The 72089-nt window shown below is 34.2% G+C and overlaps 1 long non-coding RNA gene across 1 annotated transcript; it reads left to right on the top strand.

Moving 5' to 3' along the window:
• The first annotated feature begins 31671 nt into the window (after positions 1–31671).
• On the top strand, positions 31672–53659 carry LOC123391990. The gene is made up of 4 exons (XR_006606674.1): positions 31672–31759; positions 47719–47766; positions 50145–50192; positions 52738–53659. It is a non-coding gene; the product is annotated as an uncharacterized LOC123391990 (long non-coding RNA).
• Positions 53660–72089: the final 18430 nt, after the last annotated feature.

Here is a 72089-nt window from a genome sequence, read left to right as displayed (position 1 = left end):
TTTTATTCCCGGCTGAATGATATTCCCCTATTCATATATACTACAACTTCTTTACCCATTCATCCATTGATGGATGCTTATGTTATTTTCCATGACTTGGCTCTTGTAAATAATGCTGCAATAAACATGGGAGTATGCATATCTCTTCAACATAGGCTTTTCATTTCCTTTGGATATATTTCCAGAAGTAGAATTGCTGAATCCTAGGTGGTTCTACAAAGGCAAAAACTCTCTGCCTTCTATATCATTGCGTAATCAGTGATTATCATAGTGAATGTAGGTGATCAGCATAGATTTATTAAAGGACAAATCTCCATAAATTACATTATTTGTATTCCATGCCTGGCTCAGTTAATGTATGGATTTTCAGTTGCTATGTAACAAAAGAGCCCAAAACTTAGTTGCTATACACAATAAAAATTGATTATTTCTTATTATTACTGTGTTGGTTGAGTGGTTTCCTTGCTGATTTCACCAGAGTTAACATATACATGTGTATTAAGCTGGAGGATTTGCTGGACTAGAAAATCCAATATGGCCTTGTTTGCATGTCTATGTATGCTTCTATGTATTCTCTGTAAGATAATGGTTACTTACTTTAAATAGTACTCCAGGCATGGTTTATTTGTCTCTGACTTTTCAATTATATATCTTTATTCTTAAGTAAATGCACTTTGTACTCCAAAGATCAAAATTATGGTTTTTATTTTATGTATCATCTGAGTGACCTTGCTTTATGAAGATGTTTTCACCCTATTACAGCACCATTATAATCTACTATAATGCTACTCATCCTGTGAGTAGCAACATTACAGTCTCTTACCTGAAAATATATTGCTCAACCAGCCTGGGCACAGTCACTTTGATTTATTTATATTAAAATTTAACCACAGTCTCATGCTTATCCTCACCTGACCCATATCATCATTCTTATGTCTTCCAGTTCTGACCAAAATCCATTTCTTTCTTTTTTATACACTCCAACATAGGCATGTGTGTATGCATACATATATTCTCTCTGTCTCACTCTCTCTCTCTACCATCCCTCCCCCCACAATAAATGGAGGAAAGAAACCCATAAAATTTAGGGCCATATTCTAGAATATTATTTCTATCTGATTTTAGCTAAGTTTCATGACTCATTAAGACCTCATTCCTTGTTTTCAATAGCAAAGTCAAATTATACTTATCTTAGCAGGTCCCATGAGATAAGCATTAGAAAAAATAAAGTTTTATAAATTGTAAAGGACTGTACAATGGTCAATTTAAATTCTATGGACATATTTATGTGACATATATAATGTGTACTCATATTCATATTTTTAAATTTATTGTCTTTTCATTTAAGAATAAGTCATTATATAATTGTCTTTTCATTTAAGAATAAGTGATTATATAACATACCCAGTTCTTTTACTTAAAAAGTTAAGCTGAGATACATTGCAATTTATTATTGTTTTTCCAGTTAAATTTAACTTTGCTATAGTTGACTAGAAAATTAGTAATTATAGAAGACAATTGACATAATGTAAATCATTATGACAGGTATTTTTTTTAATATGAGTTTTTTTCCTTCATTCTTTTATTAAAACAAGACAATTCTCAAAATTTGTCTATAACATGTTTAGTAATACATATTTAGACAGAAATTCATTTTTCTCATGTGGCTTAGTGAAATTTTATTAGTATAAAAATAGCAATTTTTAGTTTTACTGTTAACTTTATTAGAGAATGAGTGAATTATCTGAATTGTGAGAAATGTAAATCAGTCTTCATTTTACCAGAGCACATATTACAGTGAAGTGGAGGTGGAGGTGATATATTAAAATAGCATTCTTTGCCTCTTTCTTCATATATATATATATATCTATATATATATATATCTATAAAAGCAAGAAGAATGATATATATGTGTATATATGCATATATATGAAAGCAAGAAGAATGATATATAATATATATATATACATATCATAGGTATATATATATCATATGTATATATATATATGTGTGTATATATATATTCAAAAGCCCTCTAGTATGAGGTGGGAACCATCAATAAGTGCTGTTACTATGCAGATGAAACTTTTTCTCAGTGTCTCTCTTCTACCTAATGATCACCCCATCATTCAACATTCTCATTTCCACAATTTTATCTAATTAAACACATGTAAGTACCAATTTTTTTGATTCCCAATTAGTCCCAAACTTAGAGTGCTTGTGCACATGCATGCTCATGCATACATGCATATATGGTGGTCAGTTAGAGGAAGTGGCATGGTTGATAAATTCAAAATGCAAATTTTGTACTATTCTAGCTGTTAATTCCTTTTAAATGTCCAACCACAAAGAGAGACAAAAGTTCTCCCCTCAGATTAATGGTCTTATAGATTTAGAAAGTTCATGTTTTGGGACATAGTTGATTAAGTGTCTGCCTTTGGCTTAGAATCCTAGGGCTCTGGGGTCAGACTAGAGCTTCCTGTTCAACAGGAGCTTATTTCTCCCTCTTCCTCTGCCTCTCCCAACTCTTGTGCCCAATTTGTGTGCTCGCTATCTCTCCTTCTCTCTCTTACTTTCTCTCTCTCTCTCTCTCAAATAAAAAAATACAATCTTAAAAAAAAAAGATCATTGATGTTTTGTAATGCATTCAGGAATTTTCTGGAGAAAAATTTGTCTTTCTTTTCTTTCTTAGCGATTATTGCTTTTATAAGACACTAGTATAATAGTTTACATGCCCTAATTTTCTATCTCTTAAAATGGAAAACTTATGCTCTGCTTTTTTAGTGAATTTCACTTCTGTTAATGTTTATTTTATCACATCAGGTCACACTTAACTACTTCACAGAATACTTTTTTTATACTGAGTTCATTTGGAAGAGATGTTATAAAGTGAGAAATCTCAATTGCTTTAGAATTTATAGAGCAAGTTCTTTACATTTCATTATTATAATGTAACTTAAATTAATGCTCTTTCAAACTGAAAACAATAATAATCACCCAACCTCACTTACACTCACAGTACATTAGCAAAAGCTGCACAGATGTTCATTCATTTAATCTTATCTTACAAATAGTCATGGAGAATATCTGTGGAATTAATAAACAATTTAAGATGCTCTTAAATAAAAACAAGAAGAGCATGTCTGTTTAAATTTAATCTTCAATTTATAAAAATATAAAACCTATGATGGAATATTATGCAACAGAAAGCTTCACATAGACATTTGAAATGGTATACATTGCAAAAATAATCAGGTCTTAGCAATTCATTATGGATAAACTTTGTGACTGATCAAAATAATTACCATCAAGATGCTTCAAAATATGTAAGTATGAAATGCATGTGTGAATTCAATTATCCAATTATAGTTTTTGAAATATGCAAAAATAATGGTTGTATCCCTGTTGATGCTATAAAAACTGGGAAATATTTATAATAGCATAAACAAGAAATATAGCCTTGAATTTTAATTTTTATTGTACTGCCACATTATCTTAAGGATACAATAAGCAATACAGTATGCCACTTTTTGATTTATGACAAAGATTTACTAATTTTAGTACAATTATCTAACCTTCAGGGGAAAATTTTTCAGTAAGACATGTAGTTTTAAAGAGAAATATTTTACTGAGAGCACACAATTCCTAAGTGTACAGGTAGAAACATTTTCAAAATGTGAATACACCAATGCAACTATATAGTCCATAATGAAAATACAATATTATTTTGTTACATTTACTTCAAGGTATGAAATATTTCCTATGCTGTTATAAAATGGTATTCAAAATTTTTATTTTTTTCTGTCTGGCTAAAATTGACTTTTGAAAATTAACCTTATGCCTAAAAAATCGCTGGCAAGATTACTTCCTACTTCCAGGAGTTTATCTACAGATTCTATTGGATTTCCTATGTACACATTCAGACTGCATATTTTTAAAAAATTTATTTTTGGAATTACTTTCTGAGACATTTTCTCAAAATTTGAGAATATATTAATTCACTCAATTAGATTTAAGGAAATCAGAAGATCAATACTGGAGTTATAAGAAAGAACTCCAAGGGTGTAATTCTAAGATAATATCTCCTAGAAAAAAAGACTGATAATGGACAGGGAGATGAAAAAACTCAAAATTATTTTAAGAAAAAATATTTATACTTTATGAAAGATCTTCAGTTCAAATGAACAAGTATTTAGATACCATGAGCATGTATTTGTGGAGAACCTTTCAAATAAGATATGGCACACTTAACATTAGTACACTTGTTTTTGTAAAAAAATGGTTTGAAATTTTTTTAAGGACTATTGTGATGAAGTTCTACCACATGTTTACTTCTTTTGTGTACCTCCTTTTACCTCTTTCTTATTCTTTAGCCATTGCAACTTTTTCTTTTTCTTTTCTTTCTTTCTTCTCATCGTCTGTCATAGTCTCTGATCCTTTGAAGAAACTATTATAAGTCTTTTTGATAGAATTCTTTAAAAAAGGTCTGAGGTGTACAGTTGCAGATGGCATTAATCAGCTTCAGTACACATTCTTTATTAGTTTCTCCATCTTTTTGGTTTATTTCCCCACTCTCTCATTCTGTTCCCAGGTCCTTGCTTCAGACTCAGCATTTTAGGTATGCAAATGAAGATACATACAAACAGGATGTATGAAAACTCATCAAATTGCTTTTCTTCATTCGTTAAAATGATTGTAATTTTTCTTTATTCTGTTTATGTAATGAATATCAGTGATGGGTTTTTTGTTGCTATATCAGGTATTCCTATATATTATTTTTTTCTCTTTTCATGGAAGATTTGATTAACTATAACTTATCATTTAAGTTTTTTTATGTTCATAGGTAAAACAAGTTTTTATTATTGTGTTTAAAATTAAATTTATTGAGTTATAATAGTTTTGAATCTTTTTTTTTGTTTTTCTATCAAATTAAAGGATTTCCAAATATGTAAAAAATATTTAAAAAATTAAAAATTAAAAAAAATTAGATGTAGAAAACAAATTATTAATAGTTTTAACACATCTCTTTGAACTTTGCTAGATCAAATAGAGAAATGTTAGATAAAGAATATAGGTAATGAACATAATAGAATATCTGATTCAGCTTTGCCAAATGTTATATCAATATAAATTATATGACAAATCTCAGAAAACTTTTTGTTTAAAAAAAGTCATCTCTGGACCCAACAAAATTAAACTCAGTAAACATGTAAATTTTTCTGTATCTCATGGTAAACAAAATTAAAGCACAAGTAAATTGGCAGCTTATTGAAAACAAAACAACTTTTGTAGCATTTATTACTGAAAACTATGACATCTATAAATTAAGAGTTTTCACATTGTAAAGAAGAAAGAATACTCATAAAAATGTATCAATAAATTCTTTAAAAATTATAGTCTTCCAATAAATTTAAAAATGTTAAAATTCAAAAATTGCATTGTTTAAAAATTAAATGATAAAATTATATTTTCCTATTGATGAAAAAAGATTATTTACCTTTCTATGTAACCTATGATCATATACCATGAAATCAGCAATTGTAGGATACCTGTGATTATAAGCTTGCATAAATTAATAAGCTTACTCTGCCAACATAAAATAAGTGATAACGTTCATAAGCTTGTCAATAACTTAATTTTGGGAATTCATTCTACAAGCATAATAAGTGATTCATAAAATATTTTGTACTATTTGTATAAAAGTGAAAATTTGGTAAGAGACATATGTTTAACAGATAACATTAAACTGATAAAATTAAACAATTAGAGGTCAATTAGACTATGTTTTTTATGAGTTTCTGATGATGTGAAGAAGTGGTTTTTAGAAATAGAAATTGAAAGAGATAAAAGAAAGGAAAGATAATTTTTTTTCCAGTTTAATGAGACTATTTAGGCTAAAGAGACTGCAGTCCTACACATTTAAATGTAATCAATGTATAATTATTAGGACTAGCATAGTAAGCTTAATTTTATTATGCTCTTTTATAATTTTCTTAAATGAATATATATAACATTCTACCCCCAAAAAAGTTATTCTTAAAAATGAAATACAACAAAAGAGGTTTCCCTTATTATATTTTATTTCTTTGATTTCTGGACTATTTTATAATTTATGGCTTTTATTTTATCTCTCTATATCCACTATAATGCAGTAAATATTTTATAAAAAAAAATAAAAAACCTTCATTTATCAAGTAAATATCTCTTGGAATAATCAAGCTGAGGTGTCCTCTTTCTAGAAAATGTATATAGAGAAAGAAAATTTAAATATCCATAAATATACATTGATGGAAACTTTGCTTTGACTGAAAGCAGAGCATGAATTTCAGAAGCCTCTTACATAAATAAAGCCTTACTATTCAAGTTATTTCATTTCTTTTTTTCATTTTCCTTCAATCATATAAACAAAATATTTTGTCAAATGTCATTTCTGCCAGCTTACACTAATCAAATGAATAATTGATCCTTATGTTACACCACAGGGAGTTTCTTTCTTGGCTTGTGGTTTTTTTTACAATATAATTGAGGATTTTGTGAGGCAATTGAATCCACTATTTGCTGCCTTGTCTATCATGTTAGCTATTTTACATAAATTTATTTACTGGGGAGTTGTAAATGGCAACCTGCTGTCTTCATGAAGGAAAAAAAAATAGCTTTTTTACATTCACAGCAGAGAGCAGAAATCAAAACATGGATGAATAAAGAAAGGAGGATGCTTTAAAAGTAATATATTAGAAAAGATACTTGTTTTAAAATTTCAGCTTCTGACTTCTTTCTAGTGGAGAACTATTGTCTTCTTTATTTACCATAATCACCTGCATTAACATCTCAGAGTTTTTGCCTAGATTCATATTTTAAAAAGATAGATGTGTGGTAGTAACAGTAGTAACTTTGATGCAGGCAGGCTGGGTCTGAGGACCAAGAGGTGGTTCCCACAAGACCAGCCAAGAGGATCCTTGGCATTATTCAGAATAGAAATCAAATGTGAGCCAGCAAAGGTGTATGCAAAGTTCGTTAAATAGCTTAAGTGACAGGTAAAGAATAGTAGATAGAATGTCTTGGAGATTCTGAAAGGAAAGAATGAGTCTCTGTTGCTTGGGGTTAGAGGTTTTTATTAAAAAGGGGTTCAGAAATGTTTCCTTCAGGAATTTGGGGTAGGCTCTGAGTAAAGGCAAATGTCAAGTGAACAGTAGGTATTATTCCATGAATATTGATTAGTGTTGAGGTAGTGTCAACTAAAGTTTGTATGAAGCTAATATCCTGGAGCATGTTTAGGATCCAGCTTTTCTTAGATATTACCAGGTATTTGGGGCCTAGGATTCAACTCAGAGTAGTTGGTTTCCTGTTTCCCCTTGAAGTGGGAACATAGCTTCTTTGGCTCATTCAGAGGCACTATATAAAACATGGGTAAATATATAGAACATGAACAGAAAGACAGCAGAGATGGTGATTGTAAAGTTTCCCAGGTGAGGTAAACACAACACCAGGCAAGGTGGGCACAAGGCAAGATTTATTAAAGCCATCTCTCGTGAAGTTTCAGGGCTCTGGAGAAGGGGAGCCAGGAAAGTTGTACCAGAAGGAGGTGGGCACCCTCGGGTGAGGTTCCTTGACTCTGGAAAGGCGAGTGGGGGAAGTCGCAGTGGGAGGGAGTTGACGGGGGTCTTTTATTGGGCCAAGGCAGGGCATGGGCTCACATCCATATTTGGTGATTGGAAGGTATGGGTTGAGGACTACTGATACTTCTTTTTCCTGCATAGGTATGGGGTTACCTATGGAGATCTGACCTGGGTGTACACTCTTTTGGTGGGAGAGTCTAGGGTTAAGGAAGGGGGTGGGGAGGGGTTTGGAAGATGGTGGCCCCGGCAGTCATTTCTATTGTTCCTCCTGCATTCCCGGAACTGCCAACCCAACAGTGATGTTGTAAAATGGAGTCCTTTGAGCTTTCCTACCTCAAATTGAGCTCAGAGTGCCTTAGATACTCCCAGAAGCATTTGAGAATTGCAAAAAATACTGGTTGGATAGTGGGAAAATTGTTCAAGGGAAGGAACCTTCTGAGTATATTCTCTCAGTAATTTTAGCATAAATCTATGGATATAATTATAAACATCATTGCTATTTTTGTATTTGTCTTTCCATATATAGAAGACTGTTTTCTCTTGTCCATAAATCAGATTATATTTATTTCTCTTGTTATTACTCCTTGCTAGCTTTCCTTAAAATTATCTAACCAAAGGAAACATTTAAGATGACATTATATACCCAAAAGAAGAGCTTGTGAAATGAAGCATCATTAGGTTATCTTTCTTAGTGAAAACAAGTCTTATACAAATTACTTTGTGAAAAAATATATATATTTCAAAGTATAATTCCATTTTTAAAATATTCAAGAACAAATTTAAAAAATATATCAGGAGGAATATTGGGTGGCTCAGTCGGTTAAGCATATGTCTCTTGGTTTGGGCTCAGGTCATGATCTAATGGTTTGTGAGATCCAGCCCTGTGCTGGGCTCCGTGCTCAGCAGAAGTCTGCTTGGATGTTCTCTCCCTCTGTCCCTTCCCCTATACACACTCTCTCTCTCTCTCAAATAAATAAGTAAATCAGGAAACTGCCACACTCTCTTTCAAATTACCTGTAACCTTGGACATTCTCACCAACCATGTATGAGAGTTTCAGTTTCTCTACTACCTTTTTAACATTCGTATCATCAGTTTTACTATTTTTTAATTTTTAAATTATTCTAATCAGTAGACAGTGTATCTCACTTTTATTTCAATTTGCATTTCCCCAATAATTGATGATGTTGAGTGTATTTTCATATGTTTACTTGACACCCATAAGGTGTATGCTTTATCTCAAAATGTCTCTTCATTTTTTTTGTAATTTATCAGTTTATATCATCTTATTTTTCATTTTAACAGTTATTTATATACTCTGGACTTATATCTTTTGTCATAAATGTGATTTATATATATTTTCTCTCATTTTTCACCTTATCTATTCATTCTCTTAACAGTGTAGCAATGCATAAATTTTTTCTTAATTTTGATAAGGTTTAAATTATCTTTTTTTGCTTTTGTGTATCATGGTTTTGGTGACATAATCTTTGCTGAATCTAAAGGTATTCATATTTTCTTTTATGTTCCATTCTAGAAGTTGTATTAACTTCTGGATCAATGTCCAAGTTTTGCCATTAGAGATTCAATTGTTTCTATACCTTTTTTTGAAAAGAATACACTTTCCTTATTGAATCTAGCCAACTTTGTAACTTCATTACAAATCAGGTGACTATATTTGTAGGGGCTTACTTTCGGCCTCTAATCAGATTCATTTATCTAAATCTCAGTAGTTTCACTCAGAGGTGGATTGTTTCACTTTTTAAAAAATGTTGATAGTTACATTAGCTATGTTAAGAGATAAACTGAGGCATATTAACAATTTTAAGAGCTTATTTGAACAAAAATGAATTGGAATCAGGTAGTACCAAACCAGAAGTAGTTAGGAGTGGTCCACTGCAAGGGGGTAGAGAAAGACTTTTGTGGAGAAGAGGCAAAAACAAAGCAAGGAAATCATCTAATTGGCTGTGGCTTAAAGCCTAGTTAGCTGTGATTGATTGTCCTTAGCTTTCAATTCATATCCCAGAGGCACTTACATGCTTGGATTTTGATTTGCTTGCATAGGCTGCTATAGCACGAGAGCCACCTCAGTCTAATGGCTTCCATGTTTAATTAATTTAGCACCTACCTCAAGATCAAAGGAATTAATACATGCAAAAATTTCTGATCAGGGTAGCATGTAATGAATGCACTTTATGTGTTAGTTTGTCTATCATAATATCTGACCTCAAATCAGCAGCCTGTTTCTCCATCTCTCCTTTATGCTCTGGAATTCCCATAGGACTATTTATTAGACAATTAAGGGACAAGTATATAAGTAATCACATATGAAAAACAAATTATTAGGAAAATAAATTACTAACATTTGTTTTTAATTGGAAATTTGTAAGCAGAGGCTCCCTGTACTATTTCTCAGAAAACAAGAGTTTCTCAGCGTACAGTTTAGTAAATGCTCTTCTAGCTGTTATGGTACATAAAATAATCAGCTTAAAAAGTTTGCTATATATAGGGACGGCTGGATGGCTCAGTTGGTTGGGCAGCTGCCTTCGGCTCAGGTCATGATCCCAGTGGCCTGGGATTGAGGCCCACATTGGGCTCTTTGCTCAGCAGGGAGCCTGCTTCTCCTTCTGCCTCTGCCTGCCTGTGCTCGCTTTCTTGCTCTCCCTCTCTCTGACAAATAAATAAATAAAGTCTTAAAAAAAATTAAAAGTTTGCTATATAGCAAAAAAAAAACAAAAAAACAAAAACGAGAGAGAGAGAGAGTGAAATAAAGATATAGGCCTCATTTCTTTTTTTTTTTTTTTCGTCTTTAGAAAGTGTTTCTTTGGGGACACACAGGTTTGTCATTCAGTTGCATCTGGAGAAATCCCAGTTCTAAACATAACTTGAATTTGCCTTTGAATATAAAAGGGCTGTGTAATTTACATTTTTCCATATTTCTGTGTTTCTCAGCACACAGGTTTCCATTCATCAAAGTAGGATAATTTTTCATATTGACCATAGCAAAAAACAAGTGTCGCTTCTTCCGTTGCTTCTATTATTACCTGTCTCTAATCTCTCTTCAGCACAACCCTCAAGCATTATCAGCCTTAGAAGAGAATAAATTGAAAAATCAAAGGGTGATTTTTAAATCTGTGCACAGCTGCTCTAAAATCCAAATTCCAACAAGGGGCCTCCCTGTACTTTTTTTTCTCTGTCAGGAGGTTTGGCGATAAAAGCTTGCCTGTGAGGGACAAAGGGACTAATCTCTCAGTGAGAAGAGCTCTCTATTCAGATCAAACACAGACCTCTGGGTGATTGACAGGGGTTTCAACCTCCCCTCTGTTTTCAGGCACCCAGCACACCCAGATGTAGTCCCCCTGTCCCTTGTAGATTTTCTGGGCAAGGCTTCCTTGACAAGGATTTTTAGGACGCATCTTTGAGTCCACAGTTTGGTATGTAATGCTTAAAGTCTTGGTGAAAAAACGATACTGCTAATAACTATTTCCCTTCATTATTCTAGAAAATTCACCTAGGAATAGTTAAAAACAAACATGCATCATCTTCCATTATTCTTGTTAAGAATTTTCTTATTTTCTTATTAAAAATTTTCACTTATGTGTATGTGAGAAAACATTTAAACCACTTAAAAACAGCATATCTGTGAATACTGTATTCTAATATTCATGGTTCTGTTACGACAAATATCAGTGAGAGAACGCTCTAGAATATGGAATTAGTAACTCAGGTTTGAAAAGTTTGAAAGTATTTATATAGTCTCTTAAAAGGTGTATTGACCTTTATTTATTGTGATATAGAAAAGCACCTTAAGTTGTACCCAGTATAAATGAACCAGATGCCACTTAGAAACAGAGAACTTGTGAAAGGAAGTGCACTCTGGAAGATGGGGGGCGTTAAGAGCATTATTGAAGATTAAACATGTAATACAAGGTTTGTGTGGGTTTATTTGTTTTTGGAAACTTTAGATTATTTTTGAAGGAAAACACCACAAGCAAGTGTTGTGCCCAAATTTCGAGACCCCCCAAAGATGACCACCAGAGTCCAGAGTCAAAGCCAAACAGCAAGGGTCGTTTATTACGAGTTTGAACCCAGACCTCTGCGCACTCGTTGCCAGTGACACTAAGAGGTCCCGAGCTCAGGATCACAACACTTTTTATACACTATTTTTGGGGAGGCAGGGACTTAGCATACATCATAGGATCTTGTAACAAATCGCCACATACCGCGGGAAAATCAAGTAGGAACTCTATAATATGACTGGCGTGCTACAGAGCGGGAAAAGCCTGGGAACGGATTGTTGGTTAGGGCAAAGGGCTCTTCAAACAAAGGGTCATTCTTCAAACTGCTGAGCTGGCGCCACTAGGGTATGTGTCACCTCAGGATTGACTGGAGTCTTCCTGTCAAGCCGCAGGCACCAGATGGTTGTTATCTCTTGGCCCAGAGCTGGATGGGGGGCTGGGGAGCAGTCAGTCTGTTTCGTCCAGTTCCGGGTGGGGGTTTCTCTGGCGTCAGATGGCTGTTATCTCTTGGCCCAGAGCCGGGGGAGGGGTCTGGGGGCAGTCATTCTGTCAGGTTCAATTCTGGGAGGGGGATGTGTGGTTACAGAGTGTCTATAAAAAGTCTGCTGGTATTTTGCCATCTCCTCATGGGTTAGCAAGCGAAGGTACAGAAGCAGAAATAGCGGTAATGGTTATAATTTAGGCATCTCAGCAAGAATGAATAAATAGCTCAAAGCAATTTTTAAAGACCTCTTTATTGAGGTATAATTAACATACAAAAAGCTGTACATATTTAATAAATACAACTTGGTGAGGTCAGAGCAAGTTACACATCTGCAGGACCATCACCACAATCTATGCCATAAACGTATCCATCAACTCCTAAAGTTTTCTCCCACCCTCCAAGCAATTTTTAGACACACACTGTGTATTTTATATATTCTCTTTTCTTGCATATGGACATGTATGCACACAGTGCACAACCATTATGTGGATCTATAATGTAATTTATCTTCCTGATGTACCTAAGATATTGATAACTACAACTAATAATAAAACCAAGGGACAAAAGTCAAGATGAATGCTTTCAAAAGGTGCCTTAATGGGTTAATATATCAATATTCACTTTTATTAATTATATGTGTTTCATAAACTCTGACTGTGATGATGACACAAACAGAAGGTTAACATTGTTTTTTTGTGAAAACAAAAGCAAAAGCATCTATTTATATTATGTTGTGTGTTAAATTGTGTCCTTTAAAATGATATATTGAAGTACTAATCCCTGAACTTATGAAAATGACTTTACTTGGAAACAGGGCATTTGCAGAAGTAATCAAACAAAGAGGAGGCCATGCTGGATTAGTGTGGGTCATAAGTCCAATCACACATATGAAAACAAACAGAGATTGGAGTGATATGTCTCCCCAGTAATGTCAACTGTTGCCAGCAACTACTAGAAGCTAGGAGAAACCCATGCAACAGATTCTCAGAGCAAACACCTTGATTTCAATTTTCTGGTCCCCGGAACTGTGAAAGAATAGATTTCCATTATGTTAAACTACCTAGTTTTAGAATTTTGTTACAGATACCCTTGGAAACTAATATGCTGCTTTTTAACTGATATACTATAGAAGCAGAATCTATATGACATAATTAAAAAATTTTAAAAAACTGAAATTACAAAGTCCAGAAGGAACTGTAACTTTTACCTGTCCAGAATGTCTTTCATTAAAACTTTCTTTAGCTTTATATACTTTATATGTTTACCACATTTTAGTACTTAAGTTTATTAAAAATTCCTTTGTACTTTATTGATTTTTATATCACAATAAAATGGCTTTCCCATTATTAAATATAATTAACTTAAATACTTTTACTTTTTCATTTTTATATTTAAATATTATAGCTCTTCTGTTCCTCCCCTCCCTTCCTCCTTTTCTTCTTTCCTCCCTTCCTTCCTGTAGTGTAATAAGCTGAGCTTTATGCTTCAAACAACCAAGTCTCAACTGAACAAAAAGTCTCTATTACCTATAGTATTTCATCTTTTCTCAAATAACTTGAACTGTGACCTTTATTACATATTACATTGTATATGACAACGACTTCCTTTTGTGCTTTCTACTCTGTTTCATTGATGTTCCTCTTAATTACTGAAAGACTGTCAGCTGTTGACAGTCTTTTTGGTTCAGATTCTCTCTAAGAAGTGTAATATTTCAAATAAAACTTAGAATTACTTTTTAAAAAGTCATTGTCATTTAACTTTAATAATATATTTAGCTTATATAATCAGGAAACTAAAAATAACGATAGATAGCAGTTATTAGAAGATATTTCAGTATATGTGTTCTAAAATATGTGTGATCTATATATCTTGTTCTAAGCAAGAAAAATTTAATATAGCATATTATTCCTACCTATATAATTTTATTCCAATCTTGATCTTTAGTTAACTGAATCCATATGATATATGCTATTTTTCTTTATGGGTACATCATCCATTTGTACCTACTTCAATCATATCAACAGAGTCTTGCAACTGTATATACAAATGAGCTATGATAATTAACAAATATGTTTTTCCCTCAAAACTATCTATCTACATAATTGCCATCATAAATTTTATAAAAATTAAAATAGTTTACTGATTTTAATTGCTTTTCTAATTTAGTTAAGTTATACTCTTTCTGTCTTTCCAATTTTATCTCTTTATTGTTCTTTATTTTGTTTCTTTTTCTTAGAACAGTGCAACAATAAATATGAATTTATTTAAGTACTTTGTAATTGATAAGCTTACAAAGTAGGATAGTTGAATGATCTCTCTTTTTGAAATATATTTCAATTTTTAAGATATTGCAATGTAACTATACTTCACTTTCGATTATTCTTTAAATCAAGCATCTATCAAATTTTCAAATTTTTTATTTTTTTAAAATTTGACAGAGATCACAGGTAGGCAGAGAGACAAGCAGAGAGAGAGGAGGAAGCAAGGTCTCTGCGGAGCAGAGAGCTCAATGCGGGGCTCGATCCCAGGACCCTGGGATCATGACCTGAGCCAAAGGCAGAGGCCTAACCCATTGAGCCACCCCGGTGCCCCAATTTTTATCAATTTTTTAATATTTTCCTTTTTGTAATATCAATTCATGTCTGTTATTTATTATATTAATTAATAATTTCTCTTATTAATTTCTAATAAGAACTTTGGATAGAAATTTTATTTGTTGCAATAATATTTTTATTCTGTTATTGTTTATTGATAGTATTTATATCTATTCTCATCAAATATCTATTTTTTAATAGTTTCTTGATTTTTATTCTTAAAAATGAATTTCTATACTCAAATAATTCATATAGTGTCTTAGATTTTCTTGTGAGATTTTCATGTTTTTAAAAAATATACTTAAATTTTTTCTTCATCTGGATTTTAGTTTTAACAATGATGAAGTCTGGAAATTCATTTTTCTCTCTCTCTGTTGAATACAATGTGTCTGCTACCATTTATGAATCTAAGATTTTTCCATTTTCAACTCCCAAACTTTTGAAAAACCTATAGCCTATTTGGCCCAGGTTTTATACAGTCCTGAATTAGTGCCCTGGATTCATCCTCAAAGAACAAGGGAATAAAAATGGGGAAAGGCTGGAAACACTCCAGCCTTCCTGCAATCAGATGTGGAGTTGTCTATTCCTTTCCATTCAGTCAAGTGAATGGACCCCCCATACCCACAAACAGAAATCATACACATGTATCTTCTTATGAATACTTCATTCCACCTTTCTTCATTATCCTTCTTACTTCACTTTTGCTTGCTAAAATCATCTCCCAAATAATGTACTAACACTCTTTCTCTCAGGTTTATATACAAGTGAATAAAACTAGAACAATTTTTAAGATCATTTTATTTAATTCCATGAAAAACTCAAGATTCTGTTGGGATTCTACCAAATACTTATATTAATTGAGAACTTGTATTTTTAGGATGATATCCAAGGATTTTCTGTAAATAACTTTGCATTTATTTTTAGATTTTTTTACATCTGTTAGTGGTTTTATAATAGTTTCACCTCAATGTCTTTTCTGAGTATTTCTTCTTGAGTTTATCTGAAGTATTTTATTGCATTTTATTGTTGCCAGTGTAATATTTTTGATCATTTCACTGCTGATATTTAAGGTTAAAATTAAGATGAATTTTCCTCATTCTAGGAACGCTAGCTTGGGAATTTTCTAGGTTTTCATCTTTTCATTTAGCAAATCAAGGAGATTTTATATTTTCTGAAGCTGATGTAAGTCACTTTGTTTTCACCTTATATTTGCCAAATTCTCCAAGGAAATGTTAAATCATAAATGTGATATTAGGCATCCTTGTCTAGATAATTGTTTAAATCAAAGCAATTCATTGTATTACCATTTTTTTCCAGATATATTTCAACTTTTTACATAGGCTTTCTTTTGGGTTATTGATAACAGTCTTTATTTTACCTGCTTTCTGGTCCAGTGATAGTTAAGGGTTTATATTAGGCTGCACTGTTGAATTTTATCAAATGCTCTTGCAGCATCTACTGATAAGATGCAATTATTTTTTCCTCTCTTTTATTATTGATGTAATTAATTTACTAAGAGGCAACTGACTTATTAAGAATATTGGTATGCTTTTTTTCAAAAATTGCATAAAATACCAGATAGGGCCATATACCATAAAGTTTGGGTACCTTTTAAAGGTTACAATTTATGTTATTTTTTTTTAAAGATTTTATGTATTTATTTGACACAGAGAGAGAGATAGCAAGAGAGGGAATACAAGCAGGGGGAGAGTTGGAGAGAAAGAAACAGGCTTCCTGCTGAGCAGGGAGCCCTACCCAGGGCTTAATCCCAGGACTCTGGGATAGGACCTGAGCTGAAGGCAGATACTTAATGACTGAGCCACCCTGGCACCTCTGTAGTTTATATTCTAAACTAGAAGACTATATAGGGAGTTATTTATCCCATGGCTAGTGTGTATGGACCTGAGAGCCAACCAATGGAAGTAGAAATGGCTCCTTTCGCCATTATATCTAATGACCGATTTCTACATTTTTTTCTTCTCCTAAATTTATAGACTTTGTTCATCCAGATGCCTTTACACTCAGGAATTGTTTCCACTAGAAGACACAACAATGACTCCAAGAGAACTAGATATTGAGGTCATCTCCCCCAAAATATAAATTCCTCATGTCATTTAACAAATAGAGAACAATGGAGGTTACTGCATTTTCTGAGATAATTATTATCAAGGCAGGAGAGATTGGGCACTAAAAATGTATCTGGAATCTGAAAACCATTTGGGTAACTTTAAGTACTGTCACACGCAGTGGTAAAATTTAATAAATTAATTATAGTATTTCATCTAAGCTACACCTTAAACACTCAGATATTTCCTATATAATAGTTTGAGTTACTCCATCAAATAAAAATCACTGATTGAAAGAGCTATTTTGGAATTTAGGGAAAATGAAATAAGCAATAAAATACAATTATAAATAAGATTATAACAAAGTACAAAAATAGAGAATATAATAGTTATCCATATTTTTGACCTTACTGGGTCTCTGTGTATGTTTTGTATATAAATCAATTATTTTTTTTCCTGTTATTCCTTTTTCCAGTTATTTTATATAAAGACTGTTATTAGTGACTAATTATATAATTTACCCTTTAAGTTATAGAATACATAGGGGGAGATTGTAGTTAACCAGAGGTAGAATAACTCTTATATGCAGAAAGAACTATGAAGAATGATATAACTTTGTTTATTTATCTTGTGGAGAGATTGAGCAATTTTTTTTTTTTTTTTTTTTTTTTTTTTTTAGCAAAAGATGCATTGTTACAGGTTTTATTGTGTTAAAATTTAAGGATAATTAGATGGGTGTATTTAAATGTTGAGTAGACAACAGTTATACTGTATTGTATATAATCAGTTGACATTTGGTATCCATTTCTACTTCATTCCAGTGAGCTTTCATGAAGAGTAAAGGTTGAATATGTAAATCAAAATGTCTCATCCTCCTTTACAACATATTTAGATGTAAATAAGTTTCCATTAAATGCATTCACTTGCCAAATTTATGCAACAAGCTTTGCTTTGTGCTTCTTTGTCTATCTCTGTTCTTGTAAAATGTTGAGGAAACTTGACTATTGGGATAACTTTTAAGTGGCAACTACCACCAGACCCAAAGATCATATCACCTAAATCAGGTGCCCAAGGCAAGAGCATCATGCATAGCCTCTTGAATTCCATGTTTATCCAACCCTTTACCTTCAATCTAAGTAGATTGCCAGAATAAAATCCCATATTCTTAAGCATGCAAAAAGTTATTTTTGTTTTTGTTTCTGTTTGATTGCTTGCTTTTGCAATGATACAGATTTACTGGAGATAGGAAAATGAAAAAAAAAATCAATTGGGGAAAAGGAAGATTAAAAAATACAAATGTTAACTAAATGTTTTAACCCATAAAGGGAAACATAGAAAAGGACTTGAATAGCCATGAAAAGAGAATCATGTACCTTATGAGGGGAAATGGTTGGAATATTGCTTATAGATATATCTAATTAAGAGTGCTGGTGAAAGGATAGAATAGACTTTAAAAACTTGCAAACCTTGGGGCGCCTGGGTGGCTCAGTGGGTTAAGCTACTGCCTTTGGCTCAGGTCATGATCTCGGGGTCCTGGGATGGAGTCCCGTGTCGGGCTCTCTGCTCAGCGGGGAGCCTGCTTCCTTCTCTCTCTCTCTCTCTCTGCCTGCCTCTCTGTCTACTTGTGATCTCTCTCTGTCAAATAAATATATAAAATCTTAAAAAAACAAAAACAAAAACTGGCAAACCTCTTCACGGAGACAGTGGAATACTTATCCCTCATTTTTAGTCATTTATATTTTTGTCTCAAGGTTTAGTTGTTTCTGGCACTTCATCTCCCAGGTCACTTATTTGAATCTCAGTAGAGATTATTTAGATCTGTATCTTTGCTACTAAAATATTATATTTAGGAACACATTTTTTTTTAACTCTTTGAGTTTTTTAATATTGGATTTATTTAAGTAAATGCATTGGATTCCTTTGGTCTGCTCTTTTTCTCTCTAAGGTAAGTGAAAGCTAAACAAAAAGTAACAAAGTGAGATTTGAATATTAAGATTCACTTGTAGCAAGATGTTAGTCCATCTCATACTAAAAGGCAGTTTATGCATTAATATATAAACCCTTCCCCTTTTTAAAAGCATTTACTTTTTTTTTTAAAGATTTTATTTATTTATTTGATGGGGAGAGAGAGCAAGTGAGCACAAGCTAGGAGAGTAGCAGAGGGAGAGGGAGAAACAGGTTTCCCACTAAGTAGGGAGCCTGATTCAGGACTTCATCCCAGGACTCTGGGATCATGATCTGAGCCAAAGGCAAGTGCTTAACCAACTGAGCCACCCAGGTAACCCTAGAGTATTTACTTAAAAAAAAAAAAAAAGTAATTGTAATTATTTTCTCTGCCTCTTTAAAATATAGATCATTTAAAATTCTCCTTCAAGTTTTATAACCCAGGTTTGCCTTTCTCAAGTCCTGAGAGCCATATTTTTGAAATATAATAATCAAAGAAGATAATGCCCCTACTTCAAGGTCTGTATGGGAGGGTAGGATCCTAACTTCATTGATACTTTGCTACAAATAACCTCCAGTTGTGAAGATATTCCTTTGTGTTTGGGGAAGGGCAATTGACAAACACAAGTGGCTTATGATCCTCCTGCTGCAGTTATTAAAAATATTACAGCACTTTGTTTCATTAGAGTTGAACTCATCTTGTGTTCTGGATTCTCTGCCCTATTATATACTCTTAAAGTCTTCTTTGCTTCCCTTTTTACTTTGACAGAGTTCATTTTTGAACAGATATTAATGATAATTATTAACAGATACTAATGCTGATATTAATGCTAATTGATTTATTAACAGATATTAATGCTATATTAATTAACATATTAACAGAGGGGTCATAGGCCTTCTATTCCTAAACAATATGGAAATGAGTAAAAAAAAATCATTTTAATTCTTCCTTCTATGCTTTGTTTATTCCTGGAAAAATACTGAAAGGTTTTATTTGTTTGCTTTCCCAATATTTACTTTATTTATTTATTTATTTTTAGTGCACTGAATGAACTGGTCTTGATAAAATACAAGTTAAAGCAAATTTATTCTGTAAGGGCCTACTTAGCCAGAGAGACTCCATCTCGTTAAATAGCCATTTTGTTGTTTATGCAGTAAACTTAGATTTACCCTGCCCCCTCCCTCCCCAGAGGAACTTACTTAGAAACAAGTCTGGGAAACCAGTAAAATGCGGCTGACCAGCCCCTGATAACAGAGCCCATATACCAGGATGTGTCAGGTCAGGGGGAGATAACAGAGCCCAGATGCAAGGACAAGTCAGCCCAGGTGGAGACATCCAGTAAGTAAAACACACATGTTCTCTCCCTGACTACCAAAGAATGTGGGCCCTGCCTTTTGGGTGCCTTTTGGGCGCCAATTCTGACCAAGGTTATAGGCTACTTTGAGTAGCTACTATAGGGTGAATTGTAATTCAATTGGCCACCTGTGTGTGACTGCGCAGCATGGCTGTGCAGCTTTCTCTGTGTGTTACAATCTCATTGGCCACCTGTGTGTGGCCAGGCTCAACCACATGGTCTTTGCTCTATAAAATTTAGTCTATAAGGCAGGGAGGGGTCACCCTCTCTGTAAGAGGCAGCCCCAACCGGTTGGTTTGATTCTCGATGCTTGGCACAAAATAAAACTTTGCTTTACCTTTGCTTTGTATCAGTCTTGTCCTTTTGTCCATGGACCCTTCAATTCAGTGTTACAGCTGACCCTTTTAACTTGCTTCTTTGAGTCCCCCCCCCCTTTTTTTCTTTTAAACATCTGGATGAAATCTTGGGCTTATACAATAAGTCTCAGGTAATAAACAAACCCAGCTTACTCTCAAAATCCTTTACTCTCCTCTCACCCAAGTTGATGCTACTTTAGGCTAGAAGGTAGTGAATGCAGAAGAAGGGATGACCTGCCTCTTTTGCCCTCTTTCCTTCCTTTCTTCCTGCAAACTGTTGTTTGTGGCTCTCTGGGGTTAGGTGTAATGAGAAAGGGTTTTTACAACCAGATGAGATATAATCCAGAAGATCATGGGCACCAAAGATAGTGCTTTCTCTTATAGGGTACTTTCTTTGGTTTCTCATAAATGTCTTCTCTGGGCACTTTGGACTATAGTTCCCTTATGTGAGCAATGCCTCCTCATTTTTTAGCTTATGACCTCCTCCTCCTTGTCTCTGTATTCTAGTGGTCTACTCCTCTAAATACATTTCTTCTAATACATTCTTCTAAATACATTTCTACTCCTCTAAATACATTTCTAAGGGTGGATCCTTGTGAAAAAACTCATATCCAGATCCCTTCTTCAGTGACTGAATCAAGTTCACAGAAGTGTGCAAGTGTCTTCTCTTGACCAAACTTGAAACATGTAGGCAGCTCTCAAGGTAGTTCCCTTTCCCTTTCTGCCAGCCAACATCTTGATTTTAATAATTTGTTTGTAAATTAAGAACAATCCCTAAATGCCAAAAAGACTTATGCTAAATAGCCTATGTGCTTCTCTTAGTGTCAAAGTCATTGAAATTAAAGGAGGCAAGAAGCAGCCTCAGTCTTTTGCAAGGATCCAACCTCCCTGGTATCTGCTAATATCCTATGAAGACATTTTTATTCTGCAGCCCTCCCAGTTTCTTCAGTAACCCTGTGAGGGCTCTAGTCTTTCCTAATTAAAATTGTCTATGTGAGTTAGTTAAGAGTGTCAAAACCTGTCTCATAGTAGCTTAACATAGTTTAAATGACAACTGGAAATTTTTTTCCTGTGTAATTTAGGCCAGTTATCTGGTTTTCATATTAAATTGTAGAAGAATGCAACTATTTCTCAGGTTTAAGCTTGCCATTGATACCCCAGACCAAAAGTTACAATGAATATCCTGTTACAAATTTTTGCCAGTGAAAATATGGATTTTGGTGAGTAAATTGATAGATGATATTCTGGTATCTTTAAATTTTCTTACCAATTTTATTAACTTAGCAACAAGATGTAAATCTCTTTCTTTACTATTTTATGACAATTTATATTGCCATTTTCCCTAATTTTTATGTTATGTTACATTATTTCACTAAGGAAAACATGTACTTATGCATGTTCCTTCCATCACTGAATACCCACTTGTTTTTTATATATTAGGTGTTTGTAATGTTAATGAACACTGCTTTCTCCACACTCAACTTTAAATGACACCACTAAATTTCTCTATTCTCTGCCTATAGTATATTTTCTTGCTCTACTTTTACCTGTTGTTTCATTTCCCAACATTATTTTTATTGTATTTCACTGTGGTCCTTTAGACCTTAGGAAGTCATAATTGGGGTTTTGTTCTTATGTGTTTGTTAGCTAAGCTAAGCATATCTGAGATGTTTCTGCTGCTTTTGCTCCACATCATTGAAACATAACCAAAACTTGGATTGCAGTTTTTTTTTTTTACCATCTGCATTTAGAATCTGTGATCCATTGGTGATTTTTGCCTTCAGTGTTCGACAGGAGAGGGCTATTGGTCAAGGGAAACTATTGTTTTTTCTTTTAGCCAATCTTTTTTTTTTTTTTTGTAAGATTTTATTTATTTATTTGACAAAGAGAGAGATCACAAGTAGGCAGAGAGGCAGGCGGAGAGAGAGGGGAAAGCAGGTTCCTCACTGAGCAGAGAGCCTGATGGGGGGCCAGATCCGAGGATCCCAAGATCATGACCTGAGCCAAGGCAGAGGCTCAACCCACTGAGCCACCCAGCTGCCCCTCTTTTAGCTAATTTGAACTTTCTTTTTGGATGACTATAGATTTTTTTCTTTGTGCTTAAACTTCAATATCTTAATTAAAAGATATTTTAGCATGAATTAATTTGTGTTACTTTATTTTGGTTGTTTATTTATTATAATTCTATCTTAAATTATTTTGTGTAGTATTTTTGTTATTTATGAACATTATATATCTAAATATTTGCTCTCTGATGTTTGTCTCACATATTGTCATTGACAGGCCCTATGTGTGCTCATGGATTTTTGCTGTTCAATTTCATTAGTATTTGCAAGGTAAATTTCCAAGCTGATAATTAACTCTTTCTTTCTCTCCATTTTGCTTTGCTTCTACCACCTTTATTTAGTTTATGAGATAAGACAGAGCTTTAAAAAACTTTTCTTAAATTAGACATGAAGATTACTCATAATAGAGTATAATATCTTATATAATTCCAATTCTAGATTTTTTAATGAGGGAAAGAAACTCAAATTACATTTTAAATGTTAAGCCATTGCCCTGCATGTATTTTCTATCTATATAAAGTTAATCCAAAAAAATATAATTTCTTACCATATCAGACATTTTATACTTACTATTTAAAATTGATGTGGAAGTGAGAAATTAATTAGCTATGTTATAATGGTGACTTTATTTTTCTGAATCTTTTTGTAGTCCAAAAGCAGGTATGATAGCTATTTCCAGAGATTAGTTCATGGAATACATTTTATTATATTTAATTTAAATTTATCTTTCAGAAAACATTGGATTTTATTAGGTGAAGACTCAAAGATTTTGCAAATATTAAGACTACATAGAAGACAAATGAGAGTAGTCAAGAAGCTACAAAACAAAAATTCCATAGTTAGAATTATAGATGTATTTTAACTGCTCAACAATATATATAACATTTTAAATGTTATGAATGAACTGAATCTTAGGTGAGCTTTAAGTGAGATTTAAATAGCATTGCATGGAGAGTGAAAAGATGCTTGCTATTTCATAATTGCCATAATGTTCATAGTCTATCTTTTTAAACTTCAAAAATAATTGCAATCTTCTATTGTTTAGTATAAAAACTATATGGCTGCTCTAACATATGTGTGAAGAATTTGGAGTGTTTGATGACAGGACATTTTCTCTAAATCTTGTCCAAATGATGGGGATATTTCATTGCCCACAACAAGCCATGTGTGTAATATTGGAGAGTACATAGAAGTGGGTAGATGATTTATAAGGGAATAAGGAAGAAGAAAATGTTTTAATATTATTCAGCTTTTACCAATATTTTATACACCTAAAGCTAACATTTCTACTGTGACTTACAGAAAGAGGTTGAAAGATCTACAAATGACAACTTCTTAGGAACTAAATCTAGAAAACATGAACTCCAATAACTACGAAATATATAATAGTTTGTCATTCCAAAATATTGTCTTCACATTCATACATATAAATAATTAGAACCTCTCTCTTCCAGGGGAAGTGGTTTTCTTAAGATGTGCTTTTCAGACACAAGTGAAGTAAAACCAGGGAGACAAATAGATGTATGAAAATTACAAAATTAATATATATGTTGTGGCTCCAAGTGGAAAATAATTCTTTTGATTCCAAGTGTAATGGCCCCTCCACTAAATTATGCTATCTTGCCAGTATATTTCAGATTTAATAGTTTTTTTAAAATTTTTTATTTTTTATAAACATATATTTTTATCCCCAGGGGTACAGGTCTGTGAATCACCAGGTTTACACACTTCACAGCACTCAACAAAGCACATACCCTCTCCAATGTCCATAATCCCACCCCCTTCTCCCAAACCCCCTCCCCCCAGCAACCCTCAGTTTGTTTAGTGAGATTGAGTCACTTATGGTTTGTCTCCCTCCCAATTCCATCTTGTTTCATTGATTTTTCTTCTACCCACTTAAGCCCCCATGTTGCATCACCACTTCCTCATATCAGGGAGATCTTATGATAGTTGTCTTTCTCTGCTTGACTTATTTCGCTAAGCATGATACCCTCTAGTTCCATCCAAGTTGTCGCAAATGGCAAGATTTCATTTCTTTTGATGGCTGCATAGTATTCCATTGTGTATATATACCACATCTTCTTGATCCATTCATCTGTTGATGGACATCTAGGTTCTTTCCATAGTTTGGCTATTGTGGACATTGCTGCTATAAACATTCGGGTGCACGTGCCCCTTTGGATCACTACATTTGTATCTTTAGGGTAAATACCCAGTAGTGCAATTGCTGGGTCATAGGGCAGTTCTATTTTCAACATTTTGAGGAACCTCCATGCTGTTTTCCAGAGTGGCTGCACCAGGTTGCATTCCCACCAACAGCGTAGGAAGGTTCCCCTTTCTCCGCATCCTCCCAGCATCTGTCATTTCCTGACTTGTTGATTTTAGCCATTCTGACTGGTGTGAGGTGATATCTCATTGTGATTTTGATTTGTATTTCCCTGATGCCGAGTGATATGGAGCACTTTTTCATGTGTCTGTTGGCCATCTGGATGTCTTATATGCAGAAATGTCTGTTCATGTCCTCTGCCCATTTCTTGATTGGATTATTTGTTCTTTGGGTGTTGAGTTTGCTAAGTTCTTTATAGATTCTGGACACTAGTACTTTATCTGATATGTCGTTTGCAAATATCTTCTCCCATTCTGTCAGTTGTCTTTTGATTTTGTTAACTGTTTCCTTTGCTGTGCAAAAGCTTTTGATCTTGATGAAATCCCAATAGTTCATTTTTGCCCTTGCTGCCCTTGCCTTTGGCGATGTTCATAGGAAGATGTTGCTGCGGCTGAGGTCGAAGAGGTTGCTGCCTGTGTTCTCCTCAAGGATTTTGATGGATTCCTTTCACACATTGAGGTCCTTCAACCATTTTGAGTCTATTTTCGTGTGTGGTGTAAGGAAATGGTCCAATTTCATTTTTCTGCAAGTGGCTTTCCAATTTTCCCAACACCATTTATTGAAAAGGCTGTCTTTTTTCCATTGGACATTCTTTCCTGCTTTGTCGAAGATTAGTTGACCATAGAGTTGAGGGTCTATTTCTGGGCTCTCTATTCTGTTCCATTGATCTATGTGTCTGTTTTTGTGCCAGTACCATGCTGTCTTGATGATGACAGTTTGTAATAGAGCTTGAAGTCCGGAATTGTGATGCCACCAACTTTGGTTTTCTTTTTAATATCCCTTTGGCTATTCAAGGTCTTTTCTGGTTCCATATAAATTTTAGAATTATTTGTTCCATTTCTTTGAAAAAGATGGATGGTACTTTGATAGGAATTGCATTAAATGTGTAGATTGCTTTAGGTAGCATAGACATTTTCACAATATTTATTCTTCCAATCCAGGAGCATGGAACATTTTTCCATTTCTTTGGGTCTTCCTCAATTTCTTTAATGAGTACTTTATATTTTTCTGAGTATAGATTCTTTGCCTCTTTGGCTAGGTATATTCCTAGGTATCTTATGGTTTTGGGTGCAATTGTAAATGGGATTGACTCCTTAATTTCTCTTTCTTCTGTCTTGTTGTTGGTGTAGAGAAATGCAACTGATTTCTGTGCATTGATTTTATATCCTGACACTTTACTGAATTCCTGTACAAGTTCTAGCAGTTTTGGAGTGGAGTCTTTTGGGTTTTCCACATATAGTATCATATCATCAGCGAAGAGTGATAATTTAACTTCTTCTTTGCTGATATGGATGCCTTTAATTTCCTTTTGTTGTCTGATTGCTGAGGCTAGGACCTCTAGTACTATGTTGAATAGCAGTGGTGGTAATGGACATCCCTGCCGTGTTTCTGACCTTAGCGGAAAAGCTTTCAGTTTTTCTCCATTGAGAATGATATTTGCGGTGGGTTTTTCATAGATGGCTTTGATGATATTGAGGTTTGTGCCCTCTATCCCTACACTTTGAAGAGTTTTGATCAGGAAGGGATGCTCTACTTTGTCAAATGCTTTTTCAGCATCTATTGAGAGTATCATATGGTTCTTGTTTTTTCTTTTATTGATGTGTTGTATCACATTCACAGATTTGCAGATGTTGAACAAACCTTACAGCCCTGGAATAAAGACCATTTGGTCGTGGTGAATAATCCTTTTAATGTACTGTTGAATCCTATTGGCTAGTATTGTGGTGAGAATTTTCGCATCTGTGTTCATCAATGATATTGGTTTATAGCTCTCTTTTTGATGGGATCCTTGTCTGGTTTTGGGATCAAGGTGATGCTGGCCTCATATAATGAGTTTGGAAGTTTTCCTTCCATTTCTATTTTTTGGAACAGTTTCAGGAGAATAAGATTTAGTTCTTCTTTAAATGTTTGGTAGAATTCCCCTGGGAAGCTGTCTGGCCCTGGGCTTTTGTTTGTTTGGAGATTTTTAATGACTGTTTCAATCTCCTTACTGGTTATGGGTCTGTTCAGGCTTTCTATTTTTTCCTGGTTCAGTTGTGGTAGTTTATATGTTTCTAGGAATGCATCCATTTCTTCCAGATTGTCAAATTTGTTGGCTTAGAGTTGCTCATAGTATGTTCTTATAATAGTTTGTATTTCTTTGGTGTTAGTTGTGATCTCTCCTCTTTCATTCATGATTTTATTTATTTGGGTCCTTTCTCTTTTCTTTTTGATAAGTCTGGCCAGGGGTTTATCAATTTTATTAATTCTTTCAAAGAACCAGCTTCTAGTTTCATTGATTTGCTCTATTGTTTTTTTTGGTTTCTATTTCTTTGATTTCTGCCGTGATATTTATGATTTCTCTTCTCCTGCTGGGTTTAGGGTTTATTTCTTGTTCTTTCTCCAGCTCCTTTATGTGTAGGATTAGGTTGTGTACCTGAGACCTTTCTTGTTTCTTGAGAAAGGCTTGTACCGCTATATATTTTCCTCTCAGGACTGCCTTTGTTGTGTCCCACAGATTTTGAACCATTGTATTTTCATTTTCATTTGTTTCCATGATTTTTTTCAATTTTTCTTTAATTTCCCAGTTGACCCATTCTTTCTTTAGAAGGTTGCTGTTTAGTCTCCATGTATTTGGGTTCTTTCCAAACTTCCTCTTGTGGTTGAATTCTAGCTTAGAACATTGTGGTCTGAAAATATTTAGGGAATGATCCCAATCTTTTGATACCGGTTGAGTCCTGATTTAGGACCGAGGATGTGATCTATTCTGGAGAATGTTCCATGTGCACTAGAGAAGAATGTGTATTCTGTTGCTTTGGGATGAAATGTTCTGAATATATCTGTGATGTCCATCTGGTCCAGTGTGTCGTTTAAGGCCTTTATTTCCTTGCTGATCTTTTGCTTGGATGATCTGTCCATTTCAGTGAGGGGAGTGTTAAAGTCCCCTACTATTATTGTATTATTGTTGGTGTGTTTCTTTGATTTTGTTATTAATTGGTTTATATAGTTGGCTGCTCCCACATTGGGGGCATAGATATTTAAAATTGTTAGATCTTCTTGTTGGACAGATCTTTTGAGTATGATATAGTGTCCTTCCTCATCTCTTATTATAGTCTTTGGCTTAAAATCTAATTGATCTGATATAAGGATTGTCACTCCTTCTTTCTTCTGATGTCCATTAGCATGGTAAATTCTTTTCCACCCCCTCACTTTAAATCTGGAGGTGTCTTCGGGTTAAAAATGAGTTTTTTCTAAGCAACATAAAGATGGGTTTTGTTTTTTTATCCATTCTGATACCCTGTGTCTTTTGACAGGGGCATTTAGCCCATTCACATTCAGGGTAACTATTGAGAGATATGAATTTAGTGCCATTGTATTGCCTGTAAAGTGACTGTTACTGTATATCGTCTCTGTTCCTTTCTGATCTACTACTTTTAGGGTCTCTCTTTGCTTAGAAGACCCCTTTCAATATTTCCCATAGAGCTGGTTTGGTGTTTGCAAATTCTTTCAGTTTCTGTTTGTCCTGGAAGCTTTTAATCTCTCCTTCTATTTTCAATGATAGCCTTGCTGGATATAGTATTCTTGGCTGGATGTTTTTCTCGTTTATTGCTCTGAAAATATCCTGCCAGCTCTTTCTGGCCTGCCAGGTCTCTGTGGATAAGTCAGCTGCCAATCTAATATTTTTACCATTGTATGTTACAGACTTCTTTTCCCGGGCTGCTTTCAGGATTTTCTCTTTGTCACTGAGACTTGTAAATTTTAGTATTAGGTGACAGGGTGTGGACCTATTCTTATTGGTTTTGAGGGGGGTTCTCCTCACCTTCTGGATTTTGATGCTCGTTCCCTTTGCCATGTTGGGGAAATTCTCCCCAATAATTCTCTCCAGTATACCTTCTGTTCCCCTCTCTCTCTTTCCTCTTCTTCTGGAATCCCAATTATTCTAACGTTATTTCATCTTATGGTGCACTTATCTCTCGAATTCTCCCCTTGTGGTCCAGTAGCTGTTTGTATCTCTTTTGCTCAGCTTCTTTATTCTCTGTCATTTCGTCTTCTATATCACTGATTCTTTCTTCTGCCTCATTTATCCTAGCAGTGAGAGCCTCCATTTTTGATTGCACCTCATTAATAGCTTTTTTGATTTCAACTTGGTTAGATTTTAGTTCTTTTATTTCTCCAGAAAGGGCTTTTATATCTCCTGAGAGTGTTTCTTTCATATCTTCCATGCCTTTTTTGAGCCCCGCTAGAACCTTGGTTATCGTCATTCTGAACTCTAGATATGACATATTACCAATGTCTGTATTGATTAGGCCCCTAGCCTTTGGTACTGCCTCTTGTTCTTTTTTTTGTGGTGAATTTTTCAGCCTTGTCATTTTGTCCAGGTAAGAGTATATGAAGGAGCATGTAAAATACTAAAAGGGTGGCAAGAACTCCAGGAAAATATCTTTAACCAAATCAGAAGAGATCCCAAATTGTGAGGGGGGGGAAGGGGATAAAAAGAGGTTCAGAAAGAAAGAAAGAAAGAAGAAAAAAAAAGAAACAATTAAAAAAAGAAAATGAATAAAGAAAAAAATATATATATACATATTAGATAAACTGGTTAATAAATGTTAAAAAAGAGAAGGGTAAAAGTTTAAAAAAATTTAGCAGAAGAAGAGATAAAAATTGAAAAAAATGAAATAATAAATTAAGTGCAAGACTAAAGAATCATGGGGAGAAAGCCATGAGTTCCGTGATTTGCTTTCTCCTCCTCTGGAATTATGATGTTCTCCTTGGTATTGGAACTGCACTCCTTGGTAGGTGAACTTGGTCCTGGCTTGATTTCTTGTTGATCTTCTATGGGAGGGGCCTGGTGTAGTGATTCTCAAGTGTCTTTGCCCTAGGTGGGATTGCACCACCCTTACTAGGGGCTGGGCTGAGTAATCCGCTCAGGTTTGCTTTCGGGAGCTTTTCTTCCCTGAGTGCTTTCCGTAGAGTTCCAGAGGACAGGAATGAAAATGGTGGCCTCCTAATCTCTGGCACGGAGGAGCCGAGAGCCCAGGGCCCCGCTCTTTTGTGCACCCTCAGAGAACTGTGCCCAATTACTCCTGTCTCCTTGGCCTCTGTCCATGCTCCAAGCTCACTGAGCCTGCGACCGGTGCAAGGAAACCCCAAGTTGGGAGCTAACTCCTTGGCTGTCTCTCTGTAGCCAGCTCCCCCGTTCTAATACCTGTAAGCTCTGAGACACTCAGACACGCCTGATCCTTCTGTGATCCTGCAGGACCTGAGGCCATGCTGACCCTGTGTTGGCTTCACCCTGGTTTAGCCTCTGGAGCGATGTTTCTCAGCAGAACAGACTTTTAAATGTCCTGATTTTGTGCTCCTTTGCTCCGCCGCTTGCCGGGAGCCAGCACCTCTCCCCAGGGTCTATCTTCCCGTCGCTTTGGATTCACTTCTCTGCCAGTCCTACCTTTCAGAAAGTGGTTGATTTTCTGTTTCTAGAATTGCTGTTCTTCTTCTCTTGGATCTGCCATTGGATTTGTAGGTGTTTGCAATCTTTAGATAAGCTATCTAGCTGATCTCCTGCTATGTGAATGAATCTCAGCCTGCTACTTCTCTGCCATCTTGACTCTCTCTGTCAAATAAATAAAATCTTTAAAAACATATTCCACGTCTTGCATTTTTATATGATGTCACTTTTGCTCTATATAGAATCATAATTTAAAACAATACAAAGTTCAAAGGTGATGAAATACTTAGAAAACTTTAGCAGCTTGCACTGTATATAAGAGGTATGAGTTACATTCAAGAGAATCTTACTAAAAACCCTGTTCTTTCTAGCATAATACAGTCTTGTCTCAGTTTTAAGTTTAGGAGGGGAAATTTATGAGGGACTTGGCCACTGTGCATAAAGGTTATTGAAGGGGCGCCTGGGTGGCTCAGAGGGTTAAGCCTCTGCCTTCGGCTCAGGTCATGATCTCAGGGTCCTGGGATCGAGTCCCACATCGGGCTCTCTGCTCAGCAGGGAGCCTGCTTCCTCCTCTCTCTCTCTCTTTGCCTGCCTCTCTACCTGCTTGTGATCTGTCAAATAAATAAAATCTTTTAAAAAAAAAGGTTATTGAATTTTTTTTGGTAGTCCCCAGGTAGAAATGAAACTTAATTTTAAGCAAAGAAAACCCATTAACAATAGAAGTTAAAGCAGGTTGACCTGGTGCAAACACATATGGTCAAATGAAGGAAATAATGAAGATATAGTTAGGAGAGAAAATATGAAGTGGTTGAAGATGAAAGATGTTTGAATGCATCATGGGTCTATTTGAACAAAAGATGATTGGTCAAAGGATGAAGAGCAAATATTGTGGTGTCAAAAATCTCTACTTCTTAGGCATTCTTAGAAAAATGATTTAGTCTTGAGTCTCAATTTTCATACCTATAAAATGAAAATAGTTATGAGACCCATCTTCGAATTGCCATCTCATTTAAGTAAATAACTCTTGAGAAACATTTTTCATGGTTTCTGGCATCCAGTAAATACAAAATGACAGTAACTAGTATAGTTCTCTTTCTTGTCTTTGTATTGTCATTCCCTATCAATATTATATACATTCCCTATTTTCACTTCTATACCTAAGTAAATTCACATTACACATACTCTGAGAGCCATCAGCATAAGTTTTTTTTTTTTTAAGACTGGGTGAATAATTAGAGTTGTCTCAATATCCCAAAATGGTCTCTATATTTTATTTTCAGAAGCAAACTGTTGATTGATGAAGGAAAAGAAATAAGTTAGTGATATGTCTGCCATAAAATTAAGGATCTTTGTTTTTATTTTGGTTCCCCTAGATGTTATTTATTTTATTCAGAATCAGAAGCACAAACCCGGGCTCCACTAATCTGGAATCATCTCACTGTGTAGGAAGGTAAGTGTTTTAAGATTACTGTTGGCAGGATACCAGGAGGCAAACCCTTAGAGAAAATTACTTTTAAGAGGTGCTGTTTTCTCTCTACTTTGATGTGCATATTTCTTTTCCAGATGGTAGTAGTCCCATAAGGAATTACTTTAAGCAATAGGCTTCTACTTACAAAATTTCTCCCTTGGAAACCAATGGATCTTTTCTGGTTGAGTAATTCCATTGAGAAGAAAATGATAAAAACAGACTTGAATTTAAGTGCACGTAAACTCTCATTGTGTGTGGGTGTGTGTAACTGTGGCCTGCACTCAAATATATATGCATCTTTAATTTGTGGAAAATTGTTTTTCTTTTTTGAAAATGAAATTCAAATATAACTCTATGAGTTATTTTATTTGTTGGTATTTGCTGATATTGCTGAATATGAAAATGTACTGATTTAAAAAATCATTTCAAAAATACATAAATGGGGGCACCTGGGTGGCTCAGTGGGTTAAAGCCTCTGCCTTTGGCTCAGGTCATGATCCCAGGGCCCTGGGATCAAGCCCCACATTGGGGTGTCTGCTCGGCAGGGAGCCTGCTTCTTCCTCTCTCTCTGCCTACTTGTAATCTCTATCTATCAAATAAATAAATAAAATCTTTAAAAAAATACATAAATGACTAAAATATAATACAGTAGTGAAATCAAAGAATAGGTGATGGACCACAGGAGGAATAGAATTTTATACACACACACACACACACACACTTATATACATTATATAAAAGTAATAAATAAGATAGTGTAAATAATAAATGTAAATGTAAATAATGTATATAATAAAATAATAAAATTAAAATAAATATAATTATATATATATTTTTCTGGAATACAGGAAAAAGAATACATGGCTTGAGGATCAAATAATAAGCATTGGTGCATTGAGTATATAGAGGAGGAAAGATTATTTTTCTTGTATGCTTCTAGGTTCTTGGATGAGACCAGTCCCTGTAAAAAGACAGATTAGCAAGAGAAAAAAACAGAACAAAACATAAGTTTAATAACATGTATACCTCCTATATATAAGGGAGATATTCAGAAAAGCTGACTCCCTGAGATAACCCAAGTAACACCCTAAGGAATGTGTTTAGCTAAAGACAAAAGAGGACATTAGGCAAACTGTGGGGTGTTACTGGGCAAAGCACAGTAAATGAGGGCAAGGTTGTTATGCATATTTAAGTCCATGCCTTCTCCACTGATAAATTCCTAGTTTTACTCCTTCTTTTCCAGTAACTAGAGAGAGACACCCTTACAAATGGAGATTTTCCTTATAAACTTAAATGCCTCTTACAAAAAGATAACTTAATACTTATTTTGCAGAGCTTTCTCTGTGTGTACAGTTTCTTGAAAATAACCAGGTTAGGATAATCTTTATTCCAAAAATAATCCTTATGCCATTTTGGGGTTCTAAACTCTGCCCCCTTAATTGGCAAAGCTGGCAGCAGGATGTTTCTATCAGAATGCGTCCTCTGCTGAAAAGGCTATATAGTGTGCTCCACTAGAAGGAGCTTAAATTCTCTCTCAGTGTCCATCAAATCTGGGTTTACTTTCTTTGTTAAGGCTACATTTCACACTCTCTTTCACAGTTAAGTGGGTCATGTGACTGGGTTCTGACAAATATGTTGTAGATAGAACTAGCCTGTGCTACATATCAAGCTGGCTGAAGAAACTTCATGATTCTTCCCTCCTTCTCTTCCTCAACAGCAAAAACAATGGCAAGATGATGCCTCAATATTAACAGAACCTGAATATCAGTCTCACTTAATACAGAGCTGTCTGTGAGGCAGTCTGAACCAAACTGGACCAAGATATAAGCAGGATATAAATTTAAACAATATCAATTAATTGAAATTTTGGGGGTATTTGTTGTATCTGTTGGTGTTAACTACCCAGTTGAAATAGCTCCTATCACACTTCTATCTTTTCTGTCCATCATTTCTTTTCTTTTCTTTTCTTTTCTTTCTTTCTTTCTTTCTTTCTTTCTTTCTTTCTTTCGAGGAGAGAAGGTGGGGGGAGGGGTAGAGGGAGAAACAGAGAGGGAATCCCAACCAGACTCCCAACTAAGCACAGTCTCACTCGAGGCTTGATCTCAGATCCTGAGATCATGACCTGAGCTGAAACCAAGAGTCAGATACCTAATTGAGCCACCACAGTGCCCCTGTCCATCACTTTCTAAACATTTACCCCACTTTATTTATCTTAGTTACTATCCTCTGACATTGTATCAATTTGCTTGATTGTTGTTTACATCTCTTTCTGGAAGCAGGATCGATGAGGGCATTATGGCTTTCATGTGTCAGAGAGGAAGAATTTTCTGCCCTTTTCAAGGTCTCTCTAGTTAGACTAAGAAATAAATTGACCTGAGATGACAAACAGGGAATATCAAATTTAATTTCTTATTTATGGGGAAAACATACTGACATAAAAATCCAAAAATAGGCAAAATGAGATATACATGTCATCTGGAACTAAGAAGGGCTTAAGGGGTATATGACTTCAAAGGAAAGGAACTCAACAGGAAAATAAAAATAAGAGTATTTGGTAAATAGATGTTCGCTTAGCCATGCAGAGGGATCATTCAGATAAAATTATCTCTGGTAATAACCCTTACTCTGGGGAAGACTCCCCAATTTAGATTCTTCTTTGTAATTAAGGGAGGGGCAAAATTTCCCTTGAGCCTGCAGGATCTCAATTGCCTTCAGCTCACAATACTCCATGGACAAAGGTAGCATATTTTGGAGTAACCTTTCCCAAACCCTTTCACATGCATACTGCTGCCCAGGAGAACACAGGATGATACTTGTCTATAGCAAGAACTCAGTCCGTGACTTGCTGAATAAATAAATTATTGTATTCCTCCCACAGTGAAATAAGTACTGTTATTAATATCTCTTTTGTACAAATAAGAAAACTAAGATTTAAGAGATTCAAGTAAATTACCTAAGGTTATGTAAGTAATAAGTAAAAGATATTTTAGTTTGATGAAATTAAATGCAAGGACACTGAAATAATGAAAAGCAGTAGAGTACATTTATATCATTGAGGAAAAGAGAAAAATTTTACTCCATAGAATCAGAGAAAACTAAAGTCTGGGGATTTTTATTGTGAGGGAAGTAGCACACTACTCTTCTGAATAGTCCCTAAAAGAATTAATGCATTGGAATAGTGCTAATAAATTATATTCATAATGATAATACTAAATCAGAGAATTACAGAAAAGATACTATGTGATTCTAAGATGTCATTCTATAGAAGAAAAAATCAAAGCCCAGTACAGTTAAGTAACTTACCAGAAAGACATTTCTAAGTTTCTGTGTTAGAACTGAAATTGGGAAACACCTGGGCAGCTCAGTCCTTTAATTGTTTGATTTAGGCTCAGGTCATGATTTTCTGGTACTGGGATTGAGACTCTGTTTCTCCTTCTGTCCCTCCCCCACTTGTGCCCACTCTTTCTCTTTTGCTCTCTCTCCCTCACTGTCTTAAATAAATGAAATCTTAAAAGAAGAAAAAGAACTGAAATCAGTTCCAATATCTAAAATGGTGCTATATGAACTACATCTTACTGCCTGGTAATATATATCAGGTTCCCGTCCTAAAGGACCTAAACGTCCTAAAGGTTCCTGTCAAAGGTAACTGAACAATTTAAAATTATTTGAATTTTTAGTTATAGGAAATACCATATTCTCTGATATTGTTGTACAAATTTGATATTACACTTCTCTCCTCACAAGGATTTTCAAATTAGACATACACTGTATGCTATCTGTCATATTATTTACAGGCTCTGTAATAGGTATTAATCTATATGTTATATGGAATATGGAATCTCTTGCTGAAAAATCAGAAGGCAATCTTTTTAATCTTTCAAATGTGCAAGAAATAAAAGATAATATATACATAATACACGTTTACATAAAAACTTAACATGGTCCTACATAAAGGTATGGATATTTTAATCATTATCCACCATTATGGTATATTAGAGGAAAGAACCAGGAAATGGAAATTCTGAGTAAAATTAAATAGAGAAATTAGAAAGAGTAGAAGCTAGCCTTTATAAGGTCCTTATGATATGATGGCCACTAAGCACTTGTTTAACCTACATAATTCTCTAAACAATCTTTAGTGGTAGATAATTTTACTGTCTCCACCTTAAGAAGGAATGTGGGGATTCACAGGGTTTGGAGAAACAAAATTTGACTTGTATATGCCGCCCTGGATGAGATTCATTGAAAAGCAAAGTAGGAGTGCTGGGAACCTGGGCCTGCTTTGAAGTCTCTTGGCTGAAAGTGGCCAGATTCTTACTGTGACTCAAGGTTCTCATCTAGGAAGTAAATATTTTAAATTTGGAAGAAAAGCAGGCACCTGTTGTAGTCATGTATATCACAAACTCCTTTTCTTGCACACATATTACGAGCACTATTTGCCCTTATCACTTACTGCCCCATATATTATTATCCTGGTCATTAAAGTTATACTTTCCTTCTTGTTTTGCACTTGAGCTTGGTGTATTGATAAAACCCTAATAAAAGTGGAGACAAAGCTTGACTTGCAGGCTTTCCCACTAGAGCATCTGGTTCATAGGCCTCCTCTTTCTCCTTTTAGAGTGTCTGGGGTAATCTTTTCATTCGCCATGTCAGTTTGCTGGCCAAACCCAGTAAAGAAAAACTAAGGAATTAACATAGTCATTGGGGAGGGTATGTGCTGTGAACTGTGTAAGACTGATGATTCACAGACCTGTACCCCTGAAACAAATAATATATTATATGCTAATAATAAATAAATACATACATTAATTAATTAAAAAAAAAAGCACATACAAGATTGTGTAGTTAACCATGACAAGGAAGTTTGTCACTAGGCTTATCCTACAAATCATTAAGTTATACCTTTGCTTAAAGGGCAAAAGCCAATTCAAGTTGGCTTTGTTTTGGTGTAAATTGTTTTTCCAATTAAGTCTCAATTCCCTCTCTCTCAAACATGAATAATATTTCTTGTTTTTTAAAGGTAATCCTTGCATGTGATCTGAGGAATTTTCTATTTGACAGTTTTAAGTTCTCCTGTGTACTCTTTATGAAAAATATATGTACAAATATATATGCATGCACATTTTCCCAATAAACCATGAGCATGAGATTCAGAACTTTCTGGTTAAACAAAACCTTATTTATATTCTACACAAAATATATTAAGTAAAATGAGCTCTTTCACAAAATGCTCTTCCAACTCTCAGCTGTTTTCTTTATTTCAAAATCCTGAAGAATGATGGCTCCTTCAATCTTAGAAGGCATAGATAAATTGTAGTCCATTCAGAGCCAGTTTCTGTGGAAACAGCCCTGTAAATGCTTCCAAAAGAAGGAAGGATCAGATCTCTATTTTAGAATAAAATTTTTAACCTTATAAAGTATAACTCATGGAGAAAACTGTATTTTATATTGTGACAAATTTATAAACATGCATGTGTTTTTAATAAATCAAGATTCATGAGAAATATCCTCTCTATGTTCAAAGTATTGCAATTATTTATATTGTTTTAATTAAATTCCTGACTTGTCTACTCTGTTGTACCATTTAAAAAATGGCTGGTCCTGACTGATTGGATTTAATGATTCACTAAAGATTACAACCTGCAATTTTAAGTCACTTATAAAAATGGTTGACAGTGATAATGTCTGATTATATATTTTTTTTCCTTTTTTCAGTTGGGCAATTGAAAGGTAGTTTCCTCTTTTTTTAAAATAGAGATATCAATATAGTCAACACATATAATTTCTTTGGAGAGAGGAACTGGAAATATACAGATGTTTTCTTTGTTTGTTGACTTCTGTTTAGAATAATTCAAATTTATTCCTTTGTTGTAACTTGAATATATTATCTTTTGGGGTGAAACCTCAGAGCTTTGTAATAACATCGTCAGTCTAATTCCCAGAAAAATAAGACAGCTTACTGACCTCTGATTTTTAAAGAGCTTTTCATAATAAGGGACTATTGATAGATGTATGGGCTAGGTGGTTGAAATCAGCTAAGGACGTTGAGGCACTCTGATGTTAGAAATAGCATATCTAAACCTGAGGTTGTATGTTTCTAAATGTAGAATTGAAATCTGAATAAGTTCAGGGATCACACAAGGGGAGCTCCCACACAGAATATGTTCTCACAGAGGGGCAAACCTCTATCAGAACCACTTCAGAGATAGAAAGATGGGAAAAACAAACATCCTAGGTGTGCTCTTTTCCTCATTTTTGATCTCCTGCGGGCACCTCCAATTGACTAACCCCAAGGGAAAGTCACATGACAATGGAGCCTGAGTAATGTGTTCCATGAGTCTGCTAAAGGATATTATAGGATCAAGAAAGATGGAACATGGATCAAAGGGGCAAATAGAGAATAAATCACTATAATTTTTTAAGGGTGAATTTTTTTTTAAAAGTGAAATGAGGATTATTGTTAAGTTGCAATAGCAAAGTTTTCCTAAAGATCTCCTGGAATTTCTACTTGCAGTGTTTTTATAATGATACATGAGATTTTAAAAATAGTTTTGAACAGGGGAGGAGTCAAGATGGCGGAGAAGTAGCAAGCTGAGACTGCTTCAGCTAGCCGGAGATCAGCTAGATAGCTTATCTAAAGATTGCAAACACCTGAAAATCCATCGGCAGATGGAAGAGAAGAAGAACAGCAATTCTGGAAACAGAAAAACAACCACTTTCTGAAAGGTAGGACTGGCGGAGAAGTGAATCCAAAGCGACGGGAAGATAGACCCCGGGGGGAGGGGCCGGCTCCCGGCAAGCGGCAGAGCAACCGCGCACAAAATCAGGACTTTTAAAAGTCTGTTCCGCTGAGGGACATCGCTCCAGAGGCTAAACCGGGGCAAAGCCCACGTGGGGTCAGCGTGGCCTCAGGTCCCGCAGGGTCACAGAAGGATCGGGGGTGTCTGAGTGTCGCAGAGTTTGCGGGTATTGGAACGGGAAAGCCGGCTACAGAGACAGAGCCGACAGTAAGCTCGCAGCTCCGTGTTACCTTGAACCGGTCGCAGGCTCGGTGAGCTCGGAGCGCGGCCGGAGGTCAGGCAGACGGGAGTAACTGGGCGCTGTTCTCTGAGGGCACACTGAGGAGTGGGGCCCTGGGCTCTCGGCTCCTCCGGGCCGGAGACCAGGAGGCCGCCATTTGTATTCCCGTCCTCTGGAACTCTACGGAAAGCGCTCAGGGAACAAAAGCTCCTGAAAGCAAACCCGAGCGGATTACTCACCCCGGCCCAGGGTAAGGGCGGTGTAATTCCGCCTGGGGCAAAGACACTTGAGAATCACTACAACAGGACCCTCCCCCAGAATATCAACAAGAAATCCAGCCGAGACCAAGTTCACCTACCAAGGAGTGCGGTTTCAATACCAAGGAGAGCAGCAGAATTCCAGAGGAGGAGAAAGCCAAGCACGGAACTCATGGCTTTTTTCCTGTGATTTTTTTTAGTCTTGCAGTTAATTTAATTTTTTCTTTTTCATTTTTTTTTTTTCTCGCCTTCGGGTAAAATTTTTTTTTAACTGTTACCTTTTTCTTTTTTAACGATTTTTTACTAGTTTATCTTATATATATATATTTACATTTTTCTTAGGTGTTTTCTTTTTTAAAAAATATTCTTTTCTTTTCTTTTTTTTTTCTTTTTTCTTTCTTCCTTTTTGAACCTCTTTTTATCCCCTTTCTCCCCACTCACGATTTTGGATCTCTTCTAATTTGGTTAAAGCATATTTTCCTGGGGTTGTTGCCACCCTTTTAGTATTTTACTTGCCCCTTCATTTACTCTTATCTGGACAAAATGACAAGACGTAAAAATTCAACACAAAAAAAAGAACAAGAGGCAGTACCGAAGGCTAGGGACCTAATCAATACAGACATCGGTAATATGTCAGATCTAGAGTTCAGAATGACAATTCTCAAGGTTCTAGCCGGGCTCGAAAAAGGCATGGAAGATACTAGAGAAACCCTTTCGAGAGATATAAAAGCCCTTTCTGGAGAAATAAAAGAACTAAAATCTAACCAAGGTGAAATCAAAAAAGCTATTAATGAGGTGCAATCAAAAATGGAGGCTCTAACTGCTAGGATAAATGAGGCAGAAGAAAGAATTAGTGATATAGAAGACCAAATGACAGAGAATAAAGAAGCTGAGCAAAAGAGGGACAAACAGCTACTGGACCACGAGGGGAGAATTCGAGAGATAAGTGACACCATAAGACGAAACAACATTAGAATAATTGGGATTCCAGAAGAAGAAGAAAGTGAGAGGGGAGCAGAAGGTATACTGGAGAGAATTATTGGGGGAGAATTTCCCCAATATGGCAAAGGGAACGAGCATCAAAATTTCAGGAGGTTCAGAGAACGCCCCCCAAAATCAATAAGAATAGGCCCACACCCCGTCACCTAATAGTAAAATTTACAAGTCTCAATGACAAAGAGAAAATCCTGAAAGCAGCCCGGGAAAAGAAGTCTGTAACATACAATGGTAAAAATATTAGATTGGCAGCTGACTTATCCACAGAGACCTGGCAGGCCAGAAAGAGCTGGCATGATATTTTCAGAGCACTAAACGAGAAAAACATGCAGCCAAGAATACTATATCCAGCTAGGCTATCATTGAAAATAGAAGGAGAGATTAAAAGCTTCCAGGACAAACAACAACTGAAAGAATTTGCAAATACCAAACCAGCTCTACAGGAAATATTGAAAGGGGTCCTCTAAGCAAAGAGAGAGCCTACAAGTGGTAGATCAGAAAGGAACAGAGACCATATACAGTAACAGTCACCTTACAGGCAATACAATGGCACTAAATTCATATCTCTCAATAGTTACCCTGAATGTGAATGGGCTAAATGCCCCTGTCAAAAGACACAGGGTATCAGAATGGATAAAAAAACAAAACCCATCTATATGTTGCCTCCAAAAACACATTTTAAGCCCGAAGACACCTCCAGATTTAAAGTGAGGGGGTGGAAAAGAATTTACCATGCTAATGGACATCAGAAGAAAGCAGGAGTGGCAATCCTTATATCAGATCAATTAGATTTTAAGCCAAAGACTATAATAAGAGATGAGGAAGGACACTATATCATACTCAAAGGGTCTGTCCAACAAGAAGATTTAACAATTTTAAATATCTATGCCCCCAATGTGGGAGCAGCCAACTATATAAACCAATTAATAACAAAATCAAAGAAACACATCAACAATAATACAATAATAGTAGGGGACTTTAACACTCCCCTTAGTGAAATGGACAGGTCATCCAAGAAAAAGATCAGCAAGGAAATAAAGGCCTTAAACGACACACTGGACCAGATGGACATCACAGATATATTCAGAATATTTCATCCCAAAGCAACAGAATACACATTCTTCTCTAGTGCACATGGAACATTCTCCAGAATAGATCACATCCTCGGTCCTAAATCAGGACTCAACCGGTATCAAAAGATTGGGATCATTCCCTGCATATTTTCAGACCACAATGCTCTAAAGCTAGAACTCAACCACAAAAGGAAGTTTGGAAAGAACCCAAATACATGGAGACTAAACAGTATCCTTCTAAAGAATGAATGGGTCAACCGGGAAATTAAAGAAGAATTGAAAAAAATCATGGAAACAAATGATAATGAAAATGCAACAGTTCAAAATCTGTGGGACACAACAAAGGCAGTCCTGAGAGGAAAATATATAGCGGTACAAGCCTTTCTCAAGAAACAAGAAAGGTCTCAGGTACACAACCTAACCCTACACCTAAAGGAGCTGGAGAAAGAACAAGAAAGAAACCCTAAGCCCAGCAGGAGAAGAGAAATCATAAAGATCAGAGCAGAAATCAATGAAATAGAAACCAAAAAAACAATAGAACAAATTAACGAAACTAGGAGCTGGTTCTTTGAAAGAATTAATAAAATTGATAAACCCCTGGCCAGACTTATCAAAAAGAAAAGAGAAAGGACCCAAATAAATAAAATCATGAATGAAAGAGGAGAGATCACAACTAACACCAAAGAAATACAAATTATTATAAGAACATACTATGAGCAACTCTACGGCAATAAATTTGACAATCTGGAAGAAATGGATGCATTCCTAGAAACATATAAACTACCACAACTGAACCAGGAAGAAATAGAAAGCCTGAACAGACCCATAACCAGTAAGGAGATTGAAACAGTCATTAAAAATCTCCAAACAAACAAAAGCCCAGGGCCAGATGGCTTCCCGGGGGAATTCTACCAAACATTTAAAGAAGAACTAATTCCTATTCTCCTGAAACTGTTCCAAAAAATAGAAATGGAAGGAAAACTTCCAAACTCATTTTATGAGGCCAGCATCACCTTGATCCCAAAACCAGACAAGGATCCCACCAAAAGAGAGAGCTATAGACCGATATCCTTGATGAACACAGATGCGAAAATACTCAACAAAATACTAGCCAATAGGATTCAACAGTACATTAAAAAGATTATTCACCACGACCAAGTGGGATTTATTCCAGGGCTGCAAGGTTGGTTCAACATCCGCAAATCAGTCAATGTGATACAACACATCAATAAAAGAAAGAACAAGAACCATATGATACTCTCAATAGATGCTGAAAAAGCATTTGACAAAGTACAACATCCCTTCCTGATCAAAACTCTTCAAAGTGTAGGGATAGAGGGCACATACCTCAATATCATCAAAGCCATCTATGAAAAACCCACCACAAATATCATTCTCAATGGAGAAAAACTGAAAGCTTTTCCGCTAAGGTCAGGAACACGGCAGGGATGTCCATTATCACCACTGCTATTCAACATCGTACTAGAGGTCCTAGCCTCAGCAATCAGACAACAAAAGGAAATTAAAGGCATCCAAATTGGCAAAGAAGAAGTCAAATTATCACTCTTCGCAGATGATATGATACTATATGTGGAAAACCCAAAAGACTCCACTCCAAAATTGCTAGAACTTATACAGGAATTCAGTAAAGTGTCAGGATATAAAATCAATGCACAGAAATCAGTTGCATTTCTCTACACCAACAGCAAGACAGAAGAAAGAGATATTAAGGAGTCAATCCCATTTACAATTGCATCCAAAACCATAAGATACCTAGGAATAAACCTAACCAAAGAGACACAGAATCTATACTCAGAAAACTATAAAGTACTCATGAAAGAAATTGAGGAAGACACAAAGAAATGGAAAAATGTTCCATGCTCCTGGATTGGAAGAATAAATATTGTGAAAATGTCTATGCTACCTAAAGCAATCTACACATTTAATGCAATTCCTATCAAAGTACCATCCATCTTTTTCAAAGAAATGGAACAAATAATTCTAAAATTTATATGGAACCAGAAAAGACCTCGAATAGCCAAAGGGATATTGAAAAAGAAAGCCAACGTTGGTGGCCTCACAAATCTGGACTTCAAGCTCTATTACAAACCTGTCATCTTCAAGACAGTATGGTACTGGCACAAAAACAGACACATAGATCAATGGAACAGAATAGAGAGCCCAGAAATAGACCCTCAAATCTATTGTCAACTAATCTTCGACAAAGCAGGAAAGAATGTCCAATGGAAAAAAGACAGCCTTTTCAATAAATGGTGCTGGGAAAATTGGACAGCCACATGCAGAAAAATGAAATTGGACCATTTCCTTACACCACACACAAAAATAGACTCAAAATGGATGAAGGACCTCAATGTACGAAAGGAATCCATCAAAATCCTTGAGGAGAACACGGGCAGCAACCTCTTCGACCTCTGCCGCAGCAACATCTTCCTAGGAACAACGCAAAAGGCAAGGGAAGCAAGGGAAAAAATGAACTACTGGGATTTCATCAAGATCAAAAGCTTTTGCACAGCAAAGGAAACAGTTAACAAAATCAAAAGACAACTGACAGAATGGGAGAAGATATTTGCAAACGACATATCAGATAAAGGACTAGTGTCCAGAATCTATAAAGAACTTAGCAAACTCAACACCCAAAGAACAAATAATCCAATCAAGAAATGGGCAGAAGACATGAACAGACATTTCTGCAAAGAAGACATCCAGATGGCCAACAGACACATGAAAAAGTGCTCCATATCACTCGGCATCAGGGAAATACAAATCAAAACCACAATGAGATATCACCTCACACCAGTCAGAATGGCTAAAATCAACAAGTCAGGAAATGACAGATGCTGGCGAGGATGATGCGGAGAAAGGGGAACCCTCCTACACTGTTGGTGGGAATGCAAGCTGGTGCAGCCACTCTGGAAAACAGCATGGAGGTTCCTCAAAATGTTGAAAATAGAACTGCCCTATGACCCAGCAATTGCACTATTGGGTATTTACCCTAAAGATACAAATGTAGTGATCCAAAGGGACACATGCACCTGAATGTTTATAGCAGCAATGTCCACAATAGCCAAACTATGGAAAGAACCTAGATGTCCATCAACAGATGAATGGATCAAGAAGATGTGGTATATATACACAATGGAATACTATGCAGCCATCAAAAGAAATGAAATCTTGCCATTTGCAACAACATGGATGGAACTAGAGCGTATCATGCTTAGCGAAATAAGTCAAGCAGAGAAAGACAACTATCATATGATCTCCCTGATATGAGGAAGTGGTGATGCAACATGGAGGCTTAAGTGGGTAGAAGAAGAATAAATGAAACAAGATGGGATTGGGAGGGAGACAAACCATAAGTGACTCTTAATCTCACAAAACAAACTGAGGGTTGCCGGGGGGAGGGGGTTTGGGAGAAGGGGGTGGTATTATGGACATTGGGGAGGGTATGTGATTTGGTGAGTGCTGTGAAGTGTGTAAACCTGGTGATTCAGGTTTTATCCCCTGTACCCCTGGGGATAAAAATATATGTTTATAAAAAATAAAAAATTAAAAAAAAAAAAAACGTATGCCAAATTTGAAAAAAAAAAAAGTTTTGAACAGCTCTCGACTCATCATACACAGATACACATATACAATGTTCTATTCACCCCCCCCCCCATTTTACTGGCTCTTAGAAAGAATAGTGACTTAAGACTGCACATGTTTTCCAAACTCATGCGTGGATCCAAACAGTCAAGACTAATCAAGGTGAAGGTGAAGTTCAAACCCCTTAGCACACAGACACATTGTTCATCTTTGATAGGAAGCATCACATTTGCTCTATTACTAGAGACTCTGGGGAAGGAGAATAAAGGTTAACATGTTGGCAGACTTGTCAAGTGGTTCCTGGAACAAAGAAAGGGGGAAAAACAGCCACTGGGGCTTTGTCTTTTTTTTTTTTTTTCTCCCAAATTAACTATGTCATCTGATACTACTGCAATTTAATTTATTTAAAAAATTAGGTAACGTTTTATTATTTTCTCATCTAGCTAAGGAGCATAGGATATGTGGTACATGTAGGTAAACATCAAATGTAAAAATTGCTGAGGTTTTGAAAATTGTTTTAAAAATGAGAAAACTACATCTTAACACCTTTAATATTAGAAATTTTGGGACATTTGAAGTGTGTAATAGTAGTTTGCATAATGCTGTTATTGTGAATCTGTAGTATCTTTCTGAATTTAATTATGATAGAATTATTTTCATCAGACATAGCTACCCAGAAGTCCTAGGTGAATAGTAACAGTCTCTATGATTTCTATTCTATTTGTCTATGACTATCATCAGCCTTTTTAATTGTTTCCATGATGCTGTCATTTTTCTTCCACATATAATAAACTTCTAATGGAAATGACTGACAAAAGAAAAAAATATATACCCAGTGTTCCATCACGGGCCTTGGAACTATGTTTAATATTACATGCAAAGGTGGATAAAAACAAAAGATCTCAGAGTTGTAGAGTTGATTTTACTTTTAGAACAAGTCAGAATTAATTGCTAGAAAAAAATTATTTTTCCTCCTTAATATTTTAGCAATCAATGCTCTAGCAATGTTCCCTTGAATACATACCTTCTCTCAATTTCCATAGCTATCAAAAATTAAATTTCATGTAGGATAATTTGTGGAAATAGGAATTTTGGATTTTTTGTTTTGTTTTTTCACTTTTGGTATTTTTCTATTCCCTTTTTAAGGAAGTAATTAAGTTCGATGTTTTACTTCATTGCTTGATGTCAGAAGAAATAAGGGTGACATTTATTGGCCTATGTATTTTAGGATAAAGAAATAAGAAATTTTCAAGCATCTGGACAACATTCTTCACTCAGTGGGCTTTTGTTGTTGTTGAGGAAAATGTCAAATAAATAGAGCCACCTTAAGTGGTTTGATATTTCCAAAGCCTAAGATGTTTGATGGTTTGCAGGGCTTCTGCATGTGGCAGGTTATATGAGTTTATGGTGTGTAGAATGGATCTCTGTAGGGGACCTGTCCCACTGTTCTTGAGAGATGTAAGTGGATTATTACACAGAGACAATGCAGAGTCCTAGAATGGGTATTGGTAATACATAATAATAACCAGAGTTGACAAAGGTTATGGCCCCTCCCAGTTTTCTGGCTCCTTATAAATTCCCATAGACATATATTGGAAACTTTATAAGCAGCTGAAGTTGTATTTATCAGTCACCAACTGTGGAGGCTAGAAGAAAATAAATTTGTTTAAGAGAAATGAATGAATTGCATTTCATGCTTATGTTCTATAAAACATTTCCTCAATAATGATTTAGAAGGCCCAACAAAAATATGATCTCACTGATGCAGGCTTCATTTTTTCCAGTTGTGTGTGTGTGTGTGTGTGTGTGTGTGTGTGTGTGTGATTCGTTTCCAGTTTCACTCTGTTTTGGTCAGAAAATATTCATGGTATGATTTTAGTTTTCTTAAATTTATGGAGGATTATTTTATGGCCTAATATGTAATTTATTCTGGAGAATATTCCATATGAACTTGAAAAGAATGTATGTTCTATTGTTTTGAGATGGATGTTCCATAAATATATCTGTTACATCCATCTGATCCAAAGTGTCATTCAAAGACATTGTTTTCTTATTGATTTTCTGTTTTGATGACCTATCCATCGATGTAAGTGAGGTGTTAAAGTCCTACTATTGCATTACTATCATCAGTATCTTTATTTATCTCTATTAATATTTGCTTTATATATTAAGGTGCTGCAGTGTTGAATGAGTAAATATTTATAACTATTATATCCTCTTCTTGGATTGATCCCTTTATCATTATGTAATACCCTTATTTGTCTCTTGTTGGGAGTCTATGTTTTAGAAGACTATTTTGTCTAATATAAAATGTTATTGGTAATAAGATCCCTTATTTTTTGTTTGGGGAAACTCATTAACTCTCATTCAAATTGGGATGATAATCTTGATGGGTAAAGTATTCTTGGTTGTAGGATTTTTTTTCCTTGAATATACCATACCACTCTCTCTGGACTGCAAAGTTTCCATGAAAAATCAGCTGATAGTGTTTTAAGTTTTCCTTTGTAGGTGACTTTTTGTTTCTTTCCTGTGCTTTTAGGATTCTCTTTTTGATCTCTGACCTCTGACATTTAAATTATTATGTGCTGTGGTGTGGATCTCCTTGGGTTCATCTTGTTTGGAATTCTCTGTGCTTCTTGAACTTGGATGTCTCTTTCTTTCCTTAGGTTAGGGAAGTTTTCAATTATTATTTCTTTATTAAGTTTTCTATGTCTTTTTCTCCCTCTTCTTCATCTAGGGCCATTATAATGTGAAAGTTTGTTTGCTTGATGTTATACAAGATATTTCTTAATCTATCCTTATTTTTTTAAAAAATATTTTCTCTTTTTGCTGTTCAACCTGTGCTTTCCATTACCCTGTCTTCCACATCACTGATATATCTCTATCCTCTAATCTACTGTTGATTCTCTCCTGTGAGTGTGTGTGTGCGTGTGTTTTATTTCAGTTATTGTATTCTTCAGCTCTTATTGGTTCTTTTTAATCTTTGAAGGTCCTATTGAAGGTCTCACTGAATTCTTCCATTGTTTTCTCCAGCCTGGTGAGTATCTTCATGATCATTACTTTAAATTCTTTATCATGTATATTGCTTATCTCTGTTTCATTTATTTTTTTCACTGAATTTTTTTCTTGTTCTTTCTTTTGGAACATATCCCTCTGTCTCTTCATTTTACTTGATTTTTTGTGTTTCTGTGGATTAGGCCAATGGCTACATCTCCTAAAGTTGAGGAAGTGATCTTGTGTATGGTGACACCTATGCCAATTTTGTATGTTTGGTGACTTGCTGGCTGCTGGAACTATGGCTGTCTATGCTAGTTACTGTTATAAACCATGGATTTTTACAAAGAGAATAAATAATAGTAGTAACAATAGTAATAATAATAATAATAAAATAAAAGAAAAAATAGAAAACAAAAAAGAAAACGAACAAAAAAGAGAGAACGAGATAGAACAAAACCAAAAAGAAAAAAAAAAGAAAAAGAAAAGAAAAACAAGACAAATTTTAAAAAGTGAACAAAAAAATAAAATTAAACAGTAACAATTAAATGAAGACAAAACCCCACAAAACTGAAGCTTGTTTTCTGTGCCCCAGCACCACAGGGTGACTGGTGTGGGTTTAGGGACTCTGAGTTCACTGAGGTCGCAAGTTCACTGTAAGCTGGACCCTTCTGCAGTCTAGACATTTTTTTTTTTAAGATTTATTTATTTATTTATTTATTTGAGAAAGAGAAAATGAGAGACAGAGTACTAGTGGAGGGAGAGTGCAGAGGGAGAAGGAAAAGCAGATGCCCCACTGACCAGGGAGACTGATGTGGGGCTTGACCCCAGGACCCTGGATCATGACCTGAGTTGAAGGCAAATGTTTAACTGACTGAGCCACCCAGGTGCACCACAGTCTAGACTTTTAAAGTCAAGGGTGAGGGAATGTTCTTGCAGTTCTTTGGCCTTTTTCAACTGTGGCTTTTCCCCCCTGTGTTCTAACATGATCAGGACTGGTGTGGGCTTCAGAACCCCCAGATGGCTGAGGTTACCAACTTCCTGTGATGACCAAGCCAACCAGTTATGGAGACAAGAATGACCTTAAGGGAACAGGACTGTCCAGTTTTGGTGTCTGAATCTGTCCCTTATGGTGGTCAAATCCTGCTCTAATGTAGGCCCTTGAAGTGGAGGAAGAGAGAGTATTCCTGCAGACCCCTGTCCCCTCCATAAGGTGGTTTTTCTTCTATATCTAGTACATATAAGGTTGGGATGGACTTATGGACTCTGGGCTCATGGAAGTCACAACCCCAGAGTCTACCTGACTTGTCTGCCAGGGTGTCTGAACTCTGCTCTGGTCCAGGCTCCCAAGATGGGATGGAGACATAAACCATGTTACTTTCCAGTTCCTCTGACCTAGAGAGCTTTCTCTCAGGTCCTCTAGTGTTTGGCAAAGTTCTAGTGTTGTCTCCTTTATATACTGATTGTTCTTTTAGACCAATTTTTTTCCTATGCCCAAGGACAGAAAAATTCATTCCCAGTACCTCAGTACCATCCCTCCCCACTCTGTTTGTGGTATTGAGGGTGGAGTTTCCCTTTGTTACCGTATCTCCATCTCTCTTGCTGTTACCCAGCTATACTTTCTGTCTTTGATTGTTCAATAGCTTTTGAATCAGCCCTCAGTTCTTCTTCCAGAGGAATTGACCTATTAATAGGTGTAGTTTGGAGTATTCTGTGGAGAAAGTGAGTTCAGAGTTTTCCTACATCGCCATCTTGAAATGGAACCCTGGAAAGACTAATTATCTGTACTTCAATCACTCTCATCCTTGTAACTATCTTTAGCCTTTCTCTTTTCTTTAATACTCTGCATATAGCTCATGGTTAGGTCTTTTTGCCTTTTTCTTTAAAATATATCAGAAAATCAACAATTTCTTTCCAACCTTACCTCTACCTACATAGCTAAATTACTGTCATATCCAATCTCGTCTCTTGTAATTTTATCTTAATTGGATTTCTCTCTTCCATTCTGTGCCCTTGTAGTCTTTTTATATAGAAAAGTCATTAGGATCCTTCTTTAACAACAGTTCATCAGTTTCTCAGGTCTTAGGGAGTGCATTTTATACAACAATAATAATAATAACAACAAAGACTAATTGTTATATAGCTCTTATTATTTTCCAGGCATTGTTCTAATTTATATTGTATGAGTGTTTGTGTGTGTGTGTGTGTGTGTACATATGTCACAGTGTGTCTGTACTAATTCTTCACATATGTGCATGCATATATGTATACATATATACATGTTTCATGCATTTATAAATAAACATATATGTATATGTGTGAGTAAGTGTATGCATATATACATATACACACACACACACATACTTTCTAGTGCTCAATAAATATGTATTGCCTTATTGATAACTTTCTACTTTTTATTAGTTTCTTCATAGTGCATAGCCAGTCTCCTTATTCTAGACATACTTTTGGGTAAGTTTATTTGTGGATTTTTTTTGCCTTTTATAGTTATTATTTTGTTTTGTTCTTGTGTTTTTTATCTCTTTCATATGCCTAATGGATAGAAGGCTTTACTAAACACTGATAGAGACATTCCTATTCTAGTAGCTTGAGAATATTTTTATCACTTAGAAGAAATGATAAAGATACATTTACATTAGAATCAAATTATTTTATTTTTAGCAGTGATTATTAAATATCACTTCACTTCTCTGAGTATGGGTTTCTATCTACCTTCTAGAGTTAATGAATTTAAATTTATTGCTATCTAATACATAGTAGGCACTCATGAGTAGTTATCAGACAATTTAAGGAAGGGTGAATGAATACTGAAGAATAAAATAGAGTGTTTCAGAAAGTTTTAGAGTCTAAAAGAAACAGAGGAAGAGATTTTGCAAAATATAGCAATAAAAACTTAAATAATTTAATTCCAGGTGACACAGCTGATATGGAAAACTTAATTCCAGTAGGATACTTCTTATTACATAATTTTTACCTTTCCATAAAGGGGATACTCTACTCTCTCTCAATGCTCCTGGTCTTTTTAAATGCAGAATTGGTTTAGTTTTTCTTCCATCGCCTCTTTGTCACTCCCCACCTCCATAAATGAGAAGATAATGGGACATATTTGCAAGTGTGGATCAATATACTGTAATAACAATGATTTCTCTGGAGTTTTGGTCTGGTCAGGCTTAACAAACTTTGCACTGTATCTGCAAGTAAGCAGCCCAACTCCTTTATCAGTGACCACAGGGAATTACAAGATTGATAGAGCTGTGTGAATCTGACTTCCTAAAATTCAGGAAATAAGATGTCACTCTGTATCCTCTTATTTATTACAAATGAAGGTGTGGATATAGGCAGAGGTAGAGAGATCTCAGTTCCAGGGAGGCTTCTTGGGAGAAGCAGTGTGTTAGCTGAGATTTGAAAATGTGAGAAAGAAAAATATGAGAAGATGAGAAACACCTCAGTACCACAAAATATACCATATAATATATTCAGAGAATGACAGGTGCAATGCCGCACTGTCAAAGTGCCAAGTACAAAGGGAGGTGAGTTTGGAGAGCCCAAGAAGCAGCATCTAGATGATCTTTGTCATTAAACAAAGTAATTCGGATGTTATCTTGTAATTCAGTGGTTAGAAAGTCCCGATACACAATAGATTTATCCAGGGAGTTTATATATATATATATATATATATATATATATATATATATATATAGTGTAGTCTAAGCCTTATCATCTGTTAAATCTCCCAAGGTAATTCTATTGTGTGGCTAGTCTTGACAACTGCTGCTACATGTCATGGAAATAAATTACCAGGAAGTTATCCTATCAGGAAAAGCAAGAGAGGAAGGAGGTGAAGTGCTGTGAGAAGCCTGGGGGTAGGAGCATGTGATGGCACTCTGTGGGTTTGCCCTTGGCTAATAGTAAGGAACAAAGGGACCCAGATGCTGGCAGGAGGTGGGTACTGAGTTTTGTCATCAGGGTATATAACAAAAAAGTGTTGCTAATTTATTTTGTGTAGTGTCAGCCTTAGTGTTGTACACAGTTCTATACAAAAAGTTAAAGGCTGTGTAATAAATCAGTCAATCCAGCTTAGCTAAGGGATATTTGAGTTAAAAAGAGAATATCCAATGGGATTGCCTAGGAGACAATTAGAAATTTCAAACTGGAAAACAACAGTTCAGGACTCGGCAGCAACTTTGGTAGTCTCCAGCACTGAGGTGAAATTGGAAAACTTAAGCTGGTGAATTTAGCAATATAAGGGACAAAATAATTATACATTGATAAAGAGAAACCCACAGCTAAGGTGAAAAATGTGGTGATGAAGTAGTCAGAAAATTAGAAATAACAGAAGCAGTCAGAGAAATACATAGCAAAGAGTTTCAATAATACACTGTTGTCTATTGGGGATTCATTTGCCCATCTATTCTCTCATGCATGACTTCTTCAATTAGTAAATTATATTCAAGTGGATTTTATGTAAATTTTGGATATTCTTGTATTTAAATTAATATGATATCTATACATGAACAATTAAATAAACCAGTAGTCAATTGAATAAAGTCACAGAGCATTAGATTAAGGTAAAAAAATGAGACAAGGCCAAGGAGTATTATAAGAAAGAAATCCTGGATAATTTTTTAGATTAACTTCAGCTGAGAGTTGAGATAAGATGTGTAGGACATGGGAATAAATGTTGAGTGACTGGATAAAACTTTAAGGAAATATGTGTCATTATAAATGTAAACAGACAAATAATAGAAAAATAGAAAAGTGAAATCATCAAATAAAGTGATTGTAAATTCAAGAGGTATTTTAATAATGTGTATCATTCCAATCGGTGAACACAGGGTGTCTTTCCATTTATTTGTGTCTGCTTTAATTTCTTTCATCAGTGTATTCATTTTTCAGTGCATAAGTTTTTTACTCCCTTTATAAATTTTATTCCTGAGTAGTTTATTCTATTGGGAATAATTGTAAATTTATGTATTTATTTTATTTCTTTTTTCAGATAATTCAGTCCTTCTTTAAATCTTCCAAAAAATAAGAGAGGAAACACTTTGAAAGTTTTTCTGTGAGACAGAGTTATCCTGATACACAAGCCAGCAAAGGAACCAAAAAAAAAAAAAATACAAAACAAAACAATAAAAACTATTCCTGATGAACATGATTACAAAACCCTTAACAAAATATTTACAGATTGAATTCAATAGCATGTTAAAGAGATTACACACCATGACCAAATGATATTTGTTCATTGGATGTAAGAGTGATTCAACATACACAAATCAACCAATATGATTGACCTAGTGACACAAACATTAAGAGAATGCAGGATAAAAAAATCACAAATTATCATCTCAACAGCTGCAAAAAAAAACAATGTCACAAAATTAAACACTTTTTTAATGTTAAAGTGTCTATATATTAGTTATACAAGGAATTTACCTTAATACAATATAGGCCATATATGTAAAGCCCACAACTAACATCATACAACATACTAAAATGAAAAATGTTTCTCTAAGATCTGGAACAAGGCAAGGATGCCCATTTTTGCTTATATTCAACTTAGTACTGTGAGGCCTAGCCAAAACAATTAAGGAAGAAAAGGAGATAAAAGATATCTAATTTAGAAAGCAAGAAGCAAAATTACCTGTTTGCAGGTGATCTAATGCTATATACAGAAAACCTTATAGGCTTCACAAAAATAAATAAATGAATTCAGCATCATTGCAGGATACAAAATGAATGTTCAAAAATCAATTCCATTTCTACACAATAACATCATCAAATCTTTAAAGGTGCTTATTCAGTAGAGTGAAAACATTTTTTTTTGAAAATTCACATAATTCTCATTCTCATTCTTCCCAAGTGCTTTCTTCATTATTCTCATGTATTATCTATTTTTCCATCAAAGCATGTATCACCATTTTTTCTCAAAATACTCAAGACCAAATTGATTGGGTTACTTTCTTAGCATGATTAAATACATGTATGATATCATTCTGTTTTCGAGTGAATTTTTTGGGTGGTTGGGAATCCTGTAGAGTTTCTTCGTAGCTAAAGTGTGTTTTAATACAGATTAATATATATTAAGCATTTGTTGTCAGCAAAAATGATCTTTTTTTACCAATATTTACTCAGATAAAGCTTTCAGCCACCCAATAAGATAGGTATGTTTATACTCATTTTAAAGATAGGAAACTGTTCTGAAAGGTTGTGATTATTCTACAGGTACAAAAATTAGTAATTAATAGAATAGGCTTCCTATCTCAGTCACTTATGTTACAAGGTCCAAGTTTTATGGAACATTACAAATTTTAATATCCTGCAATGTGAGGTAGTGTTACCAAATCTTATTATTATAATTGGTGTTGTTATCCCTAATTAAGGAATTTTGGTGTCTATAGCCATTATCTAATTGATAATATTTTAAATAAATCTCTTTTTTAAAAGGAAATGTCTGAGGAATTGTATCAATTTAAATAATTTCTATCAAGCTTATAAAAATATGCATTTTTCATATAAAATATTCTCTCATTTATGATAAGGAAGCTTTACAAAGAGTAGCTGCATTTTAAATATATTGAATGTGATTACATTTAAAAAAAGCCAGTTTCTGTCTTCAAATAGAAGCATATAGAACACCGACCATATACTTATTTAAGATACTGGTTTTGCAAATGTAGCATCTGTACAACAATTAAATTTGCATATCAATTAAAATGCACTTGTTCCTAGATATGAAGGTTAATTAAGTCATCAAAACATGGCACCCTGCAAAGCATGGGAGGTTTTTAGCTACCTGGTGACACAAACATTATCAAGTGAATTTCAGAGTAATGGATGGTGTTGCCCATAAAAAAATCACGAAGCATATAGATAACAGAGAGAAAGAAAAAGACACCTGCACCAGAACAGCTTGGTATCATAGGCCATAGTTATCACAGTCATTATGTTGATTCTAAGTGGAAGAAAATGGGAGAACCTATTCAACAAAGGACTGTCATTTTTATTTTATAAAGACAAATGTATAAGCATTATAAAAGTTTATTATACTTACTTAACATAAGCAAGGTGCAATTTTTTTACTATTTTATCTTATTTTTAAAAAAATTTTATTTATTTTCAGCATAACAGTATTCATTGATTTTGCACCCCACCCAGTGCTACATGCAATCCGTGCTCTCTACAGTACCCACCACCTGGTTCCCCCAACCTCCCACCCCCCGCCACCTCAAACCCCTCAGATTGTTTTTCAGAGTCCATAGTCTCTCATGGTTCACCTCCCCTTCCAATTTCCCCTAACACCCTTCTCCTCTCTCACTCCCCTTGTCCTCAATGCTATTTGTTATGCTCCACAAATAAGTGAAACCATATGATAATTGACTTTCTCTGCTTGACTTATTTCACTCAGCGTAATCTCTTCCAGTCCCGTCCATGTTGCTACAAAAGTTGGGTATTCATCCTTTCTGATGGAGGTATAATACTCCATAGTGTATATGGACCACATCTTCCTTATCCATTTGTCCGTTGAAGGGCATCTTGGTTCTTTCCACAGTTTGGCGACCGTGGCCATTGCTGCTATAAACATTGGGGTACAGATGGCCCTTCTTTTCACTACATCTGTATCTTTGGGGTAAATACCCAGGAGTGCAATGGCAGGGTCATAGGGAAGTTCTATTTTTAATTTCTTGAGGAATCTCCACACTGTTCGCCAAAGTGGCTGCACCAACTTGCATTCCCACCAACAGTGTAAGAGGGTTCCCCTTTCTCCACATACTCTCCAACACATGTTGTTTCCTGTCTTGCTAATTTTGGCCATTCTAACTGATGTAAGGTGGTATCTCAATGTGGTTTTAATTTGAATCTCCCTGATGGCTAGTGGTGATGAACAGTTTTTCATGTGTCTGATAGCCATTTGTATGTCTTCATTAGAGAAGTGTCTGTTCATATCTTCTGCCCATTCTCCACCCCCAAACTACTAGAACTCATACAGCAATTCAGTAATGTGGCAAGATATAAAGTCAATGTGTAGAAATCAGTGGCTTTCTTATACACTAATAATGAAAATACATAAAGGGAAATTAGAGAATCAATTCCATTTACTATAGCACCAAGAACCATAAGATAATAAATCTAACCAGAGAGGTAAAGGATCTATACTCGATTAACTACAGAACACTAGAACACTCATGAAAAAAATTGAAGACACAAAAAGATGGAAGACCATTCCATGCTCTTGAATTGGAAGAATAAACATTGTTAAAATGTCTATACTGCCTAGAGCAATCTATACTTTTAATGCCATTCAGATAAAAATTCCACCAGTATATTATATTTTTCTTCTACTCTTAGCACTTAATATACTGTTGTGCACTTAGTGGCATTTCATGAATATTTGTTCAATGAATGTTTTGTGGCACACTATCAAATTTAAAATAGAGAACAACTTAGCATGATAAGGCAATATAATCATAAGTCATTGGAAAGTCCTTCACCCACATCTAACATCACAGAGTATAATGAAGAAAGGCATTATGAAAATGAATGTACCTCAGTGTCTTCAAAGCCATAAGAAGAGAATCTTATTTTATTTGTGCTGGTCATAAACTCATTCATTTCATAGGTAGAATGTCATTGGATTCATACATGATATAACCTGGTTTAACTCACACACCTAGTCCTTATGAGAGTTAGGAGTGAATGACAATTTTTTAAAAAGCTGTATCTATTTGCACTAGACAACTAATACATGTGATTTTTGTCAGAGGTCAAAGATATGTTTTTGAGTCACAATTTGTGGGATTTTCCCTTTGAAAAAAGCATCCCAAAGGAATATGGTTGTGGATAAGTGTGGAATTAAATTTGATATGGATCTTTGGACCCAGGAATGCCTCTTTATAAGCTACCAATTGACCTCCAAACCATTCTCAAACAATTCACTAATGTAGATCCATGATATCAGAAAAGGCCAAGTGAGATTCAGTTTGATTCCTGCCTAGAATGCACCATGAACACTGTTGTTCAAAGGTTTCTAAAAGTTTTTGAAGAAAAGACTTCCACTGATGAAACGCAGATACCTGGAGGCTGAAACACACCATTTTTCTTTTACAGTATTCAAAGACACAGAGAAAAAAAAATATGCCTAAATCCAAATGAAAATGTTGAGAGGAATGCACTTAGGACATAATTAAGAAGATTAGGCAAACTACTTCTTTGATAGTTGCTGTATGTCTCTAGACTGTGCTTACTGTAATTTCACTCACTATTTTGTCAGAAGAAAGATGTATATTGTGATGGCACTGGATAATTGGCAATGCCATTTATGTGTCTTCAGTGCTTGCAAATTTACCCCATTGGTTCTCATTATAGTTGAAATGAATTATCCTGAAACAACTCTGTGGGGCACTATTCACACCAAGCAATGTTTAGTGAAAATCATGTTTTGGCTCTTGATGTACTTATTTACATTTCTCAGGACTTGGAGTAAGCAGACTGTAGTTCAAAATGTTTCTTTCTGTATTTAATTCTTTTAATTTAAAAATATTTAAAATATGGGAATTGGTCAAATGTTTTGAGTGCTACATATGATTATATTAATTTGGCCAAATTATTTTAAAATTAAAATTTTTAAAAAATGTATTCAAAATATGTTATATAAATATATGTTTCTAAATTGAAATATTCCTTACAAAGAAGAAATCTTTGAGAGATGCATGAAACAAGCATTTTCATAAAAGTATTCTCATTTCAACAAGATGGGATTGGGAGAGGACAAACCATAAGTGACTCTTAATCTCACAAAACAAACTGAGGGTTGCTGGGGGGGAGTTGGGAGAAGGGGGGTGGGGTTATGGACATTGGGGAGAGTATGTGCTATGGTGAGTGCTGTGAAGTGTGTAAACCTGGCAATTCACAGACCTGTACCCCTGGGGATAAAAATATATGTTTATAAAAATAAAAATAAATAAATAAATAATAAAAATAAAGAGTTGTCAACAACAACAACAAAAAGTATTCTCATTTCATTCTCATGAAAGTATTAAAGAGAACAGTGGACTTGAAGCCAACTTATTTGAATTTCACTCCTGGTTCCCTTCTTACATGTCTTGTGTGACCCCTTAGCATGTTGTCTCTTAGTGAAAGTGGAAAAAATAATTCTACTTCTTGTGAGGGTTAAATTTACTCTTTAAAGATTTCTCAGCTGGGTATTTCTGGGTGGCCTTGATTAAGGGCTTTACTCTTGATTTTGGCTCATGTCATGATCTCAGAGTCTTGAGATTAAGCCCCATGTCAGACTCCGTGCTGAGAGTGGAGCTTGTTTAAAATTCTGTCTCTCCCTCTCCCCTTCACCTTGCTCTCTCTCTCTCTAAAATAAATAAATAAATAAATAAAAATTAATAAAAATTCCTCAGCTGATGAACAATGATTTCTCCTATTTTTAGTGCAAAAAATGTGTTATTGTAAATTATACATATGTCCTTCCAATATAATATTGCTGATAAACATATAAAATATTAAAAATTCTTTCAACTTACCTTTGGTTATATTTAACATTTTTTAAATAAATTTTGGATATATTTTGAAATTCCTTTAGATATTCTACATCCTTTAGACAACAAAAAATATCTCAGAACAAAGCATTTATTATTTATTCATTGATTGTGATTGGTAATTTTCTGAGTTGAATCCTTTGTTATCCTCTTTCACTTTGAGGAAACTGGTATTTAAAATGATTAAAGAACTTTTTTAATGTTTCAGAATGAACATTGAATAAAGGTAAAACTTAATCACAAGATTCAATTCCAAAGCTAATACATACAAATTTCAAAAGTCATACCTGCAAAAATAAATATCTTTAGAAAATAATTTCCATTTTTTAAATTTCCACTTTTTATCTTAAGAAAAAAAAATGTATTACTTTGATTTATTCACTTTAATTAGTGAAATTATGATTTGGGTTTGGCATCAGAAGACCTTGTACCATTGGTTGATTTTCAGTGCTCAAATTATGTAACTTTGGGATATCAACATAAACTCCCTAATTCTCAGTTCATCACCTCTACAGTGATGAAAATAATGCCTTTATTATGAAAAAATATTGAGTGTCTATATTACTGGAGGAGATGGCTTAAAGAGAGAGTAGGGGAAGAAGTGATGATAAAGTGGATATGAATCAGATTTTGCAGAATTTTGTAGACCAGTCTAGAGTTTGAGTTTAATCCTGCTCAGTCCTTGGAAATAAAAAAATATTCTCACAACTCTGACAGGGACTTGGGTAGTAAAAAGAAGTGAGAGAGGAGGGGGAAGAAAGCAATTAGATTGAGAAGGCAGTTTAGGTGAGAAATAACAAGGTCTGAAACAGTAGTGGTAATGCACCTATTGATGTGAGACATGAGAAAGTCAAGAAGGAAATTGGCAGCACTTAGTAACAAGTGGTGCATATGGAAGAGGGGAGATGGATGAGTCATGGACGACTAAAGTGTACAATGTAGAGAATAGGTAGAAGGAAATAAAAAGAATAACTAGAAAATAGGAGGAGGAGTTTGGTTTTGATTATAGTTTCTGGTGGTGATGGACATATATGTGTTACAGTCCCCATCTCTTTGGAAATTTGGTCCTAGTTCTCAGGACATTTGACAGGTATGGAAATACAGAATTGGGAATCACTGACATAAAAATGGTACTTGAAAATATGAGCTAGATGAAAACAGGGCAAAGGTTAACAACTTGACTAATATTTACATAGATGTATACAGTCATGGAAGAGGGTTTCATTAAGGAAACAGTAGAAGGGAACACAGAGATAAATGGGGAATCAAGATTTTCTTTGGTTTTTCTTTCTTTTTTAAAGATTTTATTTATTTGAGTAAGAGAAAGGGAAGGAGCACAAGCTGGGGATGAGAGTAGGGGTGGAGAGGCAGAGGGAGAAGCAGACTCCCCACTGAGCAGGAATCCTGATGTGGAGCTCTATCCAGGACCCTGTGAACATTACCAGAGCTGAAGGCAGATGCTTAACTGAGTGAGCCACCCAGGCACCCCATGATTATTTTCTTTCATAACAGTAGTCAACAAGCAATAACTATGCGGCAATTATAAATATTCCAGAGCAACTGAAGAGAAGAATTGGAGAAGTCAGCTGTGAGCTTTAGAAATGACTTCACTGTGGAAGACCTATAATGAGATAGGAAACAAGAGTCCACTACATTTTTAAAATCATTTTATTTATGAATGTTTAGAAATATTTACAAAGGTAGAGAGTGAACAAATACCACACTTTGCCACACTTTAATCTCTTCTTTAAGAAGGATTGGAATGTTCAAAACAATAACATTTTTATAAATTATATTAGTAAGAGGTTTTGCTTGTTTGTTTTCTCTCACTTACTACCTTTTCATTTGTACTAGGCAAACTGTTGGAGATATTAGTCTTCCCTCTTCAATGTGTTTTTGTTTTGTTTTGTTTTGTTTTTTTTATCACTATACACATCAATAAATAAGCAAATATCCATCTTTTCATTATTAGCTAAAACCCTTATTATTCTTCCCACTACTGCCAATTGGTTAGGAAGCATTGCTTTTGATATAATATATGGTACAAATTCAGTTATCTTTTTGTAAGAGTTTTGAACCAGATAATAGAAAAAAAAATGTTCAAGCTATCGATTTACACATATAAAAGAACTCCATTCAGGCTGTTTAAGCTTTAGCAAGAAATTACGTGTGTTACAATCAGATTAGAAAAACTATCAAGAACCTACATGTTTTACTCATATAGAATACAACACTGACCTTCATGGTTCAGCTATTCTGTTTAATGGTTTTTACTCTGTATGGTTTTAAGGCATAAAATATTACATACTGTTTGTTTGTTTTCTTTTTTCAAAACTAAGCTGCTTTATCAAGCATAGCTAATTCTTGTGTCCCAGTTCAAAAGATAATGAGAATCACCTAAAGCTACTGAAAGAGTCACCCAGGAATGTGCAGTTTGCTGATACCTGCATTCTTCAACTCCAGTCACACATAAGTGCAGTATCTACATATTCACGTGGCAACCAAGCATGTTAGATGGATGTGAAGCATTTTTTAAAAATGAAGGCTTAGATCTCACCAACCAAGCTTTAAAAGATGACAGAATTTCACAAGAAATAAAAGGCTTAAAGCTGACACTTCTTGGTACTATATAAAAAAGCCACTGTTGAATGATGTAGCAGCAAAGGAATGGAGTTGGATGAAAGTATTTTGTATCCATGTGACATTCAGTTCTTGACAAAGGGGAGTGCACAGTAGAAAGTAGGGTTGGTTTTAAGGGTAGGTTCAGGAAGAGATTTCCCAGAAATTATCAGAGGATGTGAACAGATATCCTCAAAAAGAACCATTGGTCTTCTACAGTCACATGACAATTATGATCTCTTTGAGCATATAAATATTGAAAATTCCTGGTAGTTCTATTTTGTAAAAAAAATCATCAGTAATCAAAAATACCTTTCCCAGGATGACATTTGATATATTGGGAGAGGCTAGAAATTTGATTTTCATCCCACATATAGTCATCAGTTTGGCTTTTCAATTGGAATAATTATCAAACCTTATCATAGTTTCTAAATCATCTCTTCCAAACTTGTAGGAAGTCACCATTTATGTCTTCCCACTTCATTTCATGCTCTGTATAACAGATAAAAGTAATGCCTTTTAAAACCAGTATTATCTCTGACTCGGATTATTCCCAAATTGCTTACCTTCTACTATTTCAATCATTTTTCTTCTTTAGGCCAGAAGGTCACTTCCAGTGGATCTTCCAAAGGTCAAATTCCACAAGGCCTTGTAGAATTTTCTAAGAATTACTAGTTATTTTTGTGATCCAGTAGGATATAGGATTGGGACTTGCTTCTTTATGTCAAATCCAGTTTATACTTTTTTTGTAATTGTACAAAAATGCAGAAACAATGAAGTATGTTTTTAAATAGCACAGCAGAAATGTAGCTTATTGATAAACCAAGACAATGATAATCAAACTTAATGAGAGCCTCCTTGGTGATTCAATGTACTTGAACAATACATGTTTATAGTAGTTATAGATATTTATACTTATGTTTTTGTATTGTAAGTCTGATAAATTTATCCTTTCACTCACTCTTAAGCTTGTAGAGAACATGTATTTCCACTGATGAAATTTTCTTTTTTTTTTTTTAAGATTTTATTTATTTATTTGACAAATAGAGATCACAAGTAGGCAGAGAGGCAGGCAGAAAAAGAGGAGGAAGCAGACTTCCAGCCGAGAAGAGAGCCTGATGTGGGGCTCGATCCCACGACCCTGGGATCATGACCTGAGCTGAGGGCAGAGGCTTTAACCCACTGAGCCACCCAGGCGACCCCACTGATGAAATTTTCAATATGAATATAGTATTTGAAAAAAGTTTATAAATCTTTGAAATGCAGAATTAAGTCTTGATCACATTTTCATATATCAAATAGAATGTTTTAAACATACTGAATTTTGTCTCAGTTTATTTTATTTCTATTTCCTAGTTAAATAAAGTAATTTAATGTATATTATGGTACCTAAAAACTATATGCTGCATGTTATGTCATGAAGGAATGTCAGTAAGATAAATCTAGAATATGATGACCATATATAATCTATATATATAGATTTGATAAAATATTTATATAATTAAATATAATAACATTTACTTATTCAATAGTCAGGTACCCTGACACTAGTCTAGGTATTTCATATTCTTTAGTATATATGAGTCTCATGAAAACCATATAGAGTATGTTCTAGTCCTATGGAAATAAGGTCTAATCCAAGGAAATAATGTCTAGAGAGATGTACAGATGCAGAGTAATAAGCAGCCCAGACAAATTTTGGCTTTGTTCTTGAACTGAGGCACTTAACTACTAAATTCTCATCATGTTAATTTATTGTTGGAATATATATTCTAGGAAAACATGGACAAATACACTTTTTTAAAGGGTCATAGCTAGACAGTCAAAGATGTTGTGAAAGGATCACAAAAGACTGAATTTAAGTATTAAACAATCGATAGACATGTAATCAATGTTATAATCTTAGTAGATAGCTGTTAAATATGATACTGAAAATGGTAAGGTAATATGCTATGAACAATTCTGAAAATAATACTCAATGAAATCAATTTTTCCAAGAATGTTGAGTAAGAATAGGTTAACAATGGGAATCTTACAGAGAAATTGAAATTGAAGCTTGATATAACATTTTACTAGAATATAGTTATTTGGTGTAGTGAAGGTTAAAGAATGAAATAGCTTTCTTTGATTTAAGAAACATAAAAAGGACAAATGTAGATATATTTTCAATTACATGATACCATAATAAGAATAACTAGACTTATTTAATCAATAAGCACTTTGATTATATATAACAAGAGCTGTATTTGGTATAATTATGTTTTATACAGAACATATACACATATTTATATTTTGAATATTTGGATTTCTGATCTAGTATTTTTTCTAAAAATGAATAATAGAATTTGTAGTATTGGATGATAGAAATACCTGGTGTTTGTTTAACACTTTATTTTACAAATGAGGAAACTGGCCCCAAGTGGAGGTACCAAGAATAGAATGGGCTTCTTCCAATTTTACAACAAGTAAGATTTATTGAGTAAATAAACTAGCAATTAGGTATAAAGTTGTGAGTTATGTAATAAAGAGAAGACTCAAATTTGTCCAGTATCTGTGTCAATATGTGCTTGTAGATAAGACTTATTTTTTATTCTTATGAGTAAAGGCTGTATATCTATTCATAATGATAAGGCTTTGCTATTTATAAAATAACTCTACATTCTTGAAATTCTATTTGTGGAGACAATTTTTAAAAGTTATATTCCACATTAGCATTTTTTAAAGTTTAAAAAGCTACTAAACATTATATATAAAACCTGTTTTATATCACATATAATCACATGCTTTTAAAATTAATAAAGATTTTTTTCTATACCATGTTATTGATTGAATATAGCTTATGTCTGAATTTTATTACACATTAAATTGCCTAATGTTAATCAATTAGTGGCATTGAATACTGTTACTGTAATGAAAGTTTTTTTTAGTGATGAGTTATTCCTTCTGATGCCCTGTAATAATGAAGCAGTCTGAATTTGTAGAATAGATTATATTACCTGAGCTGATTTTCTATATTTGTTTTCAAAAATAACAAATGCCTCATGAAAACAATATTAGGTTCTATTAGACTTGTTAAAAATAATATTTCAAGTCAATATTTGCTCTAGGGGGAGGGGGAAAGTATATCAAATTTTGTAAAATAGATTAATTAAGATTATCTGCACTACACTTCTTAAATTAAATGTGCCATTGATATTACAGATTATTTTTCTTAGTAGTTTCATTCATAGTTAATAACTAAAATATGCATATGGTAGGAAATGATTAGAAAAGATAGCAACAAGAATGCCTGTCATCTGTCAAAAATGAAGTGCAAGGCAATCAATGTGTTTTGTGTTGGCTATGAGTAGCTGATAAAATAAATAGAAGATGTGACATGATGTCTCTTTCATCTACAAAAGTATCAGCTCAGAGGTTATGCTTCATTAGCTTCAAATGTAGCATGCATAATAAAGCAGGAAGGCAGAACAGTTCTTTGATTCATTGTGAAAAAGTCTATCAGACCTCCTTTCAAGTGACAGTTTATTAAATACGTTGAATAATGGAAAATATTCCAAGTAGAACAGAGTCATAACCCTGTGTTGGGTACCTGATTGAAAGTACAGATGACAGGGCTGTGCCTCCATTTTGTGTGATTACAAATTAAATGGCAAAAGATAGACAGTATTCCTTGAATGTAATGATCTTTCTTTCTTTCTTTTTTCATTTCATATCAGTTAATTAAATCTCAAAAAGTGACATAAAAATGACTTCATTGCAAAATACAAGACTCTTTTTTTTTTAAAATTTCTTCAACACGGAGATGATCAAGTTAAATATGTAAAACATATTGGAGAAACTGACTCCAGCTATAGGCATCTTTGATATGCCTGGAATTCTTTTGCAAAGAACTTATTTTAACATTTCCATTGCTCTTAAGGAGATTACAGTATATACTGATGTTTAATATCTTTGTGATTTGTAAATCTCCTACTATAAAAAACGCCAGCTCCCTTCCTCACCCATATACCTCCACTTTAAAAATAGTCAAAATGTTTATGACTTTCTTTGATTAGATTAGTTGCTCCTGAATTGTACTCCCTTATTACCAATTATATCTCTAATTGTAGAATTTCTCATACTCTGGACTAATTTTTGTTTATTTACCTATTTTTTCATTAGGTTAGGTCCTAGGGTAATATTCATTACCATTATACCATCAAGGTTTGGCAATTTGGTTAAAGTGGTTAAGAGTACAAAACTGAGTAAAGTCCATAATGTCTCTCTAGCTCTTGCTGCTTCTCTGACCTTGATTGGGTTTATATTTCTCCAAGTCTCATTTTTTTTTCCTTTCTGCATGCAAATATACATCTGTAACTCATATGGTTGTGAGGATTAAACAATTTCATAGTACCTAGTAATTATTGTATGTTTAAACTACTATTGATATTTATTTGGTTATGATTTCAGCAATGTTCAAAGTATTTTTTTTAATATAATGGTTTAAAACTCTGGAAATAATACACATAATATTAGGATATTCTGTGGGCAATGCTCAAAGCCTATATGAATCCAAATAAACAAGTAAAACAGGAAAAAAAGGAAGAAAAAATCACTATATTCTCTCTTGCTTTGTTAATTTTAGATTCTTGATTTGTAAACACCGTGGAAATTCAGAAAAGGAAGAGATCACATTCAGCTGGAAATATCTAGAATAAATGCTTTGTGAAGGAAATGCTATTTGATTTGATTAATTGAATATGTAAGAGCTGAACACTGATGTGGTCATTCTTGTCAAAGGCAAGAGCATATCAGAATAAGGCAGTGAAGGAATAGTGAAAAGTATGTTTGGAAGCAGTGGCTGGTATAGTAGAGAGAAGTGAAAGCAATAAAAGAAAAGTTTGATCCAAAATATAGAGAATTGTGAATGTTAGGATGAGGTATTATTGAGTAAGAACATTTTAAAATGGAAGCTGATTGGGGAATGCAGAAGAGATTGAGTGCTGTAATCAGGACAATAAATTAGTATAGCTATTCTTAAAAGGAAATAATCTGATAGTATAAATTCAGGATGGATACTAATTTAACTTTTAGACAATGTGTTTAGATACTCTGGTTTTCCCAAGTATTCTTACTTTTAGAAATAAAAGTTTTTCACATTTGCTAGTGGGAAACAGGGAGTCCCCTTGAGTACTGAGCATGCTTGCATGGACTTGCAGCAAGTCCATGATACATGTATTCTGAAATGTGTCTAAAATAACTGTTACTAGCAGATGTTGAGAAATGCTGTGATTAAACTGCTAAAGAGAGCCTTCCAGATGTTTGTTATGGTTTAATATGTTCTCTTGCCACTTAATATCTGATAAAAACATTTAGACAGTCATTAAAAAAAACATAGCACTAATGCTTCATATTAATCTCCATTAACAATTTAGCTAGAGGAGTGGCTCAAAATTTGGTTTTTCTATGTTGTGCTGTTACTATCTTTAAAGTACAGCTTTTCATTGATTTGTGCAGGTCAAACCCAAGAGCCTCTGTCAACCAACTGCAAGGTCAAGTATGAAGATGGTGGATATATTGTAGCTTTTGATGGGTCAAAGGATCCCTACCCTGTGAACTATTTGGTGAGTTGTATTTCCTAAAACCAACTGGGTAACAAATGTGAGGTATCAAGGAGAGTGTTGTCTTTTGTTCTTTAGCTTTTCCTGACTAAAGTAAATTTCATGGCCAGTGTGAAAGTTCAGATCTGAACATAATCACATAGCTTGAGCTCACAAATAAACTAGATTAAAACCTCCTACAGTAGTGTATACTCTGAATGAAGAGAAGGCCATCAAGAGATATATTCCATTGCACATTTTGATATCCACTTAATCATCCAGACACAGTGACATTCCTTTCAGCTCATTAGAAAATGTGAATTATTCAAGTTGTCCAATTGTTTACATCCTTTCGTGAAACCCTCATATTACAGAGATGAAGTTTAAGTTTTTAATCTGTGTTTTCTGTGAAATTACATTTAAATTATCCTTTATATTTATAATAACAAATTAATTAATATTTTTTAATATATGAGGAAAAAATACCATTACATTCCATTGATCTGAGTGCCTTGATTAATAGCTAATATACTTCAATTCTAAAAATGTCTGATAATTACAATGCCTAAGTGGAAATTCTTACCACCCCAAGAAAACATATTTTAAAACTGATCTAATTATATTTTTAAATATTTAATAATATAGCAGGTTAGGGAAACAATCATTCCTTTATTTCAACTGGGAAAAAAAAAAGTCTTGCTTTTATATTTCCAGTATGTAACATTTAGGTCAGTCAACAAGAACGGAAGATTTGTCTTATTTAAAGTATCCTATGAAACTACACCCATATATCACCAATTTCAACAAATGGAGTCTTACTCTTTGAATTAATTTTATTTTTTTCAGTCTTCGTACCAGTTAATGGACTTTGTATCATTTCATGGGCTGACTATTTAGGAGACTTAAATGTGGCTGTTTTAACACTTCCACTGACACTTGCTAAAAAAGTGGGAAAAGATCATTTTTTAAAATCAAAAGGCTTTAGGAATATTTCTTTTGGGGAAAAGAAGATAATTATAATTATAAGAAGATAATTATAAACATGTGGCTATTTATTCTATAACACTATGTGATACTAAGTAGAGAATAATGTCATCACAGATCAAAGAATAATTAGAAATCAGAACAATAATTTGAGTCAATTTTTGTTTTGTTTTGTTTTTCTAAACCTTGAAGGCTGAGGGCTAAGGTTCTTGTATAGCTGACTTTTGGTTACATAACTGTATGATGTTGGTCAATCCATTTAACACATGTACCTGAATTCTTAATCTATAAAATGAGCCTCATTACCTGTTTTGCTTTAATGATTAAGGTTATAGTGTGAGAACATATATAAAAATACTTTGTGAATGATAATTCTTGAGAAATATAATGCATCAAACTACTTAATAATGATTATTAGGTTTTAAAATAAGTATATTTAGGAAATCATGCTCCTAATTTATCTTAAATTTCTTGATTACTACTAACAAAAGGCAGAATTAATTAAACTCATAAATGGCTAGGTCTGGAAGATAATTTAGAGAATAGAATCATTTGCTCATTTTAAGAATAAAAAAAGATTATATGACATCTTTAGCAAGATTGGATATGAGCTTCTACTTGTAGGGTGAGTCATGGGGGGCAATTCCAATTAGCATGTCCCTTTGCTTTCTAGAAATCTGTTCTTTACAACTGAAGGTTAAATTAGCCATACTGTAAATTATTGAACATTCTTTCTTTTTACAACTGGTTATTCTTGAAACATCTTATTACTCCATAATGCATTTACAGATTGTCAAGGAAGTAAAAAGTTAAAATGACCAGTATTACTATTATTTGGCATTTTATGAGTTACCTTGTTTTAACAACTGTTGATGAGACAGTTCTTTGATCTTCCTGTTGTCAGTTGTTACTTTGTGCTAGATAATCCTCTACATATTTGACCTTCCCTCAGCTCGGAAAGTTCACCTCTTTTCCTCTTCAAGTAATTATTTCCATACTTAGAACAGCTATTATTACTGATGTAATTAAAGTTGTTGGTGATGTAATTTTAAAAAGTATTTTATTTATATGAGAGAGAAAGTGAGAGATAGAACATGAGCAGAGGGGGAGGGGAAGAGAAAGAAGGAGATGCAGACTCCCCGCTGAGCTGGGAGCTGGATCCTGGGCTAAATCCCAGGACCCTGGAGTTCTGACCTGAGCCAAAGGCAGATGCTCAACCAACTGAGCCACCCAGGCACCCCAGTGATGTAATTTTTATTATTATGTCTGTTTCACTTTCTGTAAGCTACTGAGGGAAAACATTAAATGAAAAGTGTTAAGAATGAAAAAGGAAATGTACACCAAATAGTGATTTCTTTGCACACTCACCCTGCTGTAAAATAATTAATATCTTTCTATTTTTCCCTTTAAAAGAATGCTCTTTGTGCCACCATTTAATACTTTTGATATTCTACCTTTTATTTGAGTTGGTTGTTATAAGTCTCTCCCACAAGATTATAAACATCTTGAACCTAAGGTTCTTATTCAACCTGGAGATTACATGGTATCAAGGTAAGGTTCTGGCTCATAGACATACCCTCAGTAAATATTTGTTGAAATGAAACTTTTCATCTTTGCATAATCCTGAGAAGTTATAGACTAAAATATATTTTGTGGGACCGATTTAATTCAAATTAATTAAGATTACGATGAGCACCTACATTGCTTTGGTAATGGAAAAAATCTTTTAAGATTATAGCAGTAAACAAAGTAGACATTGCCTTAACTTGAGAATTATAGTCTACTATGAAAGACAAAAATTAAAATAATAAAATATATTGAGTATTTTTTAAATGAAAAACTTTCTGAATCAGTACTTTACCAGTTTGACCTCAATTTTCATTTTTACAAAATTAGAAAAATAAATCTTGCCTAATGTAGTCAATAGGGTTAAAAGAAATAACAAATTCTATATACAAAGAAGGAAGATGTGGATAAGTTAAAGAAAATAATAAAAGATGCTGGAGAATGCACAGAAAGAGGAAACACATAAGATTCTTCCCATCATTTAAGCTCTCTCTGCACCTTTTACAGATTACAACTGTGAGCAGGTTATCTCGATACTGTTGTGAGATATAAACAGCAATGTCATTAACATCTAAGGCTTTTGACCACTACTTTTGTGGTGAGTTTGGATGCCACATCAAATGACTCCTATCTCCAATAGGGGAAAAAAGAGCTATTATGAAAAGTATTCCAGAATTTGTTTCTTGACTCTAAAATATCAGTGTGAAAATAATCTCTCAGTAATCATAGTTCTTTCTAAATTATGAAGATGAGAAGAAAATAACATTGAGAAAAAATTTTTTGAGAATCTTTCAGAGCAGATAAATACTTCAGTTTGTTATATGATATTATTATAACTATGACATACAATCCAGTGTAATATTGAACATGGCAGAATACAATAAACCAAACTGTCATATAAATGTAGGAAAAATACTTTAAATTAAATATAAGCAATTTAATACAGCATTATATTAAAAGGCTTCTGTGATATGATTTAGAGCTTTTTTAATGTTTTATATGCTATAATATAAAAAATGATTGTTCTCACAAAGAAAAAAAGGAATCTGAACCCTTAGATTAATGGAATTGTTACAGGTGAGCTCCTTCACATACACAATGAAATGACATTCTTTTTTTTTTACAATATAAAGGTATTTTATAATACAGTGTGGAAACCAATCAATATAAATGATACAGAAGCAAATTAGTAAAGGTTTTGTTTAAAGCTATGGAAGCCTTTGACTGTTTCTAGGTTTATTCCAGTTGAGAATGTACGAGTACAATGCTGCATGTACATCTGGTCTACTATTGAGCCTGATCTTTTTTATTTTTAAAATGGGTCAAATTGAACATCTTTGTTCACATATATAAGCATTGTGGATAGTAACACGAATCCACTTTCTTCTTAGCAGTGATATCTTTGATCTTAATCCAACATAATGATAAATTTCATGTATGACAATCATTTTTCTGTGTAAATGAGGTACTAAGCCACAACAATTCTCTTCATAGAATATCAACTTTAATTCAATCACTTAAAGTTTTGAGAACCAAATGAATTTTAGAATTATTTTCAGTTAATATTTCAAATTATCTTCTGTTTTTAGTAGTTTTCAGTAATTCTTTTGTATCTCTACAGTTTCCTGACCATATTTGTTGTCCCATCACTTGCAATTCTATTATAAATTATATAAAATTTTTAATGCATTATTATCCATTACTGTAATGGATAACATATCCATTATAAACTATATAAAGGTTTTTTTAATTGTTTATTTTTATTAACATATAATGTATTATTAGCCCCAGTGATACAGGTCTGTGAATCTCCAGGTTTACACACTTAACAGCACTCACTATAGCACATACCTTCCCCAGTGTCCATAACTCAACCACTCTCTCCCTATCCCCCTCCCCCCGGCAACCCTCAGCTTGTTTTGTGAGATTAAGAATCTCTTATGGTTTGTCTCCCTTCCAATCCATCTTGTTTCATTTTTTCCTTCCCTAACCCCCAACCCTCAATTTTGCCTCTCAACTTCCTCATATCAGGGAGATCATATGATAATTGTCTTTCTGATTGACTTATTTCTCTCAGCATAATTAGAACTTTTTAACCTAGGACTGCAAGGATCATTGAAGATGGGGAAAAAAACACTTATGAACTTCTCTATATTAATAGATGAATATAATCACCTTAGATATGAAAAGGACATCTGATAATTTCAACACTCATTCTTGATTAAATAACAAAACTCTTATGAATCTAAATTTAGAGAGAAACTTCTTACCATGAGAAAAATGTATCTGTTAGAAATCAATAGCAAATATGATACCCAATATGGACAGTCTTAAAAGCATTTCTATTGAAATTAGAAGGAAGATATTGGAAATTACAATCATTGATATAATTTTAGTATTTCCTCACCGTGACCAACATGACAAGGTAAAAATAGGTTAAGCTGAATTAATATTAAAAAGGAGATAAAATGTGTTATTTTTAACCCTCAAATTCAAGGACATATGTATTGGTGCAGACCTTCTAATTTGTTTATGCTTACTTAAATAATGGATGTACATTCAGCTTTTGCAGATGTACTTGATAGTTACTCATGGATTAATTAAAGAGTATATTTTAAAATATATTCATTTAAGCAAATTTAAAAAATAAAGAAAACAATGGCTAAATAAATTAATATATCTATTGTATGGAGCATTATGCAGTTTATTAAACAATGAGTTGTATCTCTATGTGGTAGATGTAACAGATTGTTCATTATACAGTGTTGAAATATTAAAAAAATAGATACACATAACATACATAAAGGAAGTATGTATGCTCTCTCTCTCTCTCTATATATATATATATATAATTGAAGACTATCATATATATTACATATATGTGCATATGTATTCTGGAATAGTACTTATGTTTGATTCAACTCAACACAATTTATGGTGTCTATATTGAAGTCTCCATTACAGTAAAATATGTTAGATGGCTATACTTAAAAAAAAAAAAAGAAAAAACAAAAAAACTTCTCTTCTAGGGAACTCTCTTACAGTGTTGGTGGAGA

This window comes from Mustela putorius, unplaced genomic scaffold, assembly GCF_011764305.1.
Source record: "Mustela putorius furo isolate JIRA1106 unplaced genomic scaffold, ASM1176430v1.1 tig00000421_pilon_pilon_pilon, whole genome shotgun sequence".
In the NCBI taxonomy this organism is placed as follows: domain Eukaryota; kingdom Metazoa; phylum Chordata; class Mammalia; order Carnivora; family Mustelidae; genus Mustela; species Mustela putorius.
This window is presented reverse-complemented; position numbering and strand designations above follow the sequence as displayed.